Source organism: Papio anubis, chromosome 2, assembly GCF_008728515.1.
Source record: "Papio anubis isolate 15944 chromosome 2, Panubis1.0, whole genome shotgun sequence".
In the NCBI taxonomy this organism is placed as follows: domain Eukaryota; kingdom Metazoa; phylum Chordata; class Mammalia; order Primates; family Cercopithecidae; genus Papio; species Papio anubis.
The window spans coordinates 176,543,461-176,615,549 of NC_044977.1; the positions used below are offsets into that span (position 1 = coordinate 176,543,461).

The 72,089-nt window shown below is 38.3% G+C and overlaps 1 long non-coding RNA gene across 1 annotated transcript; it reads right to left on the minus strand.

The window, feature by feature from the left end:
• Positions 1-27,383: 27,383 nt before the first annotated feature.
• LOC110742665 lies at positions 27,384-55,377 on the minus strand. The gene is made up of 3 exons (XR_002520584.2): positions 52,666-55,377; positions 29,752-29,948; positions 27,384-27,966 (listed from the first exon to the last, which is right to left on the minus strand). It is a non-coding gene; the product is annotated as an uncharacterized LOC110742665 (long non-coding RNA).
• Between the last annotated feature and the right edge of the window lie 16,712 nt (positions 55,378-72,089).

Genomic DNA, 72,089 nt, shown 5'->3' on the forward strand with positions numbered 1-72,089 from the left:
TGTCTCTGCGGCTGAGGCTTGTTTATGGAAAAATGAGTTTCGGGGCTTGGCTTTGCTTAGGCACAGAGCATTCTGAGCTGCGGGTACATTGGTTATTCTTTACAAAGTAGTTCTTGTCCTCAAGAGCAAGTGTCTTGATTTCAGGCCTCTGCGGGAACTCAAAGGTTGGGCCTATCAGTTTTCTTCATTTCCTGTGGGCTAGGCCACCACCCCTGTCACAAAAAGCAGCTTTTAAAACTACACCCTCAGGTCACTTGAATGCTGGTGCCTCATCCGAATAAGGAAGCCAAGAAACACACGAAGTGTATATGGGCTGGAAACACAAAAATGTAGCAAGAAACGATGTGGCTCTTTTACAGCATAACTAGCCTCATTCATACTCCTCTCCACACACATAGACGTCCCCGTAAAAGTTGAGTTGCCTCTCCTTTCTTAGAGGTAGACTGAGCTTTTAAGACTCAGAGACCACAGGACAGATTACTTTCCAAGCTTGTTGCTGTGCAAGTTCCTATTCCCATATTATTCTCCAGCAGAAAAAAAAAACAAATTACTTATTGCCATTTTCTTCATTCATCAAGAGCATTGTGTAAAACTAGAACAAGATGACATAACACTTGATAAGAGCCTTTAATTATGTTTCTTTGTCCCAAGTCTCTGTGGAGAGTTTAGCATTTCCAGAATAAACTTGATGTGATACTGGGGGATTTGAACTCTTGTTAATATTTGAGAGAACAAAAGAAAGAACTAAAATTGTATCAGGAATAATGAGAGAAGACATAGTAGGCAGGATTTGGAGTTGTCTATCAGCATGTTTTATGATTTGTGGCCCCTTTTTTCCTTCTTGGAAAACTTTTCTACTTTCTGTAAAGTATGCACAGTGAAAGCAACTCTAAGGAGACTTCCATTGGTCTATGCCCATTTCTTTAATCTCCTTAAGTTTGGAAATAACAGCAAATATTTTTAGGGATGGAAATAAGAAAGAGGGGTGGAAGAGTTTGCATTGTAGCCATGGAGAGGCTATCAGTAAGGATCACTACTGCTATGGGTGTATTTTGCTGATCTTTATTTTGTATTTATTTATGTTTTTGAGATGGAGTCTTGCTCTGTCCCCCAGGCTGGAGTGCAGTGGCGTGATCTCGACTCACTGCAACCTCTGCCTCCTGGGTTCAAGTGATTCTCCTGCCTCAGCCTCCAAGTAGCTGGGATTATAGTCTTACATGCCACCATGCCTGGCTAATTTTTGTATTTTTAGTAGAGATGGGATTTCACCATGTTGGCCAGACTGGTCTCGAACTCCTGACCTCAGGAGATCCACCCACCTCGGCCTCCCAAAGTGCTGGGATTACAGGTGTGAGCCATGCGCCCGGCTTGACCTTTCTCTATTACACTCACCCAGTAATTTATTGGATCACCAAAAGAGAGGACATGTTTGAGAAGGGGCATGGTTCTCCTTTCCTCTGCTTTAAAACACATGAGGGTATGCAAGTAAGTAAACATTTCTCTTGTCCAATGAGGTTCACAGTGTTTGCAGACCCAATGAGCCCTAGGTAGCAGTTGTAGGTGACAAAGCTTATTAGGCTCATCCAAGTTTCCTACATGAACTCCAGCTCCTCTCCATTCCATCCTTCATTCACTTCACAGATATCTTACTATCATTACAAGAACCCTCTTTGCAGTTCTTGAAGCACTGTGGGGTTCCAGAGTTTCCTAAAGAAGGCAAATGTACCTAATTATAATTAGGAAAATGTTAGCATCCTTGAGACACCAGTAAGGTATATGGGGCACAGGCAATATGGTGTACATGGAACAATTCTGCCTGGGTTCAAAGCCCAGCTCTGCCTCTGTGCAGCTGTGTCACCTTGCATTTTGTGAGCAATCAAAGAGATTATTTAAACAAAGCAAGAGCCCCAGGGCTAACCCGTAGAAGATGTAGGAAATATTCATTTTCTTCCTTCTTTTCTATCCTTTTCCTCCCAACTTTGTGAAATTACCTGGAACTTCAACTCAGGAAGAACGGGTGCCCAAAGGGCATTCTGTCTTGTGTTCCCATGTTCTAACACTGTCAATGGAGGCTGCCCCTCACCACAGTCAGAGAGGACAAAGGGAGAGACCATAAGGGCAGGCTTTCCAGGCTACACAATGTACTTCGCTCCTGGATATGTCTATTGAAAGTTGGCAGGAGACAGCAGAGTGGTGTCCTGGAGGTCAGTCTCAGATGGCTGTCTCATAGAGATGTGTCTTAGAGGATTCCTCTAGCTGGCAGCTGCGGTTGGTTCCAAATAAATCTGTCTTACACAGAGGTGCAAGCAGCTCACAAGAGGAATAGAAATGAAATAAAATGACCTCCAGGGCACATGGGAGAGGAAGCCAGAGTGTGTGCTGCTTCCAGCCCTGTGCGCTTTGTACTCAGGAGTATGGCAACAAGGTGGAGGAAGGTAAAATCCAGAATTGGAGGAGTCGGGCCAGGGTCGCCCCTGTGCTGAACTGTGGCTCTGTATTTCCCTAGGGGCCTGTATTAGGGCACAAGGGACATGATCCTGCTCCGAGAAATGAAAAAAAAAATGGAATAGAAGTAAAAGAGCCCCAAGATACTCTGCCATTTATTTTGTGCTCTTGAGTAATTTGAGGGCTCTGAACTTTCTCCATTGTAGCTCAAAAGGTTTTAATTAGATATTCTGAGATCCCCTCTTGCTCTTATTTTCTGGAATTCCATGATGCCAAATCTATGTGTCCCTTATACTAATGAGGAAATGATATCTTATGGATGAGCAAATGTCCTATTTAACAGTTACTATCAGTTGCATAAATAGCTTCTTAATAATTTTTAAACAATTAGATTTATCTTACATCCACCCTAAAGGATAGTGATCTTAATTTGACACATTTGATGAAGCTTGGCAGGTCTTGAGGAAGTATTTCATATTTTACTTTTGGACACATGAGAGTTGAGAGCCATGAATGAGGAAAAAGACAGGGTTTCATGGAAACCCCAGCTCTGCTCCTTCCTCACCACGTGAACTTCAGCAAGTCACTTCACTTCTCTGAGGCTGTATTCGTCATCTGTAAAGTAAGAATCATAATAATCCATACCTCATAGTAATGCTGTAGGTTTAAATGAGAGAAAAATATACAGCATATAGCACATGACACATAGGAAGTATTCAGTAACTATTAACTGTTAATATCATTATCATTATCATTGCTGCAATCATTTTATCCACCACCAATGCAGTCCCTGGAGAGTCCTAGTTCAGATGTTTCTATGGAGATCTGGTAATAGCTCAGGCTTTTGCACCAGACCCTTGTATCTTCTTGTTCTATACCTTCTCACCTAAATATGCACCAACTATCATCTCTATCCCAGGGAGTCCCACATTTGGATGTCCAGTCCAGAATTCTCTTAGGTTTCAGAGCTATATATGCAACTGATCTCTGGGATGATCTACAGACAACTCAAAATCACAGTGTTCTAAAATTGAATTCATTTCTCCTTGAATCATCTTTTTTCTTTTCTTTTTTTTTTTTTTTTTTTTTGAGATGGAATTTCACTCTTGTTGCCCAGGCTAGAGTGCAAGGGCGCAATCTCGGCTCACCACAACCTCCGCCTTCCAGGTTCAAGTGATTCTCCTGCCTCAGCCTCCGGAGTAGCTGGGATTGTAGGCATGTGCCACCACGCCTGGCTAATTTTGTATTTTTAGTAGAGATGGGGTTTCGCCGTGTTGGTGAGGCTGGTCTCAAACTCCTAACCTCAGGTAATCCGCCTGCCTTGGCCTCCCAAAGTGCTGGGATTGCAGGAATGAATCACCACGTCCGGCCTGAATCATCTCTCCTTTATTGTTTCCTATTCTGGTAAATGTCCTCACCATCAAACCCAGAACCTTAGAGTCACACTTGAATTCTCAGTTTCCCTCACTTTTTTCCTCTGCCCCAACACTAAATCAAGTCCTGTTCATTTGACCTTCTAAAGAACTCTTTCTTTCTAGTCCATTCCAGGCCACTACTATCTCTCTCTCTCTTTTCTAAATTGCCCTAAGAACCTCCTAACTTATTTTTGTACCTCTAATCTTATCCTCCATGTAAAAGCAAGAGTAATCTGTCTAAAATTCTTATAGTGATATGTATTGCTCATTCTAATAACTTGTTAATGACCACCCCTTGCTCATAGGGTAAAACCCCAGTTCCTTAACTTGGCTTTTGAAATGATTTGCGCACCTCCACAGCCTGACCGCTGCCCCTCACTCTAATCATTTACAACTTCCTTTGGCTATGAGAAATCCCCAGCACTTCTCTTGCTTCCCAATCTCCAGGCGGGCTGTTCCCTCTTTTTGATGCAAAAGTTTCCATCCTTTTTGTTTTCTTTTTTGTTGTCGTTGTTTGTTTTGGTTTGGTTTTGTGTTTCGCACCAAGTAGCTCCTACTTATCCTCAGGTCTTGGCTTTGGTGTCATATTTTGGGAAGGCTTCCCTGTCCCTCAAATCTGGTAGAACTGCCAGTCCTCTGATTCCCATGGTACACATGGCCACTGATGGTACACACACCCCTTTGGATTACGTCTGTCTGTTTACTTCTTTGTCTCTGTACCAGACCACCTACTCCATGAAGGCAGAACTCAAGTCTGTCTTGTCTGTCTTTGAGTCCCTCTGCCTGATGCTCATTAAGTATATGGAAGTTGAATAAAGATAGAAAATTTCTCTAGTTGTTTCCAAAGATTTTGAGGTCCATCTCTTATTTACAGAGTCTGAGCGTCCCAGTGTTGTGTGGCTGCCATAGTCAAGTGCTCCCCTTTGTGCCCAACTGAAGAAGAGAAGAAAAGAACTGTGCAGAGGCAGGAGGCCCCACACTTTTGGAACAGTCTACTCTAGCAATACCTCCTTCTCCCCTCCCAAAAGATTGAAAAATCTAGTAGGGTTTAAAGCCCAAACTGAAACGACATTGAACTATGTCCCATAAGCCACAAATTCAGATACTAGAGGGGTCAAGGATATGTAGAGTATTTTGTGGAAGGAATAGAGATGTCATAAGACTTATAGAGTTGAGGAAATGAGTATTTTTCTAGGAAATTTGAGAATTCTGAAAGAGATTCTTGAGTTTCCTGCTGTTCCTCTTCCTTGTCACCTCCTCCCTGGCTTCATACCCTCAGCTGTATATGTGGCTATGGCCCACCAGTACAAATACTGGAGAAGTCTTGCCATAGAAACTCACCAAGAGAGCACTTCCACTCCTCCCCTTGGGTCCCTGCTCTAAGTCTTTGCATCTTTGCTCTTCTGGTTTTGTCACCTGGCTTCTCACAATTATTTAGACCAAAAACTCCCTAGAAGCAGGATTCGAGATGGAAATTCTTATGCACGTGATCTATTGAGGGAGTACTTCCAAGTGAAACCTATAAGAAAGTGAGAGAAATAGGACAGAGAAGGGAAAAAAGTCTAGGTAAAGATGTAGTTTCAGATGAAATCTCTCTTTATTCTGCATCCTTACCCTCTGGAGGGTAAACTGTACTACAGAGCCTTCCCTATCTTAAGATGAAGAAATGAGTCCTGTGCTGGTGAGTCATTGGATCAGAGCTGCCCCAGGTGGGAACAGAAGGCGTCAGGACATCAACTCCTGACACTACTGGACTAGGCAGCTCCTGTTGCCAAAGAACACTTCCCTGGATGAGACTGCAGATGTGAGATGTTAGCAAAAGCACCCACAGCTGCTGGTAAAAGGTGAGCAGAGATCTGGCTGGGACTACAGGTCCTTTGTTTTCTGCTGGCAACTCATTATGACCTTCTTCAGCTGCAAGTCCTGGACCAGTGTGTTATTTCTGGAAACCTCTGGTCAGTCCAGCAGCCTCTTCTCCTTCACACTCCACCCCAACCTTCCATATTCCCTGATACTATAGATCTTCGTGAGTGCTAAAATCATGATTCATGACACAACTATGTTCCTTGTCAGAAGCAAGGTGGGAGAAACAGATTAAGATGTTGCCATTACCACTCCCAGCTAGAACCACAAAGCAGAGACATTGCTAGGTGTTTGTATGACACAAAGAGCTATGCCTGACAGCAGTAAAAGAGTCAGTTTTTATTAATGGGAGGGAGAAACTTGGTTATGCCCTTCATGAGGGTCTTAACGTTGGGAAGAGTGATTGTGTATCCTTATGGAATGGAGAACAGTGGTCTCTGAGCACCTGCTCAGACCAGGTGACTAGTTCCTCATGACTCAATAGGTAAATGAGATGAACTTTGTATAACCTTTCATGCATACTATTAATGTGATAGTGTGGTAAATGCGTGGGGCTATCACCAGACAAATTTTGTTTTACATTCTAGTTTCATAGCTCATCAACTGTTAGAGCTTGGACAAGTTACTCACTTTTTAGAGACTCATTTATAAAATAGAGAGAGTACATACATTGCAAAGTTGTTATGAAATTAAACACCACCTGGCGCATAGTAGGAACTCAACAAATGAAAGCTATCATTCTGGGATTATTTCCTAAAAACTAGAGGGTGATGGGTGTTCAAGTGGGTACTGAAGTTGGAGTGGCAGAGAGAGAGACAGGGTTGGGGGAGAATAGGTGCACTAGTGCTCAATTACTGTTGTTCTGTTTAAACACCTATTACTTTATGAAATGCAACAATTTTTACATGAAACATTATGATTATTTATACTTTAAACAACCAGAGACCAAGAAATAGTTTGTTGTTTTCTTTCTCTGTAGAGATCGGTTGATGAATATTGATGACACTCTTTCCTCCATACTTGCAAAGCTACAGAGAAACCCACTAATGCAAATGCTAGGTTGAGGCAGTATCTGAGGTTCTTGTTGATCCCATTTCCCATCCACCTAGCTCTTTCCAAAAAAGGCTATTCCAACATGGAAAACAGAGGAAAATATCAGCTCCTTACAAAGCAGAATCAGTCCTGCCTCCCCTGGATTCTGGGGAATGGACTCAGGTCTTGGGTCTCTACATAAACCCCCAAATGCCAAGACATCTAGCTGTCTGCCCTTCAGTTATGATTCATCATAAGACTGACAGACATCCAGTCAATGTTTTTCTACAAACGACCCAGAATCTTCCTCATTCTTTCAGTAGGTGGTTTCTACTTCCTTAGTGACTTTTTGTGTGTGTCATTTGAAAACTGGTATTTGTGCCATATGTCACACCAAAATCTCTCTGCTTGCCTGCATTGAGTATATATTTGCTGACAGTCTTGGGGTTAATAAAAAAAGAACACCTGTTCTTAGGTAAAATGGCCCCCAAGAACTCTGCTTTCATGTCATCGCATTTTCTTTCTTTCTTTCTGTCTTTTTTTTTTTTTTTTTTACGGAGTCTAGCTCTGTCACCCAGGCTGGAGTGCAGTAGTGTGATCTTGGCTCACTACAAGCTCTGCCTCCCGGGTTCATGCCATTCTCCTGCCTCAGCCTACTGAGTAGCTGGGACTACAGGAGCCTGCCACCACTCCCGGCTATTTTTTTTTTTTTTTTTTTTTTTTTTTGTATTTTTAGTAGAGACAGGATTTCACCACGTTAGCCAGGATGGTCTCGATCTCCTGACCTCGTGATCCGCCCACCTCGGCCTCCCCATGTCATCCCATTTTCTAAGCTGTTGAGTCTCTGATTCTGTGAATATAAACTATGTTATACCTCTCTGATTCTGAAAGTGTAAATTAGAATATGAGACAGTGTTTGCCAACTATAGGATCTTCTGATACAGATGCTGATTCATTCGCTCTTTTTGTAATGGTTGCCATATTTACCCTAGTTTATGATAGTTTTATTATATAATAACTTAGAAAGAAAAAGATTGTTTATTGTGGTCTCAGAACTATTCTCAGCAATTTTCATGGACTTACCTCCTTCGGTTCTCAAAACAAAACCATGAGGTAGAAAGCTACTATTATACCTGTTTTACAGCTGATAAAGCTATGGTGTAGAGGATTAAATAACTTGCCCAAAGTCAAACGGTGAAAAGGGGAGCTAGTATTTGATCATGGGGCCAACTGATTCTGGCACATACATTCTTAACACTTGTACCTTACAGAGTGTCAATTGTGAGTGAATTCTGTTAACTTTCTCTTCAAAGGCAAGAACACTCTCCAACTCTAATTGTTTGAGACATACACTTTTTTTTTTTTTTTTTTTTTGAAATGGAGTCTTACTCTGTAGCCCAGGCTGGAGTGCACGGTGCAATCTTGGCTCACTGTAATCTCTGCCTCCCAGGTTCAAGCAATTCTGTCACCTCGGCCTCCCGAGTAGCTGGGATTACAGGTGTATGCCACCATGCCTGGCTAATTTTTGTATTTTTTTTAGTAGAGGTGGCCATGTTGGCCAGGCTGGTCTCAAACTCCTGACCCCAGACATACACTGTCTAAAAGTTAAATGAACTAAATTCCAATCAACTTTAGACATGTGGTATGACAGGGCAGCTGAGCTATGTAAATAAAGTATTGTGAGTTACATTTCTTTGAACACCTACTGTATTAGTCTGTTAGCACTGCCATAACAAAATATCATCCACTGGGTGGCTTAAACAACCGAAATTTGCTTTCCTGTGGTTCTGGAGGCTAGAAGTCTGAGAACAGGTGCTGGCAAAATGCATTTTTCCTGAGGCCTTTGTCCTTGGCTTACAGATATCCCCTTCTTGCTGTGTATTTGCATGGTGGCTAATCTCCTTTACTTATGAGAATACAAGTCATATTAAATTAAGGCCTACACTAATGATCCTATTTTAATTGGTTACGTTTCTAAAGACCCTATCTCCAAATATAATCACATTCAGAAGTACTAGGGATTAGGACTTCAACATTTTAATATTTGGGATATACCATTTAGCCCATAACACCTACTAAATACTTGGCACTACAATGACATTTTGGAAAATAACTTACAAAGGTGAATGAATCAGGCTTACTTCCTCTCTGCAAGGGATCTACAAGTTTCTACATAACAATATTATGGGGAATAAGGTGAGATTTGGCACTTAAGAAATACAGAATAAAGTTCAGTAGGCATTCAGGAAAATGAGAGGTGACTTACTGTTCAGAGAGTAGGTCAAAACATGCTTCACGGTAAATATAGCATTTGAGAAAGTTTCTATGCAGGATTTGATCTGAGGTAAAAAAAAAAAAAAAAAAAAAGGCAAATGTAGATAATTTTTGTCCATGATAGTCTAAATTCAAAGAAACAATGGGATAGCACACTGCTTATTCATGATTTTTGTTCCTTTTTTTTTTTTGGTCTTTCTGTAACCATTCCCTCACCTCTTCTGATTGGAGGTCAGTTATTGGAGCTCACAGTTTCAAAGGAAACATGATAAGATGGGGGAAAATGGTTGTTAGATCTTAGGTGACTACAGTGGATGGATTCTTACTCATATCTCTCATCCCATTTGACCCCTCCCCAAACATTTCAAGTTGTGCCACCAGTCATTTAACTGATAGAGGGTAATAAGTCTCACCTAGATCCAGTGAGGATCTTGAGTCATGAACAGGTCACAAAGGTTAATAAATAGGCCTTTCAGTCATATCACACATTGTGCTTTTCAAAGTATTTTGCCATATTTGATTCTCATGACAATGACACTGTGAAAGAAATGTTTAATAATAATGTGATGGGGTTTTTTTGCACTACTTGCCTTATCAGATCAATTCTCCAGTCTTTTCTGTCCTGTTTCTTTCCTCTGTGTTGTTCAAAGCCTCGCTCTTGTTCAAAGGCTTCTTACTGGGTTTTGTAGCATCTCTTCAAGATTATTCCACTTCACAGATAAACTCCTAGACACATACAACCTACCATGAATGAACCATGAAGATATCCAAAATCTCACCAAATCAATAACAAGTGAAGAGATTGAAGCTACAATATAAAGTTTCCCATCAAAGAAAAACCCAGGATCTGAAGGATTCATTGACACATTCTACCAAACATTTAAAGAAGAACTAATGCCAATTCTACTTAAATGCTTCAAAAATATTGAAGAAAAGAGAATACTTCGAACGCATTCTTTGAGGCCAGCATTACCCTGATACCAAAACCAGACAAGAACGCAACAAAAAAAGAAAACCACAAGCCAATATTACTGATGAACATAGATGCAAAAATCCTCAACAAAATGCTAGCAAACCAAATTCAGCAATACATTAAAAAGATCGTTCATCGCAGTCAGTGAGAACCATCCAAGGATGGTTCAACACATGCAAATCAGTAAACACAATACATCACACTAACAGAATCAAGAACAAAATCAATGACTGTTTTAAGAGATGCCAAGAAAGCATTTGATAAAATTCAACATTCCTTTTTTATAAAAATGCTCATCAAAATGCATATAGAAGGAATATGCCTCCAAATAATAAAGGCCATATATTACAAACCCATGGTTAACATCATACTGAATGAGCAAAAATTGAAGGCCTTTCCTCTGGAACAATTCTGGAAAAAGACAAAGATGCCCACTTTTGCTGCTGTTATTCAACATAATACTAGAAGTCCTGGTGAGAGCACTAGGCAAGAGAAATAAAAAGAAAATATCCATGTTGGAAGGGAAGAAGTCAAATTAGCCTTGCTCTCAGACAACATGATTTTATCCTCAGAAAAACCTCAGACCCCACCAAAAAAAAAAAAAAAAAAAAAAAAAAAAAACTCTAAGAACTGAACAGGGCACAAAATCAATATACAAAAATCAGTAGCATTTATATACACCAATAGCAAACAATATGAAAAGTACCTCAGGAAAGCAATTCCATTTAAAATAGCTTCAAGAATATTAATATAAAATACTTAGGAATCAACATAACCAAAGAAGTGAAAGATTTATACAAGGAAAACTAACACTAATGAAAGAATAGGAGAGGACACATGAAAGAATGAAAAGATATTATATGTTAAAGGATTTAAAGAATCAATATTCTTAAAATGGCAATACTACCCAAAGCAATTTATAGATTCAATGCAATCTCTATCAAAATACCAATAACAATCTTCACAAATACAGAAAAATAATCCTAAAATTTATATAGAACCAAAAAAGTCCCCAGATAGCAAAAGTTAACTTGAGGGGAAAAAAAAAAAAGCTGGAGGCATCATACTACCTGACTTCAAAATTTACTACAAAGCTGTTGTAACCAAAACAGCAAGGTAGTGCCATAAACACAGACACAAAGCAATGGAACAAAATAGAAAACCCAGTTATGAATATATGTATTTATAACCAACTCATCTCCAACAAAGGCACCAACAACATACAATGGAGAAACAACAGTCTGTTCCATAAATGTTGTTGTGAAAACTGTATAATTATATGCAGAAAAATGAAACTAGGTACCTATCTCTTCCCATAAACAAAAATAAAATAAAAATGGATTAAAGAATCTAAGACCTGAAACTATGAAACTACTAGAAAAAAAATTGGGGAAATGCTTCAGGACATTGATGTAGGCAAAGATTTCTTTTGTGTAAGAATTCAAAAGCACAGGCAACCAAACCAAAAATAGACAATTGGTATTATATCCATATAAAAAGCCTCTGCACAGTGAAGGAAACAATCAACAAAGTGAAGAAACATCCACAGAATGGGGGGAAATATTTGCAAACCATCTATCTGGCAAAATATTAATAACAAGAATATATAAGGACCTCAAACAACTCAATAGCAAAAAAACACAAATAATCCAATTTAAAATGGGCAAAAGATCTGAACAGATATTTCTCAAAAGAAAAGTACAAATGGCCAGTAAGTATATAAAAAAATGCTCAACATCACTAATCATCAGCAAAATGCAGATCAAAGCCACAATAAGGTATCATTTCACTCAAGTTAAAATGGCTTGTGTGAAAAAGACAGAGAGTAATAGATGCTGGCAAGGATGTGGAGAAATAGGAACCCCCATACAGTGTTGCTGGGCATGTAAATTAGTACGGCCACTATGGGGAACAGTATGAAGTCTCCTCAAAAAACTAAAAATAGAACTATCATATGGTCCAGCATCCCATTTCTGTGTATATAACCAAAAAAAAAAGGGAAACTAATGTATCCCAAGGAGCTATCTACACTTCCACGTTTATTGCAGCACTATTCACAATAGCCAAAATATGGAATCAATCTAAGCACCCATCGACAAATGAATGGATAAAAAATATGTGGCATATATACATAATGGAATATTTTTCAGCCATGAAAAATAATGAAATCCTGTCATTTGCAGCAACCTGGACAGAACTGGGGCCATTATATTAAGTGAAATAAGCCAAGCACAGAAAGACAAGCATCACACTCATATGCAGATGCTAAAAAACTAGATCTCATGAAAATAGAGAGTAGACTGTTGGTTACCAGAGGCCTGGAAGAGGAGACGAGAGAGGCTGAGAGAAAAGGAAAATCCACTGACTAGATGTATTATCTTTTTTAAAATTTTTAAAATTCCTTAATTTTTATTTCAATAGCTTTTGGGGTACAAACTTTTTTTCACCTACATATATAGGTGAATTCTGATATTTCATTTCACTTGACCCTGAAGTAGAATACATTGTACCTAACACAGTGTTTTTTATCCCTCTTCTCTCTCCCATCCTCCCCATTCTGAGTCTCTGAAGTTTATTATATCACTCTGTGTGTCTTTGATTACTCATAGCTTAGCTTCTGCTTATAAGTGAGAACATACAGTTTTTGGTTTTCCACTCCTGTGTTACTTCACATAGAATAATGGCCTCCAGCGCCATCTAAGTTATGGCAAAATACATTATTTCATTCTTTTTAATGGCCAAGGAGTATTTCATGGCGTCCATATATCTATATACATATATATGATCTCTATCATATATGTCATATATCTATATACATATATATGATATCTATCTATCATATATATGATATGTCTGTCTATATACATATATGATATATATCTGTCTATATACATATACATTATATATCTATATACATATATATTATACACAGATATACATATATGAGATATATACACATATATGATATATATAATATCACATTTTCTTATCCACTCATTAGTTGATGGGCACTTAGGTTGGTTCCACATCTTTGCAATTGTGACTTGTCCTGCCATCAACATACATGCACAAGTGTCTTTTCCATAAAATGACTTCTTTCCCTTTGGGTAGATAGCCAGCAGTGGGATTGCTGAATCCAATGGTAGATCTACTTTTATCTCTTTAAGGAATCTCCATATTGTTTTCCATATAGGGTATGCTAATACACATTCCCACTAGCAGTGTATAAATGTTTCCTTTTCTCCAAATTCACACCAACATCTATGTTTTTTGACTTTTTAATAATGGCTATTCTTACAGGTATAAGGTGGTATCTCACTGTGGTTTTAATTTGCATTTCCCTGATGATTAGTGATGTTGAGCATTTTTTCCTTTGTTTTTTGGCCATTTATATATCTTTTTTTTTTTTCTAAGAGAGGATCTTGCTCTGTCGCCCAGGCTGGAGTGCGGTAGAGCAATCTTGGCTCACTGCAACCACCTCCTGGGTTCGAGCGATTCCCCTGCCTCAGTCTTCTGAGTACCTGGGACTACAGGTGCCCACCACCATACCCGGCTAATTTTTTGTATTTTTAGCAGAGACGGAGTTTCACCATGTTAGCCAGGATGGGTCTTGATCTCCTGACCTTGTGATCCTCCTGCTTCAGCCTCCCAAAGTGCTGGGATTACATGCATGAGCCACTGCACATGACTTTGTGTATCTTCTTTTGAGAATTATCTATGCATGTCCTTTGCCCACTTTTTAATAGGATTATTTGGTATTTTTCTTGCTGTTTTTTTGAGTTCAGGCAGATATATTATCTTTCATTTAATTATTTATTTATTGTTGGATTTTGTAACGTTTTCAAATTTCATCATTAAAACCAAAGCCATAAGAAAAAATGTTTCATTGCATTCCAGAAAATATAGAGCTGCTGCATTCTTTTTAATAGCTCCCTAATTTTGCACTCTGTGCATTTTTTGTAACTTAAGGGTTAGTAATCTTCAAAAGAAGAATGATATACTGAAGACCCCTTCCTCCTGAGGTTTTTGCAGTGGGGAGGCATTACAGAAGTGGAACATAGATCTGTATGCTAAGACATTGTTCTTTGCATTCCTAATTTGTTAAGCAATCTTCTAGATCATATTATATAATACTAACCTTCTGCTATGACAAATAATACAAAATGTTCATATTGTTCACTATTGCATGTATGTCACTTCTTACATAGAGAAGTATACTACTTCTAGAAATTGAGTCATCATGGGGTCAAACTGTATGCCATTTTTAATGCAAAAAACAAGCCTCTGATTTTTCTCCATAAAAGATCTAACTATTTACACTCCTATACAGCGATGTAAAAGACATGTGTAGAGTCAAACTATATTAATAAGAAAGATAAAAATTGTTACCTCGATGATTTTAATTTGAATTTATTTTATTACAAATAAAAATGCACATTTTATTATTATTTAAGAGTCACTTGTATTTCATTCATCTCTAAACTTTCAATTTTTGTCTATCAGGTTGTCCTTTTTCTATTCATTCATAGAAACTTGGTTATGTGCTGCAAAACACACACATTTACACAACACGTATATTAAGTTTTTATTTGTGCTTTGAAAATAGTGTTTTGTGACCTGTAATGTTTTACATGTAGTTTAAGAGAATGCCATTCTTATACACATTTATTGCATACAGTACATTACTGTGGTTAAATACGTCCTTCCCTCCTATTTCCTTCCGCCCACCTCTTTCTTCACTCTTTCCACCAGCAGATACTGAAGAATTGCTAAATGACAAGCTTCCTAACCTCAAGTCTAGTCTCTTCTTTGCTATCTCAGATGGTGTAATACATCCTATTGCAACATTTTGGGAATATGGAATGAGACAGCACCAAGAAAGATCCAGGCCAAGGTCTACAAGCGCAGTATCTGAGAGCTTCAGCATAAATGCACTACAAAATAATAGGTAAAATCATTGGAAACCAAAGTCACAGGAGGCAGTAATGTGATTCATACAGTAAAAATCTTCAAACATTTATTTCAATCTTTCTTCATTTACAAACAATTCTTCTCCCTCTCTTTCTCTGTTTCTCTCTGCCTCTGTGTGTCTCTCTCCCCTTCTCTCTCCTCTTGCTCCTGCTCTCTCTTTCTGTCTCCTTCCCTCCTTGCATTGTTTCAAATCTGACTTGAAGAACAGGAAATAATTAATTTTCAAGTTTTAAATCTTTCTCTTTAACCTGAGGCAAAACTTCATAATGTACATGTGAGTATATGAAGATTAAAATAACATCAAATGAAAATCAAGAAGGGGGGCTATGAAGTCAAAAGTCATACTTGCCACGCACGGAGTGCATAAATAATTGTGTGCTAATGAATGTGGGGAGTGTGAAAGGACATGTTTTTGAAATGTCTGGTCATTTTAAAAACAGTATTCTAGATTTTTTAAATAATCTGAAAAAACAGGTAATTTGGGAAGGCTACCTAAATATGTCACCCTAAATTATTTCCTGGTCACTTTTATTCTTTCCAAGTTTGTAGATGTGTTTCTGATTAAAGCTGGTTTCCTCATACAGACACACTCTCACACACACACACAAATACACACACACACACACACACATATACACAAATATAGAAAACTAAGGCTGAAGTGAAATATGTATTATGAAAGTAATGCACACTTGGTGATGGCAGTGGTCAAAAAACGCGGATATCTCTGGAGTATGTTGTTATTGCTAAGAAACTTTTTTAGAAGGAGAAAGCCTACTTTTTTTACTGTGTAGAGCAGTGGTCAGTAAAGGCTTTTGGTAAAGGGCCAGATAGTAAATATTTTCAGATTTAAAGACTCTGCCAAAAACAACCATAGATTATATGTAAATAAATGGGTATGGCAGTGTTTCAATAAAACATTATTTCATGAAACAGGTTGCAAGCTGGATTTAGCCTATGGGTCATAATTTACCGGCCGCTGGTGTAGAAGGTAAGTACATTGTTTTGTGCGGGCGGTGGGGAGAAAGGGTCTTGCTCTGAGATCGGGTGCAGCAACCCAATCTCAACTCATTGCAACCTCCGCCTTGGGTTAAAGCCATCCTCCCACCTCATTCTCTCAAATAGCTGGGACTACAGGCGCATGCCACCATGCCCAGCTAATTTTTGTATTTTTGCAGAGACAGAGTTTAGTCATCGCGCCCAGCTGCTAAATGATTCTTTAAAAGATGTTTGTTTGCAATATATATCTATGCTGGATATTTTCTGTTTGACTCTCCGCATGCACTTGCCATCCTTCTCCATCCTGCTTTCTGCCGGGAAAGTTGGCTTATACGGACCCATCATTTGACAACCTAATTCCTTGGCTTCTGTTTGAGTTCAGCCAAGAGGAGACATTGTTTGAAACCCAGAAGGCCAAAGGACATTGGGGACGAGATGTAGTCTAGCTTCCTTCATGCTACGTTAACACAGGTTGCATATGTTCCTCTATAAAAGGTCACAGCTCTGGTCTGATGACCTTCTCTACAGCTACCGCTGGGCTCTCAGGGTTCTGTTTACTGCTCCCGCCCCTGGTCCCTTCAGGCTTATGGGTCGTGCTTAGAGCTTCCTGATGTTACTAGCCCCTGAATATTCCTTGTTGATTTCCCTTAAATCAAAGTGGTTCCTATTCCCTCTTCACTAAATAGTTTCTTTCAGTAAATTGTTTTGAATTATTCTACTTGAATGTGCCATCTGTTTCCTGCCAGGAACTTTGACAGATTTAGTATATTTTTCCTTGAGCAATTTTAAATATTTTGCAATATCAATTTTATAATACTAAAATGCTATCTATCATATGCATTTCAGAGAGGTCAGTGAATGTAAAAATGCACTACTTTATTCTGTCCAACACTAAAATAAGGCACCTAACCCTGGCCACCAGGTTTTCTCTTCTGTATTTGCTCATGTTAACATTCTTCAAAGGCCACATATATTCAACAGCAGGACCTGAAAGCTTTTATTTACCCAAAACACTGATGAGCTCATGCTGTCTCCTACCTTCCTTCATCCTGCCATATGTAACTCAAAAACAAAAGCAATGCTAGACATTAAACATGGGTAAAACAACTCATTGTTTGGGGTATTTTTCCTAAAATAACTACTTTGATACTTTGAAAATTTACAAACAATTTCAAAAGAAAATAATTGCCCTTCTGATTCATTGATGTCTTAAGCATGTACTTGATTTTTCTTATTGGAAAATTCAGAACTGCTGTGTGATATGAAGGCCAACTTCCTCGTCATGGAATTAAGGATTCATGGTGAACTGCTTTATGCCTACCTTTCCAAACTAGGTTCCCAACATTCCACCCTCCATGCTTGCACTTTAAACCCTATATTCATGCAGAGTTTGTAATGGGTATTAAATCTAAGTCTTTTTTGTTTGTTTGCTTTTTTCGTTTTTTGTTTCTTTTTCTGAAACAGGGTTTTGCTTTGTCACCCAGGCTAGAGTACAGTAGCATGATCACAGCTCACTGTAGCCTGGAGCTCCAGGGCTCAAGCAATCTTCCCACTTCAGCCTCACAAGAAGTACTTGGGACTACAGGTGTGTGCCACCACACCAGGCTAATTATTTTATTTAATTTTTTTCAAGATGGAGTCTCTCTATGTTGCCATGGCTGGTCTGGAACTCCTGGGCTCAAGCAATCCTTTCACCTCAGTCTTCCAAAGTGCTGGGATCACAGGTGTGAGCCACTGATGAACAGGCCTCAAAGTCTTTTTGAATGGTGACTGGTGGAGTTGTGCAATGCGGTGACTCTGTTTCAGCCATTTTTCTGTACTCTGCTCTATTGTATCCACCCCAACTCTATACCCTACACATCCCCATACACACATACACATACAATGCAAGTTCAAGTCCCCGATTTTGTTTATGCTTTCACATTATGTGGACTGCTCCACCTCCTCCCACACATGCACCCAGGGCGTCTTCACAAGGCTAATACCTGTTATTCTTTGAGCCTCAACTCAAACAGCCCCCCACCAAGCAACCTTTCTCGAGCACTTCACCTTTTACTTGGCACCTCTGCAGGCCTCTAACAGTGTATTGCATACTGCTCTGTGATCATATTTTGATATTGCTCTTTTCTATTAGGCTATAAAGGTCTTAAGGGCAAAGACAATTTCTTTCTCACCTTCTTTGTCTTTGGCTTGATGAACTCAACTATTTTAAGTTCTTTCCAGTATAGCCTTCCTGAAAGTTGTAATATAAGTGGTTAAAGTCATCCCTCAAAACTCTATGAAACTTTCAGACAGCTTTTAACACTCCTCCATGTGTCATTTTCACCACAGGTGTGTACCACTCCCAATCCCAGGTTCCCCTGGGCTTTCTGTAACAGAAAGCATCTTTTTGGATTTTCCCCTGCCCAGGTTGAGCTCCTGGCTTAAGACTTTCTCTTTCCTTATTAAAATTGCTTCTTTCTAGCAAGCTCTTCAACCCAACTATCTAGCGATTGATTTAATAAATTAGTCTACTACTTCCAAGAGCGTGTGGTAAATTATTTAAGGTAGTATATGGACAAACTATTTTAATAGAAATAATTAATTTTATTATTTTTATGATGTATATAACTAACACATGAAATGAATGGTTTAACAGTTATTATTGCTTGTGAGAAGGCTGAAATTCAAAAACTAAGTTAGTTTTAAAAAAATGTTAAATAAGGATACAGGTAATGCACAAATGTAACACCCAAAACAAGAAGAGAAATCTTCAGATGTGATGATGGTCAGTTCTATTTGCCAATTTGTCAAGGCTGTTGCCCCAGTGATTCAATCAAACACTAATATAGGTGTTGCTGTGAAGGTGTTTTGTAAATATGAATAGCATATATAATTATTTGTTTTTAAGTAAAGGAGACTATCATCTCTAATGTGGTTGACCCTGACTCTGTCCACTGAAAGTCCTTGAAAGCACAGGTGAGGTTTCCTTGACAAGGAAGAAATTTTTCCTGTGGACTGTAGCATCAACTTCTGCCTAACTTCAAGCCTGCCCTTCCCAAAGGTCTACTCTGCGGATTTCAGACTTGTCACTAGCCTCCACAATCATAAAAGCCAATTCCTTGCACAGATAGATAAGATAGACAGATAGACAGATAGGTAGATAGATATCCTACCATTTCTTTTCCTCTGGTATAATCATTGAATGATATATCCAATGACGAAAGTTTTGCTTAAGGTTTTCCTATTCTACAGTAACTGCATATTAACTCTAACTTTCTGGAAATAATGTTTAGAATCAGAACTTGACATTATTGTCAACCACTATTGTTGTAAATAAAAGTGAGATATTAGTATTCAAAGCTTGACAAGATGCCCTTACTCCCCTTTCCTGCTTGTACCCACTTTATTTGTATTGGCTTGTGGACATGAGGTCCCTGCCAAAATGTGTCAACTGGCATAGGAAAAGTAATTTATTTCCGCTAACATATGTAACCTGACTCTGTAAAATGGTACTGGTACTTGATAACCACATATGCTATCAAAATAGAGGTGCAACTTAGAATCCTAGGATCCTGGAGAATTCAAGCTCCACCAAGCTCTCATCAGAATAACTTGAAATATTTAAAATGGTGTTTCCTAGACCATCCATCTCAGTTCTACAACACAAGACCCAGATTTTTACAGGTTTCCCACATGATACTTACAATGATTTAGGAGTTCCCTAGTGGACCTGCAAAATGGTTCTGTCTTTACATTTTTAAAATTTTAGGGTTCTGCAACATACTGTATTTAAGGAATCTCTATTATAGCTACAAGGACCGCAATATTTAGAATCCACTTATCTAGTCTGTGGTAGGTTGATTTAGTGACCCCAATTTTTTACTTCTCCCTATGTCACACGCTTGCCATAGTAAGTTCATAAATTAAGTATATATTCACACTCCTTGGTACTAAATACTCATGAATGAAGCATATTTCCACACTCCTTGACTTAGGGATTGGTCATGTGACTTGCCTTAGCCAATAGCAGGTTGGCCAAAATTGACCAATGGGCCCTCAATGTAAAACAAAGCCATCCCAGCCACTATGGCCTGAAGCTGAGCCACCCCAAACAACACACAGCTCTATGAGGACAAATGATTATTGTTTTAAGTTCCTGAGATTCAGAAGTGGTTTATTACATAGTGTTACTGCGGTGATCACTAAACGATACATAAGCTAATTCCCTAATAGTATGGAGGAGGCAACTGATGAACTAAGAAGCAAAGTGACTCCAATGGAGCCTTAATCCGAAGGAAAAACTCAAAATGGTAGGACTTTCATGGCAGGCCAGAATAACACATTGATAAAGAGGTTTTCTTCTCTTTTTCTGAGATGGAGTCTCACTCTGTCACCCAGGATGGAGTCTAGTGGTGCGATCTTGGCCTACTGCAACCTCTGCCTCCCAGATTCAAGCAATTCTCCTGCCTCAGCCTCCTGAGTAGCTGGGATTACAGGCATGTGCCATGATGACTGGCTAATTTTATTTTATTTTATTTTATTTTATTTGTATTTTTAGTACAGGCAGAGTTCCACCATGTTGGACAGGCTGGTCTTGAACTCCTGACCTCTGGTGATCTACCTGCCTGGGCCTTCAGAAGTGCTGGGATTACAGGTATGGGCCACCACACCCAGCTGATAAAGAGGTTTTCAACATCCTTCCTTCCAACCACATAAAGTAGGCTAGCATCTTCAGATTGATACACCTTTGGAGTAGCAACATCTTTCCCATCCACAAAACATCACCGTGCTGCTCAGCCAAGGAAACAGCTGAAGTTCAGTGGCACCACCTTATGGTCTGTAAGATGGGAGCTTGGTGTCCTTCCACCTCCTCCAATGACCTCAGCTCAGTTACTTTCTAACAACCGCATACTAGCTGTTGGGTTAAAAACAAATACCACTAAGCCTTATTGCCTTGAGCATGGCATCTTTTTTGCCAACCATTAAGATTTATATAGCCAAATGCCTTTATTTAATACCTCAAGAGAACATCTTGCCTATTGGACAATTACCTATGGTAGTTAATTTGACAGAAGGAAATTAGAGTAGAACTGTTTATTATAATCATGTCCAATTAGCACTCAGGTTCAGAATTGCTCACTAAGACTCAAGAGTGTTTGAGCTGGGTGATTGATTACAGTGCTATGAAGAAACTACAAAAGGAATCTAAATGCCCTTGGGAAACTAAAGGGACATTTGTTAATGCCAGTACAAGTCACAGAGCCTGGAGCTTTATATTTCCACAGGGTTTCTTGGAAACCCTGTTTTGCCAAATACCTTAAATTCAGGCCCAAGCATTCTCCCTGTTCACAGCCACATGGTGGATCCACTGCTGAAGGGAGATTAACACTGCAGTTTTCTTGCACAAGGCTCAGACCACACAATGCTAAAAAATAAAAAGATAAACATGACTCTAGGCACATTCCGTGCCTCATCTCCACGGCCCAGTTCCTGTTATCCATAAGTAGTTTTAAAATAGTCCACGTTTTTCAGTCCTGCAAAATCAACAGCACTGGAAAGTTGGCAGGTATACTTGTTTAAACAAAGCTCCCAAGTTTTCTGCTGGCAGGTGTTTCCAGAGTTCTTGGAGCACAATTCTTTGGATAGGATATTTGCCAATATACATAGCAACATGAAATTTAAAAAAAAGTGTTTTCCTTTACCACAGTGGAGACACTGAAATGCCTTAGATGCAAAGCTGGATATTCAGTTCAGAGGCGTATTTTGGCTGCAGGTCAAGAACAAACAATAATGAAATCCAGCATCTCTCTGCTCAGAACTCTGATGGGCTTCAGAGTGGAATGGGATCACTTATCAAATTGGCAACAGGCCCTCTCTGGCCATCTCTGTATAGTTCGACCCAATGAGTTTGGTTCTCCCTTCTTTGTCAATTCCCCTGTCTCCTGAATGTCTCATTCTCAAACTCATTTTGCTTGAAATTGTGGTGGGAGATGGTATGTTTGAAACTTAATATGATGAACACAGAACAGGTAAGACACTATTCTTCCCCCATTCATTCCTAGTCATTGATTTTAGTTATGTTTTTAAGTCCAGCTTTCCAAAACTGAAACCTGGGACTACTTTAAAAGCATATGACTAATTTCATAATCTGTTCCTTTGCAGTTGGATTGGTTCATAGTTGCTTCCCTGAGATTTATTCTCTGAGCCATTCAATTAAGTTCAACCTTGGTGCTGGAACCCCACAAGAGAGAAGTAATACCTTGTCTCTTACCCTGAACTGCAAAAAACTAAATAGAAGATTTAAAAAAAAAAAAAAAAAAGCAAAGCAAGACTAAAGTCTGAGGAGGGGAAACATAATCAAAGTAGGGAAAGGTCTGGGGGAGAAGTTTTTAAACCTTAAAGGAAGTCAAGATGTTTCTGGCTTACAAGGTACTTAATGGTCATTAAATTGTAACTTAGTGAAAATTAAGAGTGTTAAGTTCTGCCTACAAAAATGTAGAATACCAGGCAATACTAAAAGTCATTGTAAGTCTTTTTTTTAGTTACATACTAATGGAAAATGTGTATTGAATTTAAGTTCTTTCCTTTTTGTATTAATTGGCCTCATCTTGGGGTTCAACTAATGCCTCTGACCGTATTATACCTTTCCTTCATTTCCCTCATAGTGTCTTGTCTTTAGTATTTTGGGAACTTCCTTATAAGTTTCCAAGCAAAGATACTCTTATAGATGTTCTGGGTTCAGAATGGGCCATTTTGGTAGAGTCTAGATGTAGCTGAGGACCTTCTCTCAGGAAATTCATCTGTTTTGGGGGGGGAAAAAAAGCCCACCTGCAGTGGCTCACGCCTGTAACCCCAGCACTTTAGGAGGCCAAGGTGGGCAGATCACTTGAGGTCAGGAGTTCAAGACCAGTCTGGCCAACATGGTGAAACCCCATCTCTACTAAAAATACAAAAATTAACTGGGTATGGTGGCACACACCTGTAGTCCCAGCTACTTGAAAGGCTGAGGTAGGAGAATTGTTTGAACCCGGAAGTCGGAGGTTGCAATGAGCTGAGATCACTCCACTACAATCCAGCCTGGGCAATAGAGCAAGACTCTGTCAAAAACAAACAAACAACAACAAAAAAAAAACTAGCCATTCAATTGTCAGAGAGAAAACTAATTTTTTTCTTCAGTTTTACTTTAGAACTCTGGCCACATAAAGAAATCATATTGTTCAGATTCTGAGTTTTTTACTCCAGGAAGACATCTGAGGAAATAACAGTGATTAATAATATAAAATTTGATCAGATAGACCTGAGTTTAAATTCCTGCTTTTCACCTACTTGTAGGGTGTTTTAAAAAATAAGGCTGTCAGTTCAGTAATGGTGTTGCCTCTCCTAGCTGTGATAATTAGATTCATTTATTAAAATCTCTGGGCTTTGGTTTCTCAGTGATAAAATAGGCGAGATGAGTAGATATGATTGGAATAATTAAATGAAGTAGTATAGTCAAGAGCAGAGCCCATAAAGGCAATTTGATTAGAATAGCCACAAATATTTGACTGCACCTTTAAGATCACCATACTTTTTAACTTTCACGTGTTTTCTTCCACAAGTAATAAATATCTATTGTAGGGAAATTAGAAAATATAGAGAAGTAAAAATAATGAGAATTATTTAATCACTTGTAGAATCACTTGCCAGAAAGAATTATTGAGAATTCGATCAAATTCTATCAGACTTAATCATAAAAAATCAAAGTGACATCAGATTGTCCCTGAAATGTGTAATTTTCACCTTTTAGAGTATCTGCCTGATCTCTTCTATGAAAGTGAGTGAAGAAAGACACAAGAAATTGATTTCTAGGAGGTAAACCAGGAGAAAGAATCCTGAGAAGATTTGAGAGGAAATGAACTTATTGTTTGTTTGTTTTCACAAAGGAAGAAATGTTGTGAATTCAAGACAGAGCATTGTTTCCTGCCAGAGCCTTTCTGGAAAAGGCAGTAGTGCTAAGGCAAGGTTTCTCTCAGAAATACAGCGAGCCCTGAAGGATTTCTATTGGGTAGGTTTCAGTAAAAATGATGAATCAATATTGTTTTTATTGTTAGCTCCCAGTGACTGAATGACTGAATTGGAAAGGACTGAGAAAGCAATAACTTTATTTTTCAAAAGTTGCCTCCCTTTTCCCTTCATTAGGATAATTTGTAAAAGCTTTTTGGCTCTTTCTGTGGTCTCTATTACCAAAAGATCTGAACAATGATTTTTGAAAATGTACCCCTAAAATCTATTTGATAGTAATGTTTTAATGTAATATCTAACCTATTGCTTCATCATATTTGGAATATTAACAGCATAGCTAAAATTTTTTGAGTGTTCTGTTTATGCATACGTTCTCCAAACTCCATTTTAAAGATAACGAAACTGAAGAGCTTAGAGGTGTTAAGTAAATTGCCCAATATCACATAGGGAGTGTCAAACTGGAGCTTAAGTACATGCAGATCCACCACAGTCCAAAAAGCATCCCCTATTGACCACAGCACATTATGCCTTATTGTGTTCTTATGCAATATGCATTCTTACATATGTGGAGATGAAGGCAGAGAGGGAGAACTCATGTTTATTAAGCACCCACTAAAGGTCAGGCACTCACATATGTGCTGTGTGCTTATGCTTTACATATTTAATCCCTTCCAACAGTACTGTAGATAGTATTATTCTCATCATCCAGTTAGAGAAGCTGAGGCTCAATAAGCTTAATAATTTGACTAATTTAACGAATCTATTAAATATCAGAGTTAGGATACCAGCCCAAATCTAAAACCTTTCTACTGCACTTGGAGAATAAGAAAAAGGTTCTGAACTTCTCTTCCCCAATTTCACAGCCATAGTGAGATTGATTTTTAACTCTGTTCAATTTGCTAATATTTGAGGTATCACACTCTTTGGGTAAGGATGATCATTTATAATTTTGAATTCCAGTTAAATCCCCAAAACTTATTCCAGACTATACATTGGAGTAAAAAGAGGTTTATGCAGTAACAGTTAAACTATGTTTCTCTCTGCTTTTGTGAGACATAGAGCCCTCTTTACATTCCTTCCATGGAGTTGGACATGTGTCTAAGTTGCTGTGATAAGCATGCTACAAATTATCTTCTTATGACACTGGATGTCTGTCATTTTCCTCCTTTCACTCTACCTCACTGCGATGGTGTTTTTGGCTCCTTATACTACCAAGAGAGGCTGCTAATATATCTTCGGTGCCCAGAATACAGTCCTTCTTTGCTATTGCTCCTGAAATCGCCAACATCGTCTCCTAAGACTCCAGTGCTATCTCCTGTCTCTGCCCAAGTTTCCAATGCTAATGCTGCTGACATATTGAGGTCCCAAAGCCCAGTAAAGCAATTAGTAGGAAAAAAAATTGGAAAACAAACTTCTTTTGCTTATTCATATTGCACGTCCATTGGGCCTGGGCCAGAGAACCAACAGAGTGACAGGCCCAAGGTCTATTCAGAGTCCCAGCTCTGTTCAACACCAGCCCACTGTTCTTGAACCAGGTTGTGGCTGTTTGTCTTCACTTACCATGTGATCTTTCTCAAGAGACTCCTTATTCTTTCTTGTAAAGACTGGCTACGGCTTTATAAAAACCTAAGAATAATCTCAGGTTTGGTTCCACCTGGACTCTTTACTATATACATATGTATGTATGTGGAAATGAGGTCAAGGGAATGTACAGGTTTGTTCAGTGTTAACAAGCTTATTACCGGCATGGATACAGTAAGTATTTGGGTATTCTAACTCCTAATTCAGAAAAGTATTATTTCCTTCATTCATATATTCACTCAACAAATGTGTTGAAGGCTGGTTTTGTGCCAGCCACTGTAAGAGGTAATGTATATGACACATGCTATCCCTTTAGAGCTCATAATCTACTGGTGTGATAAGTCCATTGCAGGGTTAAACTCAAGATCCAATGGGAGTTAATAGGAGAGATTTCTAACGTAGGAAAGGCTTCTGAGATGAGACGATCTTTAAGCTGAGCCTGCAGGCCAAGAAGTTAGTGAGGCTGAGGAAGAAAGCTGGTTTGTGGTCAGTGGGAAGTGCGGCTTGGGAAGGGTAGGCATTTCTGATTCAGTTAGTCAAGAAGACATCTGAGCTCCAAGCTTTCTTGCCAGTAAGTTTACATTTTCCCTGGTCAAGCACCTGAGTTCCTCTAAATTACTTCAGAAGTTTAATGACTATACCATTTTCTTTTTCTTGATAATAATATGGAACTTTGAAAACAGCAACTTCATTGCATAGAAGTTTCTTTGTGAATTTATTAGAATGAGAGAAAGAGGACAGGAGTTTAGTTCATGAGAAGGGTAGGGCCAGAAGCAAGATTGCAACTTTAAATAAGTTAGCTTAAACCAACATAAAATAACCCTCAGGAGTATATCGAGGTTTCATGGAGCCTGAAATTTATATAGTATTGCAGGGCTCTCTTTGAAAAAAATAATGTAGCGGGACACAGTGGCTCATGCCCTTAATCCCAGCACTTTCGGAGGCTGAGGCAGGTGGACCACTTGAGGTCAGGAGTTCAAGACCAGCCTGGCCAATGTGGTAAAACTCCGTCTCTACTAAAAATACAAAAAATAGCTGGGTGTGGCGGCAAATGCCTGCAATCCCAGCTACTCAAGAGGCTGAGGCAGGAGAATCATTTGAACCCAGTAGGCAGACATTGAAGTGAGCCGAGATTATGCCACCACACTCTAGCTTGGGCAACAGAGCGAGACACTGTCAAAAAAAAAAAAAAAGAAAAGAAAAGAAAAGAGAAGAGAAGAAAAGAAAGAAAGAAAGAGAAAAGGAAAGAAAGAAAGAAAGAAAGAAAGAAAGAAAGAAAGAAAGAAAGAAAGAAAGAAAGAAAGAAAGAAAAGAAAGAAAGAAAATACAAAAATAAATCTTACTTTTGTAAATTTGTCAAGTATGTGACTATGAGAACACATTGCGATTTTGGAGAGATCTTATCAAAGTGAAGAGTCTTGGTGCCTAAGCCTCATTAGCATCATGGTAAACACCCCTCTAAGACATGTTTCAGAGAGCGTGCCATCAACAGTGATAAAATCCCTCAAACCAAAGGCTGAAAGTACTTGCACTCATGTATGAGTGGTCTGTGGTAATTCGGAGAAGAAAAAGGGAAAAGAGGAAAGTAAAGATTTGTTTTTCTGGGGGATGGGGGAGTTGTGTGTGTTTTTACTTATAACTGTAGTCTACTAAGGGGGATTTTTTTCATGGTTATTTATAATAGACTCTGTGTTCTAGGAAGATTTCAACAACTTTTTAGCAAACAATGTTCACATAAACCTGAAATGAAGAGCCAAAGAGGATGTGGTCTTTCAGCACCTCCAGCTAAAAAATGCTGCAGAGGAACTTCCCGTATTAAGGTAAATGAACAAATAAATCTTCCTGTGGAGACACAAGTTTTCTGAACTGATTTTATTTGCAACACAGTTATTCAAGTATGGACTGGGAACAGGAATGGGAGGGAGTGGGGAGCAAAAGAGGGAAGATATAAAAGCGTTGTACTTTTGAACTGGCTCTCCAGAAATAAAGAAAAAGCCTTGATATGTATGTCGATTTCTGTGGTGTCCATACTGTCACTATGGCTCACTTCCATCTTCTGATTTGATACCACTAACAAGGTGTTGCGAAGACATGGGCAAAATCAATTCTTGTAGGTCAGTGAGATCCACTCCAGAAGACAAATCCCTGGATGTAAACTTTCTTTGGTCTGACTGATGCTTCCTTGTGGAGGTACCAGAACAGACCTTTGGTTTAAAATGCATCTCAAATGTGAAATCAGGTTCTTTTCTTTGCTTGAAGCACCCGCAATAATATGCAGAGATTGGATTTCAGGTCCCACATGCTCTTGAGTTAATTTTGCTGGATTAAAGGGTGTGTAGGCCCTTCTGAGTTAGGACTGGCTAGGGTTTTGTGAACTCCAGCTGAGATTCTGGCATCTTCCTCATCAAGTTCTGTATTAACAGCTGCCACCTTCAGAAGATTGGTAGAGGTTCAAGGTTAGGGAAAAGCACAGAAATTACAAAAACTGACACCTTTTATCAAGGGCTACTTAAAAATATTGTCTGTTTTTGAAAAAATGTGGGTAAAGAAATGTTTTCAACAAAAGTTTGATTGGTGAGTACGTATCATCTATTTATATATTAACAGCACATGTAATTTGCAGCATAAATATTTTAAATAAATTGATATACACAATTCTTCCCTCCCTCCCTCCTTTCTTCCCTCCTTCCTTCCCTTCCTTTCCTCTCTCTCTCTTTGCTTCCTTCCTTTCTTCCTTCCTTCATTCCCTCTCTCTCTCTCTCTTTCCTTCCTTCCTTCCCTCTCTCTCTCTCTCCTTCCTTCCTTCCTGTTGAGTAGTTATAAGGTTCTAGGCATGTAACTTAATGTACACTTACTCTAGTAAAGCAATTAATAAGACAAAACTTGTACATTGAAGGAGCTCATAGTCAGGAAGAAGGAGACAGTTGCGTAAACACCTACTGAAGAATGTTTCAGGGATTGAGATAAGAAGCTAAGCTGGGTAGCAAGCAAAAGTATGAAAGCAGGACTGTTAATTCTGGCTGGGTGAAGGGCCAAGGTGGAGATCAAGGCTGAATTTGTAAAGTCATAACAGAGGAATTTAAAAGGTGAGAAGCCTGATAATCAAGGCTATGGGACATGTAGGCAGTGTGACAAGGGGTGGGTGGAAGCGTACTGACTGGTCAAGGCAGTGCAAGAAGTTTAACCTGTCTGGAAATATGCAGACAAGAACTGGAAAGGGCAGTCTGTGCATGAAGATTCCAGAAGAAGCCTGATGATGGAAAAACCTTAAAATCACATCGAGGTTTATTTTATAGTACTACTGTTGAGGAACCATTTTTGGGTTTTTAATTGGGGAATGATACGAACATTTCCAGGGTTGTTGCTCTGTTTTGTTTTTAAGGATCGGTACAAACTAGCTGCATGAAGAATGGATGGGAGAATAAGAAGCTATGGCAATAACGACAGTTAGAATATATCAATGGGCATGGAAGAGGCTGTTGACCTGGGGAGAGTACCAATAAAAATGGCCTATGCAGGGGAAAGAACTCGGGGATTTTATAAAGTTAGAATTGTCAGGACTTTGTCATCATTTCAGGCAGGGTGAAGGAATGGTTTAAGTTGCCTCCAGGGTATTTTGTTGGGGGTGAGGGGTACAGAGGGGTCTTACTGAATGGTGATGAAAAAGGGACACAAGCGAAGGATCAACATTGGAGAAAAGATAACCAAACCCTGGGAAGCTTAAGGAACAAAATGTAACAAAACAACAGGGATTGTTTTATAAAGTACTTTGAGATATCCAGGATCAAAGATATGATAAAAACTAACATCGTGTATTCTTGCAGTAACTTTTAATTTACAAAAACAGTCACATACATTATCTCACTTGCTCTGACCCTTAGGCACTATGTAAGAAGGGCAGGGCAAGCACCAGAAACCCAGGGTTACAAAATGTAGTGATTGGGTCTCAGAGGGATTGCAAGGCATGCTCAAAATCCCACAACTGCGCTGAAATAGGACAAAGAGAAATATGGTCACTGAGTGCTTAGAACTCGGAGGGATCGTGAGGCATGCTCGAAATCCCACAACTGAGCAGAAATAGGACAAAGAGAAATATGTTTGCTCAGTCCTAGGTGCAATGCTCATGACAAGAATGGGAGGACAGATGGAACCCCTTTAGAGCTTGATTTTCCTTCCCTGTTGGAATATTTCTGCCTTTGGCACTGGATACAATACCTCCAGTATCCGGCTTCGTTAAGTAGTTTCTTGATGAGATCCCCAGTCGTATCAGTGGAGACATGTGGGTCTTGTATGTGTTGCCTAAAGTTATGTCCAAACTGTTGAGGCCTTGACGTTACTGGAGCTTGAATGACCCATCACCTTGGAGGGTTCTGAAGTACTGATCATCTCACTGGTCATCCTAAAACCTGAAACTGAAGACAGGGAGGCAAAAATATACTGTCATCTTTTCCTTTCTGTGAAAAACAGAAAGAAAAACACAGTAAACCTGCCATTTCCCTCAGGTCAAGTGACAGGCACTGACCCTTGAATTTTCCATTCAGAGAGCTCCAAAGTAAACACAGAATCACGTAAGCCTGAAGAAAAGAAGCCAAATTAGGAACATCACACTTCCTCTCTCCCAGAGAAGACCAGTTTTTCCTATTACTCTAAGTAGGACACTGGAAGAGAAAACAAAGTCCCTTAAAAATCAATTATAAATTAAAGAATTTGTAATGTAATACGCTTTGCACGTACTCAGATGATGGCATGCAATTGAAAAATCTGTTTACATGTTAGCTTAGCATTTGTAAACTCTACCAAACAACCTACATCTTCCTACCATTTGCTCATTTGTTATAACTGAAAGTAATGTCTCCTTAAATATTAAAGCTGATGGAGAAAAATGTTCCATGCTTCTTCTCTCATCTCAGACATGAGAAAAATTACTCTCAGACTTATTTACACAGTTAAGTTTACCCTTAGAAGTACCATCTCTTCAGTTTTGAACTTAAGTTAAAAGCGATGGAGTTCAGTAAAATTGTCAACAGGATTAGACACATCTCAACCCCATTCTTCCTTATTAAAATGCATTTTTCTTCCCTTGGTGAACAGGACGAATGCTCTGCTGTGATTCTTCCTAACCCCTTCCCAGAATTCTCCATTAGGTCCTTCTCTTTGTGGTATCAGTCTCAAATCTCAGAACTCAGTCTTTACCTCCTCTCTTACTCATATCCCTAACAATTTTATGCAATCCATCCTTTAACTCTCAGCTCTAGGCTGACTACTCCCAAAATTATAGCACTCGTCCTAATCTTTGCTGTAAAATCTATACCGGTACAACCAACAGCTAACAACACCTCTACTTAAATATCTAATAGCCATGTCCAGGCCGGACTCTTGCCTTGCTGCTATCCCCAAACCTACTCTACCCACATCCCTCCCACCTCAGCAAGTGGCATCATCATTCTTCCAGTTTTTTAAGATAAAATCCTAACAATCATCCTTGATTCATCTATTTCTCTAATATCCCACATCCAATCCATTAGCAAACTCTCTGCTCCACCTTCCCAATACATTTCAAAGCCAATTGCTTCTCATAATCTTTATTATTTCTTACATGGATTGTTGCAATCACCTGCTAACTTGTTTCCCTGCTTCTCTTATCTCTCTTCTCTTCCCACCCAACAAATCTATCTTTTTACAGTTTAAATCAGATTATGTGATTCCTCTTAGAATAAAATTTAAATACCATATCAGGGCCTCCAATGTTCTACACGATCTGGTTCCTGTCTTCTTCTCTGCTCTTACCGCCTAATATTCTGTGCTTTGCTTGCTCTGCTGCAAATACATTCATTTTCTTTGGATCCCCTGAACATCCAAGCACTTCCCACTTCAGTGCCTTTGCACATGTTATTCCTCTCCCTGGAATGCTCTTCCTGCAGTTCTTTACACAGCTTAATTTTTAACATCGCTCAAGTTTTGGCTCAAATGTTACTTCTTCAAGAAAGGTCCCTTTCCTCACTCCCCCAGCCTTTTTGCTGTGTATCTGCTACATTTTTATTGAAAACATTAATTATTACTACAAAAATTATATGTATCAATTCCTCTTAGTTTACTATTTTTCACCCCAGCTTCCATAAATCTAAGTTAGTAGGGCCTATGTCTCTTTTTCTATTACCTATGTATCCTCAATGCCTAAAAGAGTACCTGGCACATAGTAGGCACTATATAAGCATGTGATGACTTGATGAATAAGTTAAATAAATGTGTCTGTAAGATTCAATATCCCTGGTAAACATTGTTTTTTTTTTTTTTTCTCTTCTAACTTTCATCAAACGAGCAATATGTGTGAAGCTAAAATATGGAAATTAATGATCTCAATATTTACAACAACCTGAGAACTAACATCATACATCTAGAGAAAATAACTCTTCCAAACATTGGCTGGGTGGCATAAATATCAAATACACTACTGCTGTCAATATTAGCAAGACAATAGTGGAACAACTTTCTCCAGAATATTCTGATAAGACAGATAGTGTATTGGCATTACCTAAGTCTTTTAGGTGAATCCCTGTATCTTCTCACTCAATAAAGGGCAATTGAGTGACCACTATATGCCAAACACTGTGATAGATACAAAGATATGTGGATGAAAAGACAAGCAGAATCTTGCCCTCATGCCACCAACAGGGAGGCCAGATATTGAACAAATAATTATCAAGAGGCAGAAAAATGCTAGAACCATGGAATATTAGAGGAAACCATTACATCCACATTTATAGACAGGAAAATGCAACTTATAGAGAAAACATGGCTAACTCCTGGAACACCACTGGTTCATGGTAGTATTAAGGCTTGAATCTTAATTTCTTATTCATCAATTTTTTGCTCTAATTAACATGACATACATCCTGATTTGTCTAGGACAGTATTGGCTTAGTACTTGTCCTAATTATTAAAATATCACCTTGTTCACTCTCAAATGAGTCCTGGTTCAGATAATATGGCATCCTAACTCACATTGGCTCTACTAGATCAGAACTCATAAAAATCAAAGGGCCTGCCACACCCATTGGTTTGACTAGAAAATTAGTCTTTTACTCTTTTATGAAAATTGCCATAATTGACCTTATTTTATTCTAATAGTAGTTATTTAAGCTAGAGATCACATCACTGATGAGGTGAAATAATACTGTGCGATCAGATTTTAATTGGGTGGGGATTAATTGGTCCTCTTTCCAGGAGTTCTGAGCTTGAGGTCCACATAGAGAAGCAGAAGAAGTCACAGTAAAATCAGGAAGCGATGAGAATGGCGGGGGCAGTAAAGTACAGACCGCAAATGGAAACACTTCCAAGGGGCAAAATGGCTGGGTAACTAAGGCTGCTCTATCGTGATCATCAAAGAACAAGATTTTATTACCCTTTGAAACTTATGGCTCAATTACTAATGTTTTTTTGCTTTCCTTATTTCCCTGTTTCTGACAAGCTATAAATACATGGTCATATTTATAGTATATGTGTACTCTCTCTTTCAATGTCTCTCTATATTATGCATATTGAGTCCCATTCAGATCTCTATATATTATATTACAGAATTCAGGACGCATGCCACCTTACCCACAGCGTAGGTTAAGGAGTAGCCTTTACTGGGAAAATTTACGCAAGTCAGTGTCTGCTTGGGTTCACTTAATCCTCACATCATCCTATAGAAGGCTTGCCTAGACTAGGGCACTGCTGGTCTTGAAGGGCAGGACTGCATTTCAGTACAAATGTCTCTTCCACTTGCATGTGGAGACCTGTACATAGTTTGGTCCATAGAGAACACATAGGCTGCTTAAAGCCAACCATTCTGGATTTCAGATGGCAGCTGCTGTCTGGGAATGTTGGCTGCCCTGCACCTGGGGCCGTTAGGGTCAAGGGGACATTGCATTCCACCCTGGCAGAGGAGAAAGTCCCTGGTCCCATAGGAATGTGAGCATGGGCTTAGCTCAGGCCCTCCCTCAGAGGGCCAGCTCAGGGGGTGGTAGACACAGCTGGCTTATTACCCAGATAATGCACAGTGTCCGTCCATGGATTACTCATCTGTTCATTGGAATGGATGCTGGTTAAGTGCCTGCTCTGATTTTCTACCTATAAAATGTCAAATACACACACACACACACACACACACACACACATATATATGTATACGTAGGCAGTTACAGATTTATATAGATATGTAACATTTTTTAAAGGAACAGGGTCTTGCTATGCTACCCAGGCTGGTCTCAAATTCCTGGGTTCAAGCCATCCTCCTTTTTCCTGAGCAGCTGGAATTACAGACACGTACCACCATGCCCAGCTTCTATATAAATATTGATTATAATTTATCAGCTCTGGTCATATTATATATAGGCTATGTAAACATATAATGTACATATATGCACACTTTGCATATGTATGGATGTATTTAAGCCACTAAATCCAATTGAAAGTGAAAATAAATTTCATTAGAAAGTCATGAAATAGTTTCGATCACACCATGAGGTTTCACGGTATGGATTTGGTGTCCACTAGACACGCAGTCTTTTCCCCCACACACGTTTCTTTTCCTATTGTCTTTCTTTAGAGGTGGGCTACATCGACAATATGGAATCTGATATATCACTGAAAATTTAACCTTGATATGTAGCTTGATGGTTCAACTGCTTTCTATATTGTCATGAAAAGAAAGAACTCCACGGTAATGAACTGTTTTGAGTGGTTGTCATTATTTCACCATACAAGAACTTTTGATAATATTGTTTTTCTATTTTTTTCAACTTAAAGGAATTTAAAACATTATTGATACCATTAAAGTCCTTTTCCAACCCCCTTTCACATTTCATTTCCAAACTTCCATTTTTGAAGCAACTACTATCACGAATTTAGCATGTACCTTTGCAGTGTATTTTTGAATGTTTTTCTTACGTATCTATTTACCCAATCACAAAATGAAGTAAATTGCTGTGCTATTAAAATTTACATAAATGACATCATATTATATGTATCAATCTAAAATTTTCTTTTTTTATTCACCTTTTAAAACTCAGATTGTATATTATATATACTTCTGATACTGTGATATATAATAAGAAACATATATTTGGGGCTTCATTTCTGTTGTCTAGCACACAGCTCCTAGAAACCTTTGATTCTCGGAGACGATAAATTTCTAATGAGGTGACTGGTGGCTGGAGGCTCCTGGATAGCCTCAGCACGGGGGCTGGTTGGGAGGGTTGGGGATCAACCCTGTGAATGCAGGTTGGAATCATAGCTCTACCCACTCCCCAACCTCTGGGGAGATAAGAGGGACTGAAAGTTAAGGTGAGAACCAACAGTCAATGATATAATTAACTGTGTCTACATAAAGAGCCTCCAGAAAAACCCAAAGGACAGAGTTTGGAGAGCTTCTGGGTTGCTGAACACATGGAGACACTGGGAAGGAGCTGTGCCCGGAGAGGGCATGGAAGCTCCCCCTCCCTTCCCGCATGCTTTGCACTATGTACTTCATCTGACTGTTCATCTGCATCCTGTATAACAGTGCTTATGATCAACCTGCAAGCAGAAGTAAGTATTTCCCTGAATTTCATGAGCTGTTCTAGCAAACAATAGAACTCAAGGAGGTAAAGAGAACCTCCAATTTGTAGCTAAGTGAGAGCAGAAGTATGGGTAAACTGAAAACCTACTACTTGCAACTAGCATCTGAAGTGGAGGGCAATCTTGTAGGACTGAGCCCTTAGCCTGTGAGGGTCTGTGCTAATGCCTGTTAGTGTGAGAGTTGAATGGAATTGTAGGACAGCCAGTTGGTGTCGGCTGGAGAGTTGATGTGTAGGGAAAAAAAATTCCACACATCTAGTGTCAGAGTGAAGTATTGAACAGTGAGTGTGAGTATAGAGAAAAATAGTTTGTATTTCCTATAAAATAATACATTAGTAAAGTTAAAGAAAATCAATGACATGGCGGCCCATGTGCCCACAATTTGACAATCCTTTATAAAGGATATATGTGCTATCTCCTTCCTTTCCCTGGATGTAACTATGATCCTGAATTTTATACTAAAAATTCTCCCAATTTTCTTAAAACTTGTATCACATATGACTGAATTTCTACAAATACATTAATTACTTCTGCTTGGGGCGTTTGCACTTTATAGAAATGAAATCACGCAGGATGCATTCTTCATCATTTCTGCTTTTTCTTTTCAACATTTTATTTTAGAGATTGGTTAATGTTGATACACATAGCAATAATTCACTGATTTCTAATAATATGATGGGAAAAACTATCCATGTTGATATATAGAGTTAATTCATAACAAATTGCATGTGTTTACTACAATGTGAGAATCTTTGTCTTTTAACAGGAAAGTTGATTCATTAATATTTGCTATTTCCACTGATTCTAAAGTGCAGTAACAGACTAAAATATTTTGGAATAAATCTCCCAATACAAAATATCTATAAATGTTAGTTTACTATATAACAAATATCTGTAAAGCAAAGGTTATATGAATGAAGGAATCACAAATGAGTGCCTTGTAACACTGTTGAGTCCCAGTTACTCATAAGTACCTGTTTTTTCATCCATAGACAATAGAAGTTGAACCACTTTCAGGCTATGTCCTTGGTTTATGGGCAGATTTTTCTAATCTGAGTTCATTGGTACTTTCAAAATTACTTCCTAATTACAGTGCATTCACTCCTGTCCCTATGAAGGTATTGGAAAAGCATCCTATATATGCCTATGGGCTGCAATTCTTCAACTCTATCTCTCACACTCTACCTTTGAGTTCTCTCTTCCGTTTCAGTATCTGGAGATTTCCTATTTTTTGTTTTGATTACGTAGTTGAAATATTACATACACAAACACACACACATGGAAAATACTTATTTAGCATTTCTTGTTTTGAGACGGAGTTTTGTTCTTGTTGTCTTGTTGCCCAGGCTGGAGTGCAGTGGTATGATCTCAGCTCACCCCAACCTCCACCTCCCAAGTTCAAGCCATTCTCCTGCCTCAACCTCCCGAGTAGCTGGGATTACAGGGGTGTGCCACCACGCCCGGCTAATTTTGTATTTTCAGTAGAGACAGAGTTTCTCCATGTTGGTCAGGCTGGTCTCAAACTCCCAACCTCAGGTGATCTGCCCGCCTCAGCCTCCCAAAAGTGCTAGAATTATAGGCGTGATCCACCATGCCCGGCCAGAATTTCTATCTATTCAAAGTAAAATAAGGAGCCTTTCATATTTGCCCAGTCTGCTGTCATTGTGAGATATTTGATGTGATCTTTCCAGAAACCAGGTTTTATAAAGTATATAATGCTACTATCAATATGTAATTAAACAGTTTTGTTGTAGCATTTTAAATTTAAAAAATTACTTACAATTGGCCTATAAATGAGCAAAAATATTTTTAAGACTTGAAATACATATTCAATATAAAATATATGTATTATATCCAAATATATGTAAAAATTGAAAATAGTGTATGTGATATACAATATATTACTTATACATATGTAATCTGTTACATATTATCTATAAGATAAAATTTTTCAAATAAACACAAATACTATTAGAGCTGATTTTTGTGCATCATAGCAATGTTTACATTTTACTCCCCTAAAAGACCCCCAAAGACTGAAGGGTACATTCTTCTATCAATGTCTAAACACTGCAGAAAAAATATAAAGCCAAAATTGTTTTTCCTCTTCAATAAATTCTTTCTGGAATAAGAATTCGATTTTTTAAAAAATAGTTTCTAAATTGGTAAATTTAAATTAAATTTTTTATTTTTTTAATTTCTATTTTGTTTTTGTAACTTTACTTCCAGGCTGAATCATTCACATCAGAACAGTCACTTGATTTTCAGTAGAGAATCAACAAGAATTTATGATACAGATGTTATTCACATTGTCCTCAAGTGACCATCAAACTTGCTTTTATTCCTTAATGGAAAAGTATTAGGAAACATAGAAAAAAGTTCTTGGCATGGCATGATACGAGCAGGAATGCTAAAAGATATTTCTTTTCAAAAATATCTCTCCTTTTCAGATCTCAACTTTAAAGTTTTATTATTGCAAATTCAAGGCTATTGGTGAAAGTTTTCTGAAACCATCAATTCTAAAGGTTTAAACATTATTAACCCATAATTAAAATTAGTATTGTAAAGTGAATTCAAACACAACACTTTTCAAAATATATTATTCCTCAGTATGCTAGTATCAATATACTTAAAAAGTGTTTTGTTTCCTCAAAAAATTAAACATGGAAATATCATCTAGTCCAGTAATTCTACCCCTAGGTACATACCAAAAAGAAATGAAAATTGGTATTCAAACAAAACATATACACAAATGTTCATAACACCATTATTCAAAATAGCCAAAAGGTATCCATTAACTGCCTACATCTAACAACAAATGAATGGATATCAAATGCGGTATGTTCATACAATAGAATATCACTCAGTTGTAAAAAGGAATGAACTACTGATACACGCTACAACATGACTGAACCACAAAAAAAAATTATGCTAAGTGAAAGAATTCAGACACAAAAGGTCATATGTTATGTTAAATGATTCCCTTTGTATAAAATATTGAGATTAGGTAAATCTATAAAGACAGCAGATTAATGGTTGCACAGGCTTGAGGGAGGTGCAATGGGAAGTAAAGACTTAATGGATACAGAGTTCCCTTTTGAGGTGATGAAAATGTTGTGGAACTAGGTGGAGGGGTGGTTATGCAGCATTGTAAATGTAATAAATGCCACTGAGTTGTACACCTTAAAATGGTTAACTATGTTGTGTAAATTTTACATCAATAAAAAAGGAAAAATGGAGGGTTCTATAATGTGTAATTTGGAGATTCACAATTCACACTAGCATTTTACAGACTCTGAGAACTCCTGCAGTACCTTACACATTTAAGTCATATTTCTCAAATGCATTGGATTACAAAAACCTCCGTATTCTGTGTATATGCATGTGTGCATATGTGCCTGCACACACTCCTGCACACATTTGCACATGTGTTTGCTTAACAACTACCTCATTTGCCTCATCTTTAAGGCTTAGCAGACCTGTTTTGGGTCAGAATCACAAAAAGAGATAACAAAGTACAGAGCAAATAAATCCTTTAAGATCAGTGAAGAAGAGGCCAGGCGCAGTGGTGGCTCACACCTGTAATCCCAGCACTTTGGGAGGCTGAGATGGGTGGATCACCTGAGGTCAGGACTTCGAGACCAGCCTGACCAACATGGCAAAACCCTGTCTCTACCAAAAATAAAAAAATAAAAAAAATTTTTTTCTACCAAAAATTTAAAATATATATATTTTTTGAATTTTCTACCAAAAATACATAGCCAGGCATGGTGGCACATGTCTGTAATCCCAGCCACTCAGGAGGTTGAGGTAGGAGAATCCCTTGAACCTGGCAGTTGAAGGTTGCAGCAAGTTGAGATCGCTCCACTGCACTCCAACCTAGGCAACACAGTGAGACTCTGTCTCAAAAAAAAAAAAAAAAAAAAATCAATGAGGAAGTAAAAAGGTGTCCATATTAAGAAGCCCTTAAATATCAAGAACAGAGCTGAAGAAAAATAAAAGACAGATACAGAAAGGAAAGGTGGGTGAATAATTAAAATCAAATTGCAAAGGAACATATGTAGCGTCAATGAGGTGAAGATCAGGAGATTTGTACCCACGTCTCAGGTCAGATTCTCTAGGACGTGGACTCTGAGATGGTTGTGAGCAGGAAGTCAAGGGAGAATCCTCTGGGGATGTACCTCTGTAAGGGGAAAGGAACAAAGGATTGGAAGGAGGAAGAAGTCAAACTGTGATGCAGGTCCTACAAAGACTTCAGCTAATCTCAAGAGAAGCTGTAATACAAAATGGCCCTTCAGAGATATCCAGGTCTTGTCTCTTAGAACCAGTGGGTCATGGGGTGCTAGCTGCCTCAAGCATATAGCCTTGGTAAGGAAGACAATTCCTGCGAAGAACCATCAGAAGAAAAGACTCCTGGCAGCTGAGTGATCAAATGCCTAAGCACTGAAGCGGGAATGTGGAGACCATATCATAACATTCACTACACAGGGTCACAATTTTCTGAAAAGTGTCCAACATCCCAAAAACATAATTCTAATAAGACCTCTTCCCACAACCACAAATCCAAGAAATGGCACCTTCAGGAAGTCTCCACTCAACAATTCTGAGTGATTTCCTATCCCCATCCATTGTTTGATGCAGTGGGTATTTTCACTTTGTGGAGAAAAGGAAAAATTATTTTCCAGTAGAGCATCCTCTGTAGCAGGGTAGCTCAACAAGTTTGTGTTAACACTACCTCCAAAACTTGTTACAGATCAATTAATCTCAAATTAAAATGATCATTTCTTACTGGTATCCTCTAATAGTTCATTAACTGATATCAAATAATGCTACTTGTTGCTTTTAATCTCTGGTTTTTCCATTGTGGTCTGCCTACCTTCTACATCGGAATCACTTCAAGGAAAGAGGGCTAATAATTGAAAATAGATATTTGTGGGTCTCTCTCCAGATGGACTAAACCTGAATCACTGAGGAAGAAGCACAGCAACCCGTTCTTTATGTTTTGGGATATTTTTATGGATATAAATGTTCAAGAACTACTATTACGAGTTCTCTAAATCTCCCTAGTTTGAGTCAAATCATCCAGGAGTCATGGGCTCACAGCTCTTCATATTAGCCTCAATAGGTCTTTTTTTATTTAATTGCACTTTCGTGAGATGCCCGGAGCCAATACTGAGGTGTATTATATAAACTTCACTGAACAACTTGTGTCTGCGTTTACTGTTGAGATTATGTGTATGACAATACATGATGTCTTGTCTGTAAAGACTTGGGAGAAAATTCTGATCTCATCATCAGATAGAATTGTTCATCTCTTGAGCAACTAGATAGATTTAACACTATAAGTAGTGTGACTCACTTACCTTTAGTGTTTCCTTCTTCTCACTGGTTAGCAGAAACTCAGAGTCAAGTTTTTGGCACACCTCTAGAAAATATGCGTGACTCCATTGTGTGATTTTTGTGTCCTGACTCACTTTTACTTTCACTGAACTTTCCTGAGTCCTTTTTTAAAACCATTTATTTGCTATTTCATATGTATTTTATTAAATGGTTTTTTAAATCCTTTCTGGGACAAGCCTGGGCATAAATAGTCAACTGTATTCCAATTATTAACACGTACCAGACATTCAACAAGTTCAGTCCATCAGTGAAATACCTTAACAGCCAAGAAGTAGCCCCTGCCAGTGTATTATATATGCTTTTGCACGGCACTGTGTGAAGAAATTCTAGCAATGTTGTAAGCAATTAGTTGGATAGGATTTCAACTTTTGACACCAATAACCGGTCTAACAACATTCCGTGACTTGGCATATCAGTGAACATAGGAGAAAATAATAGGGCTTGTGCATTTCCAAAGAACTATTGAGGAAGGAATTCAGAAAATGTCCCACAATTTTAATTCTCTTTTCTTTTCATTTAATCTTCCTCGCTTATGCATGCACAAGCATAAAAGTAATATAAAAATTACAGAACCCCCAGATTTCATTTAAATCTCTCTAGCCCTTTGGACAATTACACAGTGCAAATTTCCTCTTTTCAACCAGTCATGCATTATACTTAGCTATAGGATGAAAAAATTCCTGATAAATGTCATCATGATTTAGTTCACTTTGGGAAAGTAAGGTTACATTTAAAATATTTAGAAGTTTGAAGTTATTACATTACAGATGAGTTTGTATTTCTTAGTATGTATTAATTGTAAGAGTGTATTAGAATAAGTGTTAGATGTTGCCTATGACTATATAAAGTATCTGAGTCAACCAGAAATGAGCTCACACTTCTAATAACTTAAGCATGAATAAGTGAATCATAAAAAAGCCCTCCATTCCTTTTACTGAAATAATCCTGGGAAAGATGGAAACAGCACAGGCCTCTGCTTCTGATAACAGATATGGAAAGGAAACATGGAAGAGCCCTGGAAAATCTTTGGGCTGTTAGAATTAGCTTTCTTTTTTTTAACCTTCTTTTATTATTATTATTATTATTATTATTATTATTATAATACTTCAAGTTGTAGGGTACATGTGCACAACATGCAGGTTTGTTACATAGGTACACATGTGCCATGTTGGTGTGCTGCACCCATTAACTCGTCATTTACACTAGGTATTTCTCCTAATGCTATCCCTCCCCCCTCCCCACACCCCATGACAGGTCTCAGTGTGTAAGATTCTCCACCCTGTGTCCAAGTGTTCTCATTGTTCAATTCCCACCTATAAGTGAGAACATGCAGTGTTTGGTTTTCTGTCCTTGCAATATTTTGTTCAGAATGATGGTTTCCAGCTTCATCCATGTCCCTACAAAGGACATGAACTCATCCTTTTTATGGCTGCATAGTATTCCATGGTGTATATGTGCCACATTTTCTTAATCCAGTCTATCATTGATGGACATTTACATTGGTTCCAAGTCTTTGCTATTGTGAATAGTGCCACAATAAACATACGTGTGCATGTGTCTTTATAGCAACATGATTTATAATCCTTTGGGTATAGACCAATGGAACTGAACAGAGCCCTCAGAAATAATACCACACATCTACAACCATCTGATCTTTGACAAACCTGACAAAAACAAGAAATGGGGAAAGGATTCCGTATTTAATAAATGGTGCTGGGAAAACTGACTAGCCATATGTAGAAAGCTGAAACTGGATCCCTTCCTTACACCTTATATGAAAATTAATTCAAGATGGATTAGAGACTTAAATGTTAGACCTAATACCATAAAAACCCTAGAAGAAAACCTAGGCAATACCATTCAGGACATAGGCATGGGCAAGGACTTCATGTCTAAAACACCAAAAGCAATGGCGACAAAAGCCAAAATTGACAAATGAGATATAATTAAACTAAAGAGCTTCTACACAGCAAAAGAAACTGCCATCAGAGTGAACAGGCAACCTACAGAATGGGAGAAAATTTTTGCAATCTACCCATCTGACAAAGGGCTAATATCCAGAATCCACAAAGAACTTAAACAAACTTACAAGAAAGAAATCAAACAACCCTATCAAAAAGTGGGTGAAGGATATGAACAAACACTTCTCAAAAGAAGACATTTATGCAGCCAACAGACACACAAAAAAATGCTCATCATCACTTGCCCTCAGAGAAATGCAAATCAAAATCACAATGAGATATCATCACTCACCAGTTAGAATTAGCTTTCTATAGAGACAGCTGGTAACATATAGCATATTACTTAAGCAGGTTCTAGCATTAGATTGTTAGGGGTTAAACTCCAGCCCTAATGTTTATCAAGCAGTCAGTACTAGGATATTTGACTTAGTCTTTCTGTGCCTCAGTCTCTCTTTCTATAAAGTAAGAATGATAACACTACCTATCTCACAGAATTGTTTTGAGGATTAAATAGGTTGATCTATAAAGAGCTCTTAGATCTAGAAAATAAAATTTCAATAAATATTAAATGTTAAACTCCTTTCTGGATGATGTCCTGAGACACAGATTTACCTGTATTCCTTATTAGGAAATTTGATATGAGGTACAGGCCAAGAATAGCCATTATTACTATAATTGCTACTAGCTCCATCCATAATGGAAGATCCCATTACATAGTAGCCAAGTTCAGAATGAGCAAGCCTTGTGTGCTTTGCTGAGGAAGTGGAACTTTATCCTCAAGACAAATAAGAGTCACTGGAAGGTTATAATGTAGTAAGAAGTGTTAAGTGCTCAGATTTGGCTTTTGCAAGGATTATTCTGTGGATAAAGCACTGTTGAGATGAATGAGAGAAACACACACACAATCAGCGGCTTAAACAAGATAGAAGTGTGTGTTGTGTGGTGCATGTGTGTGTCTGTGCATGCACGCATAGGTTTTGGGGGATTTTTCCGTTTCCCATGTAAATGAGATCTATTTACATGGCTAGTAAGGCAAATTCTCACATTGATCCATGAATCCTCTATTCTGGTTGCTTCTTCATCCTCAAAAATGTAGATTCACTTCAAATTCAAGGGTGGCTACTCAAAAAGTAGTTATTATGTTTCCGTTCCAGGATTAGGAAAGGAAAAAACAAAAGGAGGTTATACAGCCTTCCCTTAAGAACAGCTCCTAGAACTTACTCAAGAGGCTTCAGCTTACTTGTCCTTGTTGGAGCTTAGTTAGATGGTTACTTTAGATGCAAGTGAATCTGGAAAATGTGTTGCGTATTTTAAGTGGCCATGTAATTAAAAAAACTCAACTATTAAGTGAAAAGGGGAAAGGCAATTCTAGGGGACAAGTAGGAGCCTTCACCATCTGCAAATAGCTAGTGAAGATGTCAGAAAGCTGTATCTTATAAGACTGGGTCACCAGCTTCATGAAAAAGGACCAGTCAAGGAGTATCGCAGGTTTCTGTTTTTGGTGAAAGGATAGAGGACATTTCATTCAACAACGTAAGAAAAAGCTACTTGGTAAGGAAGATCATGAATAAATTAACCTTTAAGCATATTAAGCTTAAAATACTGGGCCAGGTGCCGTGGCTCACACCTGTAATCCCAGCACTTTGGGAGGCCGAGGCAGGCTGATCACGAAGTGAGGAGATCCACACCATCCTGGCTAACACGGTGAAATCCCATCTCTACTAAAAAATACAACAAATTAGCCTGGCGTGGTGGCGGGTGCCTGTAGTCCTAGCTACTCGGGAGGCTGAGGCAGGAGAATGGTGTGAACCTGGGAGGCAGAGCTTGCAGTGAGCTGAGCTATCGCGCCACTGCACTCCAGCCCGGACGATAGAGGGAGACTCTGTCTCAAAAGAAAAAAAAGAAGATACTGTGAGACAACCCAGTGGAAATTATATCTAAACAACTATATTTGAATTTGAGAAACTCAGGAGATAAATTCCCACTAGAGATACAGACTTGCGAGTCACCTCTAGAGCAGGTGGTTAAAAACAAGAAAGCGAATGAGGTAGCATGGATCTACTTTCCCCTTTCTTGTTGTGGCCTAAATGGATGAGAGCATGCAGCTGGTAAGTGCACCACCCCACAGGCTCTAGGATAATGGACTTGTGTGGCCACTCCAGGGGCTGAGGGCAGGGGTTACTCTCTTATCTTCACACAGGTTGAAATGGAAAGAGGAAGCATAGTACAGACAGAACAAGTGGAAAAAGAATTCCATGGAGAGTCTGTGAAGACAGAGGGTGTATTTATAATGGAATGAGATCCCACAGGTTACAACAAAAATCCTGAGGAGGAGATCTGGAGGGCAGGGAAATAGACCTGAGAAGGTATCTAAGAAACAGCTGGCCAAAGAGGCCTGCATTATTATGGGTGGCTAAAATGGAGATAGGAGTGTCATGTCAAATTATAAATAATTTGATTGAGACATGGTTTTTTACTTAGGTAGTACAGGGTTCTAAATCCAAGTAGAAGCAGAGGCCTGATGACTCCACAATCTACGGTCCTGTACTAGAGCCTTTGGCCTACATTCAGAGCTTGAAGTGGAACCAGGACAAGGAGCAGCCCTGAGGACTGTGGAAGTCCTTTGCAGGGGCAGACCCTCTGTTCAGGTGTTAGAGAGATTTTTAAAATTATCTCCTTTCTGTTAGCAGCAGTCTTCAATGGTGGAGGCATGTCCTCAATATATAGCCCTCGGTTATTTATGACGGTTAACTTAGATCAAAGGACCTGCAGCCCAAAGGCCAAATCAGATCCACTGCTCATTTTTGTAAACAAAGTTTCATTGAAATATAGTCACAACTATTCATTCAGTATCATCTCTGGCTGCTTCAGTGCCACAACAGCAGAGTCGAATAATTTTACAAAGATCGTATGGCTCGCGAAGTCTCAAATACAGTATTCTGCATCTGGCTTTTGAGAGAAAAAGTTTGTCAACTCCTAATTTGGGTAGACTATATGAAGCACAAAATACAATATCTAGCACATAGTAAGTGCTAACAAATTACACTTGTTTTTGTTTTTATTTTTAAAGTCAAATCTTGATTACCAACGTCTTTGTTATTGGTAATTTGATTTTAGACACTCTGGGGAAACCATTCATCCTTGCTAATTTACATGTGGTTGGTGGTAAAATTTACACAACTCTCCATTTTATCTAAAGCCTTGTATATATAATTTCAGCCATATGGATTTTATGTGTTTGGAGATCATGGCTAATTCAACCATATGGAGATTATTTTAACTTAAAGACATTAAAAACCAACAGATGATTTCATCTCTCATATATGCAATTATAATAAGAGTCAAAATGTCCTACTTTTGGGTGCCAGGACAAATGAATTTAAAGGGTGTTTTTAATCACTAATACTGAGCATAAAAATGGAAGTAAAAGTGAGATTCAATTTAAGATATAATATTAAAGGTTGTCACATTATGAAAATTAAAAATATTCTAAAACAGCAAAAGAAAACAAAACAAGACTCATGGATCCTATAACCTATTCTCTATTGACCTTAAGCCCATTAAAATTAAAATCCTGTGATATGGTAATACACTAAATGCTAATCCAAATGATGTTTAGAGTTTGGTGGAAAGAAATTTCCCCTGGAGAATATAAGAAATATACCTATTTAATATATTTGGTAAAATTTGGCAGAGATTTGCTAAAGAATGTAATTTGAGAATGGGCAGATAGAGTTAACACCTCATTAAAAAAGTACCAAAGAGTGTCTTGTTAAATAAAAGGTCGTCACAGCACGATCCCACTGCCAGGAGGCTTCAGCGTTGAGCTCCATATTGATGGAAAAGGAAATGACTAATTTGGGAAAGTCTGTTTGTGTTGTGCTCAATCCTTAGCATCCTGGAGGCCAAGAAGGGTTCACATCTCATTAAGTCTCAGGCCTTGGCCAAGATCACATTTGAGGTAGTCATAAGTTGTTTTCAGTGCCTGGCCAGCTCCTCTTAGCACTTATTTACATGTTCATGAAGTTTTTCCCATTCCTCACAGTACCAGCGCTTACGATGAAAATGTTCCCTATCTGCACTATGCAGTGTGGTAATCGCGACCCACATGTGGCTACCGAGCACTTGAAATGTGGCTACTGCAACTGAGGAACTAGATTCTTAATCTGTTTCAGTTTTCATTGATTTAAATTTAAGTGTGTATTTGAATAGCCACATGGGGCTAGCAACTACCATATGGGACATTACAAGTTTTAAATTGAATAGGTTTCTGATTATCTTCAAAACAAAGAAAAGTGTTGGGGATTTTCTTTTTCCACAAATGACATTAATTATTGTTCAAAGGTGTTCTTCACTAGGTAGACGACCCACCCGATCTGACCTGCTACACCCTGTACCTTCACTACTCTCCCATCCTTCAAAATATACTTATCCCATGTCTCATTTCTGAAACTCTTTTCTTCTAATCACTTACGTGATAAATTAACACAGTAAAAGATAGCCACAAAAAAAAAAAGCACAAAATGTCAGGAAACAGTGCCCTCTTCTAAAGACATTTTTAAGTCTAAAGATAAACATCACAAGTTTATAAGAAAAAATAAATTTACGCATGTGGGGCAGGAGCAGAGGGTATATGGAAAATCTATGTACCTTCCTCCCAATTTTGCTGAGAACTTAAACCTGCTCTAAAATACTAAGTTTTGTAAAATCAACCAATTAATTAATCAATCAGGTTAGGATAGGATTGGAAAAATTCATTTAGAAATTGTGGAATATCCTTACAATATAATATTAGTAAGATCAAATATATATATATATAAAAAAATATAATTCCAATTTTGTTTATTTACGTGTACAATCCTTAGGTGTCCAGGTTATTGGATCAAACAAAAGTGTTATGATTTTATAAAAGGAGACACAAGAGTAGAAGGACAAAGCTGACTCTTTCATAGGAGAACTTTCTGGAAAATAGGTAAAATGGAAGGAAGACTTACATAACCCTAGATTTAGTTATTATTTAATCTGTCTACTGTTGTAATGCAATAAAAAATTGTGTCAACCCCATCTATGACTGAAGTAAGTATCGTCCACAAAGCTACCATAATCTTTTCAACGAGCTTGCTGGCTCATAGATGAGGAAATTACGTTCTTTTTCTCTGTTTCAGTGTTTCCACCTCGAATGGAAATCAAACACCTGAGTGACCTCCCTATGACTGAGAATTGGGTGGGGACATCCTGCAAATTCTCACCAAACAGTTTTGAGTGTAAAACGATTGCATCTTTAAAGGGTTTTAAAGAGTAGAATGTGCTTTCCCTGAGATGGCATTAATTTTTACCCAGTTCACACATTTTTATTTTAGAGCAATCGCCACATTTCAACAAGTAATTGGAAAGAACTCGTCCACATTTCTCTACTCAGGGCTTAGCTACATTACTGTTTTGCTTCCAGGTGCTGCTTGCATTACTCATTCTCATTCTGATAATAAAAAGTGACGTCTCCAGCCACTAAGTTGAACCTTGGGATAGAGAAAGCTGCATAATTTTATAAAAGAAAAAGGCTCACTCTTTATTTTACGTGAGTTCCACCTAACCCACCTAAAATCCACCTCAAATCTCAGAGGTATTTTACCTCAGCTACCTTGTTGCTGTCATGTTCTATTTTCAGTTGACTATATTCTGAATACTTTTCAAATTTATATAATTAAATTTTTTCAATAAAATTCTTAAATGAAAAATTAACTTAACATTTTACATGTACATAGGAAAAGATCTTTTTAGTTTTGGGGAGACAACAACAATAATAACAATTGACATAAAGATGTGTTTTGATAAACAATATCAATAGAGAAATAAATATCGATAAAAGCTAGTACCTTATTTAGAGCTCACACACTTTTACAAACTCTTTGAGGTGACACAATAAAAGACAAAAGCATACTTCAACTTTCTTTTTTAATTACCAATGACAGAAAGATGAAAATGGAAAAGTTACACAGGACGAGGGAAGTGGAAAACAATTGTCAAAAAAGTAAAGTCCACATAATACTTTAGTCCACAAATTATGTGCTGAGAAATAAAAATAAGATCCTAAGCACTTCAACTGACTTTTATAAAGACTCCTTTTTGGCCAAGGCACTGCAGAGAAACATTCTGATTCCTTGCCATGACTGGATGGGAGATTAGACACACCTCAGTATTCCCCTTCCTTATTAACCTTTAACCAGAATTCTTTCCTAAGAAGTAGGCAGAAACCAGCTCTAGAAGACAAGAAACAAATCACTTTTCTTTTTTTTGTTTTTTTTTTTTTTTTTTTGAGCTGGAGTCTCACTCTGTTGCCCAGGCTGTAGTGCAATGGTGTGATCTCAGGTCACCGCAACCTCCGCCTCCTGGGTTCAGGCTATTCTCATGTCTCAGTCTCCCGAGTAGCTGGGATTACAGGGCCCGCCACCACGCCCTGCTAGTTTTTGTATTTTTAGTAGAGACGGGGTTTTGCCATGTTCTTCAGGTTGGCCTCAAACTCCTGACCTCAGGTGATTCACCCATGTTGGCCTCCCAAAGTGCTGGGATTACAGGTGTGAGCCACCACGCTCGGTCACGAATCACTTATTCTTTTATTGCCTTTAGACAATCATCTGAGGCCATGACCAGACCTCCCTCTTGGCAGTTTCAGCTTGAAGGCTCACCTGTTTTACAATGAACCTCTTACTAAAAACTGACCACCATCCCCAGACTACTTTTGGCTGGCTTATGGAAAAGGGACAGTGAGGGTTTTCATATCTTCTGCTTCACTTTTTGGTATCAGAAGCTCCACCAATGTATCATGCTGACGGTAACATTTTTTGAACATGGAACCCATGAAGAGGCATGAAGGGCAACTGCTCATGTTCATGTTCCTCTTTTATAAAATATTCATGGCTCCTCCGACAGCGTGTTAAGTATGTATACTTAGCCAACCCACTCAGCGTAAATTTCTGTTCCCTTTATCCCTCCCTCCGAGTGCGGGCTCTTACCTTCTGCCAGAAACTATGCTTCTCTGCAGGATGACCAGCCTGTGGACTAGCAACCCTTATGAGAAATAAAGCTCTCCTTTCCAAATGTATGAATCTCATCATTTTTCAATTGATAGTGACCATTGTATCAATATCCAATATTAAAATTGTCAATCCTCACCAGCACTTGACAGAGACTTCCCCAGTGTAGTCTGCCCCTCAATTCTGAGGAAACTAGGAGAAGCTCCATTTCTGAGCCCAGAGCTCAGGAAAAGAAAAACCTGTGACCTCCACATTAACCTGAGCAGTCAAAACCCTTTTCTGTTATATGAAGTGGGCCATCAGCAGCACAAGTGACATTTATAAACCAGATATATTTTTGTGACATAGTTGTCCAATCATGAGCTAAAAAGGGAGTTTCTGCAAGTAAGAAGTGAAAAAACACATTGTTATGATCCGAGCTGTGTTCCCCTAAAATTCCTGTGTCAAAGCTCTAACCCCTCGAACCTTAGAAGAGGAATATATTTGGAGATAGGGCCTTTAAAGAGTAATTAAGGTAAAACGAAGTCATAGGAGACAGTCAAATGCCTAGGCAGATAAAAGGGGTCCCTGGAGAATCACCAACCCACCCCGCAAGTATTTACATCAGATTTTTTTGTACAGATGAGGAAATCTGCCAGGGCTTTGTCTGAGCATGCCTACATGTGCACTGGGGGAACAGGGCGGAGCCACGGTCAGTGGGTGGAGCCACGGTCAGGGGTGGAGCCACAGTCAGCGGGAGGAGCTCCGGTGTGGTGGTGTGAGTTTCAATCTGTGAGGTGGGAGGCCTGTCAGCAGGACTCCATCTTGCTTTGCTGTTTTTTATGTTTGTTTGTTTTCCCCTTTATGCCCAGTAAAATTCTGCTCTACTTACCCTTCAATATGTCCACGTGCCTAAATTTTTCTGGTTGTGTGACAAGAACCCGGTTTTAGCTAAATTAAGGAGCAAAATTCTGCACCAATATGGGTGGGCCCTAATGGAATATGACAGGTGTCCTTATAAGAAGAGAAGATCAGAGACACACAGAAAGGGAAGACTACATGAAGACCCAGTAAGGTGGACCTCTGCAAGCGAAAGAGAGAAGTCTTGGAAGAAAACAATCCTATTGGCACCTTGATTTTGGACTTCTAGCCTTCAGAATGGTTAAGAAAATAACGTACAGCTGTTTAAGCCCCCCAGTCTATGGTTCTATGTTATGGCAGCGCTGGCAAACTAATTACAGGCTCTTTTCCAAAATTTCTAAATCCAGTTGTTTCTTAGATTAAATGGCACATGGAAGACTGGTTAAAATGTGCCCTCATGACTATAAAAAGAGTATCACCAACACTGGTCTGACTTCTACAGGTCTATCATGTTGATGGCAAGACTTTCTCACTGCACTTTTACAGACAAGATTTTCCTCAAGCCAGATAGGATGCTGCCTGTTCACTTTTCTATTTTAAAAATGCTTTGCAAATGGAGCTGCTAAGTAATTGATAACATATGTTTAACAGGAGAAATAGAATAAAAGAAAAAGACTCTCTCTCCATAGCATTGTTCTCCAGACCTTTTTTCCAGCTGGGCTTCTACCAAAGGAAGCACTCTGAAAAGAAGCAACTGAGGAGCACTTTAAAATGTGAGTCCTAGGAAACAATCAACCTTACTTCCCGGCACTTGTGTCTTTGTCAAGCAACAGGAACACCAGAATTGCCCTAATGGAATGGAACAATGACCTATTTATTCTGATATCCTGTCTCCTACTGAGACTTATGCCAGGTTCTTTTGAGGAAGGGCTAAACACCACATAAGCACCCTATTGTGTGCCACTTGATTGCATATGGAGTTGGAAGACTTTGGAGAGTGTGGGAAGGGTGTTTTTCTTTCTAAAAACACGTGGGATGTATGAACATTATCCAGTCATTTGTCCCCGTAATTTGAATGTCTAGAGACTTCAGTTAGCAGGATTTCTGAGCTGCAAAGAATATAGAATATAGTAGTCACACACACCACTATGTATTTTATCATTTTCAACTACCATTTGGTTTCTGTACCTTGTCTTCTTTGCTCTCTAAGGTGATCATACTACCACCTTTTTAAAATTTTTTATTTTGACCTTCAGTAAATTTCATGTATTCAATTTCCCATGCCTTCCTACAGGATACTAATAGTCTCTAGTAATCCATACGGATCAAATTTTAATCTAGATCCGAGACAGAGTAGGAACAGGGCTTTGTTTCAGTTCATCCCCAGTAGAGCATTCTTCCATGCATTCCCACTGATTGCAAAACCCATACCACTACCTGACACTGTACCATTAACTCAAGCCTTTAGTCATAGAAAGAAAATAGCCATTCTGTATTGTCTTTCTGTGCTTTCATAATGTTTAACCATGTCTTTCATTTAGAGAATTCCAGGAAATGGCCTTAGGAAATCCAAAATATGAAACCCAGGTTGCAGAGTGTCTCACCTCAGGCGTAAGTGCTAAATAATGGATTTGCAGCTTGTTGCCACAGGCCAGACCACCAGGTGACCCATTGCTCAAGACAGCCATCACAACCAGATAATGCTGACCTGCATACCCTACCCCTGATTTAAATTCTTGTGCTTCTCCTAATATCCCAACTGGCTTTTTTCAAGGAGTGAGTCAGGGAATTCTCTCTCAGGCTGTCTCCCTTATGCCCGAGCATAAGCTCCAATGAAGACTTGTCCGGGAGAACTCTTTTGGCCTCATGTCAATTTCTATTGCACTGAAAGCCCAAGAACTCATGGTTGGTAACAGACCCATGAAAAATTTATAATCCTTAACTTTAGCTGGGCATCAGAACAATATTTTATTTATCTCTATTTGATATCTATTTTTGTTAGTGGTGGAAGAGATCTGAGTTACCCCGAGTTACCAGCGGCAAATCTATATGGGTTCACAGCAACTTCAGTCCTTGCCTCCTCAGAAGAAAGAATTTGACTGAGGGGCATAAAGCAGAAAAAGAGACCAAGGCAAGTTTCACAGCAGAAGTGGAAGTTTGTTTTAAAAGACTTTAGAGTAGGAAAATTTGCTTTAAAGAGGTCCAAGCAGGCACTTGAAGGTCCAGGAGAGAAAAGAGAGCAAAAGAAAACAGCAAAAATGACCTTTAACCTTGATCCTAGGACTTTATAGGCTTACCTCTTTCCCCTGATTCTTCCCTTAGAGTGGGTTTTCCTGATGCTTGGTGCTCTCCTTACCTTTGGGAATTGAACATGCTCAGTTTGTTTAGGTAATTATACACATGCACATCTGAGGCTTTCTTCCCTTTTCCAGTGGAGTGTGACCCAGAAGATTATATCTTAACACGCATGCCCCGGAAGTTGCTTCTCCCTGGGGTCTGCATTCAATTAACATTTTTATGTTAACAGGTGTGGACCATCAGGAAATGGCCTTTCCCTGACACTGCCGAACTATCATTTTTAGAGAGGCAATGTGATAATTGCTGAACCATCACCTGACATTTCTAGTGGGTGGGGGAGAGCCCTGTCCTGTCCTGCTCATACTTAACTACCTGTAACATTTTCACACAGCTGTAAACAAAGAACAAGAAAAAAACTACTTTTTCTTTGGAATGCTTTAGAAACCTCAAATGCATCCTTGTATTTCCTACTACTTGCATTATTTTGTTAGATATCTAATGTTTACCCAATCAATTATTAGCTTTTGTATTACATAATGTTTATATCCTTGAAGTTTCAAAATACACCAACAATTTTAATATACTAATGAGTAGCTGATGAGGCTCAGAACACACCACCACCCCAAACTATGACTGGAGATCGGAATAATCTGAATGGGGCACTCCAAATATGCCTTTTTCACCTAAGGATTATTTTGAGCTGGTTACATTCAGAAAGTAGGCAGACACAGGCATAGCTCTTTAAAGTTACCTTTTTGTAAATGAAATTTATATCTGTAAAGTAAGTGTCCATTTGTAAGGGTATCTTCCTCTCTACACCAAGAAGAGAAGAAAGACTAAATCACTAGAGACTCCAGAATCAACGGAGAAGGCACCTGCATAACAAACCTTACCTTTCACTTCTCTTGCTCATCTTACCTTAGCTGGGCCTTTCCCCACACCCTTCGTTGTTTCAGAATATGGTGATATTTACGTCTGAAGTTGAAAATGCCTTCTTTGAGCTACATTTTGGAGACTTCTCATTTCAGTGGTTTTTCTCCAATGTATACATGAGGAATACGTGTTAACTAACTTCTATTTTTTTTCCTCTTTTTAATCTGTCTTTTGTTAGAAGGAGTCCCAGTTAAGAACTATGAAAGAGAGAGAGAAAATTATTTTTCTTCCCCTACACTGTATATTCTCTTAAAAAGAAATTTACAAATCTCTTGGCATATTCACATTATATCTGTGTCCCTGGTTCTGCCTATTGTTTGTCCCATTGGTGATGTAATGCCCTCAAACTGTACAATATGAAATTTTTTTATATGGTGAGAGCTGCAAAAAGATAGACAAAAATTTACATAAAGCATTGTCCAAAGCAATCTTCTCTGAACAGAACACCCTGACTAAAGTGACAATGGAACTCATGTGGAAGAATGCTTCATTAGAAACATGAGAAGCCCAGGGCATATTTAGAGTACTCTTTAGAGTAACCTGAGGGAGTGGATGAAAACACAGGAGAAGATGAAGGGGCTAGAGGCATTGACATTCCATTTGAGTTTTCATTTATTCTGACTAATCTTTTGTTGTCTAGTTATTTATGTTGTATGAAAGTAATTTTATTGAACTCAATGCATGCACTGATTCAAAAAGCATAAAATACAAAGCAGTCTGCCCATATAACCCGAAGTTTATAATAATGCAACCTAATGGGGAAAATATCTGGAAAGGAAAAGATAAGTGTATTACATGGCATAAATAAGAAAAGGGAAAGACCAACAAATGAATCCTATTTGATTCATCCATACTGCAATCAATGAAAAGCCCTGGTCCACATCACTTTTCAGGATGCTTTACAGAAAAGGCAGAGTACATTTTCCACTTGGTAATATATTACTGTATACTAATGAATGTTCACAACCCACCACTTCCTAGTCTTCTGGTTCATTAGAGAATGAACAGATGTCATTTTATATCAGGGAAAATGCTAAATGTAAGAGTATTATCTGCTACAAAGCCTTTTATTGTATAACAGGGCTTGGAAAAAGTTTTCTATTAAGAGCCAGATAGTAAACACAAGATCAGGACTAAAGTGAGGCAAGTGAGGTATCTCAGTCACAAAATTTAAGGAAGCTGTCACTAATCCTGACCATAAGTAAATACTTTAGGCTTTGCAATAGAGTTAGTCTCTTACAACTACTCAGTTCTGCCATCGTAGCACTAAAGTAGCTAGAGATTATACTAACTGAATAGGTATGGCTATGTTCTAACAAAACTTTATTTACAACAATAGACAAAGGGCCAGATTTGGCCTGAGGGTCATGGTTTACTGACCCTCGTTTTGTGGCAATATGTAAAATAAATATAAATGTTTTATTATTTAATTTGTGCATAAAATGTCTTCAGTATGTAGAGAGTGTTTAGTGATGCCACCAAGTGATGTCGATATATAGTTTTTAAAGTTTCTAGAACACTACTTAAACTTATATAACACTAGAAAGAAGCTTCCAGATTTGGGATCCAAAATGTCACTGATTCCTTTGATACTCTATGCATATATATGTTCACATCTTCTAAAAAATGTTTTCTTTCCTCACCCACCTACTTTCTAGTTCACCAGTCAAAAATGCTACTCATTCTCGCAGTGGCTTCTGCCGGTAATCCCAGCACTTTGGGAGACTGAGGCGGGTAAATCACCTGAGGTCAGGAGTTTGAGACCAGCCTGGCCAACATTGTGAAACCCCTTCTTTACTAAAAATACAAAAATTACCCAGGCATGGTGCTGCGCTTCTATAGTCCCAGCTACTCAGAAGGCCGAGGCAGGAGAATTGCTTGAACCTGAGGTTGCAGTGAGCCGAGAACGCACCACTGTACTCCAGCCTAGGTGACAGAGCAAGACTCTGTCTCAAAAAAAAAAAAAAATTGCTCTCTCTAGAAAACTCTCTCTCTTTGCCTCATCTCCCCAAACACAAAATGACTCACACTTCCTCTGTGATGATAGAGCCTTTGGTTCGGAATTCTATACCTAAAAGTCTTCAAAGTGTCTTGGGTTATAACTAACTATACATGTGTCTCTCTCCTTATGGGACTATAAGGGCAGGGCTATCTTGCACTCACCTATTTTTTCTCAAATAATAAAGTATATTGGATTCTTGATGGTCTTTAAATATGTATTGAAATAAAATGAATTGACTTTTTTGGCAATGATTTTTTCTTTAGGTTTTATAAGGTGCCATTCTTAAATATCTTGCTCACACCACTGCACTTGAAAAAGAAATGCCCTGAAGCCATGTGCGAAGCATGTGTGGCAGACTCTTGGCTCTAGACCATGATCACAGCTCATACTTTGTGTTTTAACAAGCTGATATACCACCCACCAGTTAATAATTACACTCTAATTTTCTGATGCTATGTAATTCATAATAAGAAACTCTAAGAGTCGAAACATGCTATCCTTTATTAGAAAAAGATTCATTGCAAACTATTTTTCAAAGTTATTAAACCAAATACTATGATGTCTGGAATTTTCTTAATAATAAGCTAGTGGAGCAGGGGAAGAAGGAGCATAAATGAAATGAGAATAGTCATGAGCTGATTATTGCTATACTTAGGTGCTGAATACGCTAGGGCTCATTTTACAATTCCCACCAGTTTGTGTATGTTCAAAATTTTCCAATAAAAATTAATAATAGTAATTACACTAAAACGTAGAATATTTTGAATTCTTCCTTTGCCTTTAGTGTGTACACACACACACACACACACACACACACACAAAGGCCTTTGCCTTTGCCTTTAGTGTGTGTGTATATATGTTTATATATATGTTTATATACACACACACTATATATAAACACCCACACATACATATACACACATATGCACACACACACACTAAAGGCAAAGGAAGAATTCTATATATAATTATATTTATATGTAATATAATTATATATCATATTTACTACCTTTATATATAATTATTTTATATGTACATATATTAAACAGGCCAATCCACAGGAAAATAAAAGGTTGGATAAATAGGCAAAACACTTTTCTTCTTTCTTTCTTTCTTTTTTTTTTTTTTTTGGAGAAGGAGTCTCCCTCTGTCGCCCAAGCTGGAGTGCAGTCATGCAATCTTGGCTCACTATGACCTCCAACTCCTGGGTTCAAGCCATTCTCCTGCCTCAGCCTCCCTAGTAATTGGGATTACAGGTGCACACCACCAAACTCAGCTAATTTTTTAGTTTTTTTTAGTAGAGACAGGGTTTCACTCGTTGGCCAGGCCCCTGACCTTAAAGTGATCCACCCACCTAGGCCTCCCAAAGTACTGGGATTACAGGCATGAGCCACCACGCCCAACCAAACATTTTTCATTTTTATCCTTTTTCTAACTTTTGTCTTGCCTCAATTTTTTCTAGCCCTTCATTCATTGGTCAGGATTTATGTTTACAGCTCTGGTAATTTTCTCATTCTCTAGGGAAAGCCCAAAGCATAGTATTTTGGGATAATGGGGGTGAAAAAAAGAATTCTCGCATTAATAGTAACTAGCATTTATTCAGTGTGTGATATAGACCAAGCCCTGAAGTGCTAGGTGTTGATATACTTTATCCTCCTTGTACACCAGCTAATGAGTACACAGTCCTATTTATTACCCTGTTTTAGAGAAGACTTCATGTAACTTGACCAAGGACAAAAATTTGCCAATGGAAGATTGAGAATTAGAACCTATGTGTCTGGTCTCAAGAGCCCCTACTTATAACCACTTTGCTGTGTAATACAAAAGACAACATTTGGCAAAATTTAAAGAATTTACCCAACCAAATTCATGTTCCCATTCTTTAGTGCCTGACCCTACTTCCCAGCTTCTAGTCACAATTCTTTTCTTAGATTATCATTTTTGCACTTTTGCAACTTTCTTCTTGGACTGCTTCTTGTCAATGAGTTGTTGGATCCTCTTTGTATGAATTTGCTGCAGTAACAAAATCTCTAAATTCTTATTGGCTTACAACAAAGGCATATTCCTTGCTCATATTATGTTTCAGCTGTGGATTGACTGCACCCAAGCTGTAGGTCTGTTTCACATGTCTTCTCATTCAATGAAATAGATGAGAGAGGAAGCTTGATGGCACAGGAGAAGAGCAAGGGCTCTGTTGAAAATTTACGATGCTTCATAAGGTTTCTATGTGAAATTCATATTCCATTGGCCAAAGCACATTCCATGGTCAGGCTCAAAGTTGATAAGGTAGAATATTCACTCTTCTCCCAGGAAGCAAAGCAAGACATATGGGAATAGGAAGGAATAATTGTTCTCTGATAAGAAAAAGATAATAAAAGTGTGAAAAGTGATTTAGTCTATCACCCTGTCTTTAATATCCATCTATTTCTCACATTATTTACTCCATACTCTTTGATCATTAGGTGATGATTTAACATGCCTCTACATTCTATCATTCTCCATTCCCTAGTTTAAGGTTTTCCTTGAATCGTACAAATACATGTCTTCAGGGTTCTTAAGTCCAACCTTCTCATCATAGAGAAAATGGAACTTCTTGTCCATTCTTATTGTAAGAACACAGGTCTCCCAAAGTGTTATCTAGTGTACTGTCCATAGTTCTCGTCAGAATGGAGAAATAAAAGTCTACCAGCTCCCAGAACTTCGGTAACCAAGGTTACATTTGGAACTAAAAAAAATATTGTTTAGGGTTTCATGCAAAACAAAGAACATAAACCCTATCTCATGGCCTTAAACATCTAAGGGGTCCATTTTCCTCACATGATTAAAAACCCCCCTGTAGATTGTCCTGGACTAGTACAGTCAAGAACCCAAGTGCCTTCTAATTTTCTACATCACCTACTTAGGCAATGTTCTACTTCATACTTGTATGAAATAAACTACATCTCTGGCCCCATGTCTATGTTGTACACAGGAAGAAAGGTAAAAGAATGGAGGGCAATGCAATAGTCTGCCCTTCTTAAGTAAGATAAAGTGGCTCACCCAGGATCACCACCTGCTTATATCTCATTGGTCAAAATTAGTTTGCTAGGGAATCCTTACTTCCAAGGAATTCTGAGGTCAATATATTTATTTTGTTTAAGTTTCTATGTTGAAATAATTACAGACTCACAAGAAGTTGCAAAAATTATACCAAAGATCCTATGTAGCCACGATGTTGCATCCCTCAAAGGTAACATCTTACATAACTAGAGTACATCATCAAAATTAAATTTCCATCAATAGATCACAGTTAATTAGTCTGGATGACAGACCCTCCTAAGATTTCACCAGTTCTTGTGTACATTCAGTTTTCAGGTTCTTATATGTTCATGTATATAGTTCTGTGATGTTTTATCACCCATATAGATCTCTATAACTGTGGTCACAGTAAAGGTACAAAACAGTTATATTCTCACAAAGGAACTCCAGGCAATGGGTCTTTTTAGCTACAAACATTACAGTCCTGAACATAATCAGAGATCCTGCTAGGAAGGAAGAAGGAGAAATGGATTTGGGATAGGCAACAAGCAGTAACTGCCACAAAGGACAGCTATTTTTAAGAGAAGGAGTTTTCCATGATCTTGGATGTATAAACAGAGTCCATCCACCCCCATCCTTCCTCCTGACACATACACTCCTTTTGTTCTTTAGAAACCTCTCAAACAAATGCCATACAATTTAACTTATCTCATGCTGTAAGGCTGTAATGACTCCAGTGAGATGTGGAATTCAAGATTTCAAGAAACAGTAAATATATGTCTGAGTTCAATACCACTAAAAACACCCAAGAGACCAATGAAAGAACAAAGGGTTTTTGTTGTTATTGTTCTAATGAGAATAATTCCTTGACACAGGACCAAAAATCAACAAGTGGAGGGAAATGGAAAACCCAGAGTGTGTCAAATTGCATCATGTTTGGGCAGGGGGTTGGGGGTAAGAATGACCTCTTAAACAGAGGTTCAACCACTATTTGCAGTCCAGTTCCAGAATTGCCTGAATAAGATCCAGCAGTTTGCTTACAATGGGACCTGAGGAACATTCCATGTTGTTCTTGAACAAGAAGCTTCTTAAAGTGGCAATAATGAGGAGAAATGAATATGAAGGTACACATAGAGAATGTTCACATTCCTAGTGGTATAAATATATTTTCCAAAAGGTACAAACATATGTAAGAAAATAGAGTCATTTACTAAGTGGTCTTTGCTTAAATGTTGGACAGAACAAATGTTCTGTCAAAACAAGGGCAAGCTTGATCTGATTTGATTGATTTGACTGGTGACTAATAAAGGCAATCTCATGATGTTCTAATACTTTACACAAGATTTTTTTCTCCCTACAATTGTTAGCTATTAGTGAGTCTACTGCAAGCCCTGCTAATATAATCAGCAATAGGCTGATTCGACTGTGGGAAAAATGGCCCCAGCTCAAGTAATGAAATAGCTACAGAGAAAGCAGCTTGCCTTTTTTAGCACATCTTTTAAAACACTGCATTTTTCACCACACTTGAGGTAGTCTTCAGGATAATGATGCTCAAGATGAATGACATAAGACACCAGAGTAAGCAGTGTAAAAATAAGAGTCTGGGCCAGGCCCAGAGGCTCACGCCTGTAATCTCAGCATTTTGGGAGACTGAGGCAGGTGGATCACCTGAGGTCAGGACTTCAAGACCAGCCTGGCCAACCTGGTGAGACCCTGTCTCTACTAAAAATACAAAACTTAGCCAGGCATGGTGGTGGGCGCCTGTAATCTCAGCTACTTGGGAGGCTGAGGCAGGAGAATCGCTTGAACCCAGGAGGCAGAGGCCACAGTGAGCCGAGATCATGCCACTGCACTCTAGCCTGGGTGACACAATGATATTCCATCCCAAAAATAAAATAAAATAAAATAAAATAAAATAAAATAAAATAAAGTAAGAGTCTGGATTGAAACCCTAGTGGTCAGACATCAAGACAGCCAGCAAAAGTAACCAGATGGTGACACACATTGTTATATTCCAGCTCTCCCACCATTGAGAGATGCGTACATCATTTCTCTCTTCCTTCAACTCACTGTGGCCCTAGTTCTAGGACCTACCCTCGAGAGCTAAGAGTGATACATTTTTTAACGCACTCATTTCCTTTTATGTTGGAGGTTAGCTTCTGAGCTCAAAGATGCTAAAGATCAGAGAAGGCCATAGAGCTAATGAGGCCTTCTCAAGTTCCAGGAGGTGGCTAAGCAAGCAACATACAAAAGCAAAGCAGATCAGTGTATCACAATAAGGAGTGGTAAGGACTGTGCCTGAGTATCATGAATGCTGTATGCAAATACTTAAAACTCACAATAAAAACATAATACAGAAAACATCAACAAACCACAACAATGTGTTTGCTGGATATTCTGAGGGGCAAATTCAATCTGGGATCCTCCACTATGTGACTTCTACCAGGTATAAGGCAAATATGAGACCCATTGCATTCTCCCAAAACTTCTCACTTTTTCTTTATTGAATAGCTTAAATCCAATTTTCTGCCTTTCTCATAGTTCCTTCCAGTCATAAGCATTTTTGCAGTAGGTTTCAATGTTAGTATTTTATTATCGGTCTCTAATACAGGTTATTCACATTTCAGTTGACATACAAAGCCTGAAAGTCAACATGCTAATTAATCTTACAGTTTGGATACTGAACTGTGATGACCGGAATCATCAAATGGCTTCTGGTAAGTAACTAATTCTGCCTAAGCACAGAATTGTCAAGTTCTGAGGGCTTGAGTTTTCTTGTGACCCAATTCTCAGAAGAGAAAATAGAGATTGCTGATCTTAAAAAGAAATCCTGTGTTTCACGATACAAAATAGGTTTTATTGATACTAAGAAAATATGAAATGATTAGTAGTACAGTGCTTTTTGTGATCAAAAGTCTTCAAATACAATTTTCTTCTAAAAGAATTTAAATTGTGTGCATCCTCATATTGAAGAGCTTCATCTAGCATCTCTATGTCACTGAAGAAGGAATACATACGATGATGCATATGATGATGTAGTGACCCATGTCTCAGACTGGACCAGGAAAGTATATTCTTGATATGGTAGATTAAAGATGGTTGCAAGTTCTTTATTCTCTTTCCATTGGGTTGTGGAGTTTAATTCTTCCCCCTTTGAATCTACATTGACCTTTATGTCTTGCTTGAACAATAGAATGCAGTAGAAGCTACATTCTGGAACTTCTAAGACCCAGTCTGAAAACACTTTGCTACTTCTACCTGGATCTCTGGGAATATCAACTCCCTAAGAAACTTGAGCCACTATATGAGGAGTCTAATTGCACTGAGGCTGCCTGGCTGGATAGGTCATGTGTAGGCACTTTCTTTTACAGTCTCAGCTGAGCCCAGACTTCAGACCAGACCAGCCACCAGATTAATACCACTGAGTGACCCTAGTCAGTGCTTTGAGCAGCAGAAAAATTGTTCATAGGAGGCCTGCCAAAGTTTTGACCTACACAATCATGAGTAGAAGTGCTTGCTTTTCAAAGCTACTAAATATTAGACTAACTTCTATGGGGAATTGATGACTAGAACCCAGAATGATTTATAACATGGTTTAGTTCAAAGCTCAAGGTATAGCTACCTCTAAATAAGATAATGGCAATCACTAACATTATACTTATTATGTCCCTGGCACTGTGTTAAGTAGAACATTTGCTCCTCACAAAACTTCATAACTAAGTAGTAGTATAATTCATATGAGGAAACTGAGATACAGAGGATTATGTAGCATGTCCACAGTCACTCAGATAATAGGCAGCAAGGGTGAGATTCAAAGCCAGGCAACTTGGCTTCAGAATCTATGTTCTTAACACTTACATTGTAATTACAACACTCTTTTTAAGAAGTTAGCTTCCATTTACTCAACCCAAGCAAAGGTTGTCCTAGTGTGCCCCATGAATCCCTTTTAAGAAGTCTGTTTAGGTTAACTCTTTGTTTTTCTTTGCTTCACTTTGGACTATGCAATAAGCTTCATGGGTCAGCTGTAGTGGCTCATGCCTATAACCCCAGTGCTTTGGCGGGCTGAGGCAGAAGGATCGCTTGAGGCCAGAAGTTTGAAACCAGCCAGGGCAACATATCGAGACACCATTCCTGCAAAAAAAAAAAAAATAGCCAGGCATAATGGTGTGCACCATTATGCACACCATTATGGTACCAGCTACTTGGGAGGCTAAGGTGGGAGGATCACTTGAGCTTAGGAGTTCCAGGCTGCAGTGAGCTATGATTGTACTACTGCACTCCAGCCTGGGTGACAGAGAGAGACCCTGTTTCAAAAAAAAAGAAACAAAAACAAAAAACAAAAAACACCTTCACAAAGGACCAGGCACCCTGGTGTGATGATGGAGGCAAAGGTCCCAGGATACCATACCACAGAGCCTGACTACACCACACAATACTCTATTTATAAGAATTCTCAGGGAAAAAAATTCCTTCCTGACATTTGGATCAGGAATAGTTACAATTGTTCTGAACAATTGGTTTGCTTCAAATAACTACTGGTACTTGGTTTAAAAATAAATATATGGTCTCACCGTATAGCATCTCAGATTATGGTTTTTTTTTTTTTTTTATTTCTCTTTACCTAGGCTCTGTATCATGACTCAACTCTTGCTTCCGTTTTGATTTTGCTCTAAGTCTTTCTATGTAATATTCTAAGTCTATAATTTGTGAATAGTTATAAGTTTTTCTAAACACATTTTGGAGGAAAACAAGGTGTATATATATATTAATCAATGTTTTAAATGATGACTAACAAGATAGTTTTGAGTGCTTGTGCAAGTTGCAGAATTTACCTCTGGGTATTCTGATTTTGAATCTGAACTAGAAACGTGTGTGTGTGTGTACACATTATACCATTAGTCACCCAGCTAGAAATGCTTTCAAGTTTTAATATTAGATTACTTCAAAAAGTTCCTGGGAAAATATTCCACTAAGAGAAGATGACCCAGTGGAGAAGAAAAATGTTATAAACAACATTAGTTAGAATGCTCTTAGGTAAAAGAAACAAAAATACAACTAAGGAGGCCTATAATTCAAGGATATTAATTTTTATAAAACAAGAAAGTTGGAGGTAGACCCTGCTGGCGTTCACTCATCAGCTGCACCATGGTAGGGCAGAAACACGTGTCTCTATCATTCTCCTGGCCGTTCCTTGGGATGACGAGGCAGCTGCTACCATTTCTGACAGAACTTCGTGTGACTGCTTCCAAGGGCAAAAAGCAGAGGGCAGCCAAAATGTCAAGAAAGCTCTCTTTAGTACCCTGCTGCTTTTATCACCAAAATAACATTTTTTATGCTGGCTCCAGAAGACTGCCTCTTACTTATGTTTGTTCGAAACTGGGTTGCATGGCCGCTCTTGGCTACAAGGGAAGCCAAAAAGGTCAGCATTAGCTTTTTCATCCTCTTTCCATCCTTTAGTGGAAAACAAAAAAAAGCCCAAATGAGGATGGAAATGGTTGTTAGGCAGCCAAATATTGCTTTCTTACACAATAATTCAATCAAAAACACAGGTGATATAAAACAGTTAAAAATGGGTTTGCCAGGGAAACAGCTCATCAGAATCAAGGTAACCTTGAACATCTGGTTAGACTGTCTTGGGGCTGACCTGTTATATGTTAGTCTGGATTAGAAAACACATCCCTCCAAAATGTTAGTAAAATTCTCACAAGAATGTTCATGTTAACTTTTTAGTTCTTCCCAAGAGGAGATAGAAAAGCTATTGTTTAATCAAGTTTTGAGGACAGAGGAGTACTGGTTGTCAATAGTCCACAGGAATGGGTTACCTCTTAAGGTTGAAGGGCAGGCCAAGTACGCCAGTCTTGAGACTGACAACCTGTCTTTGTCAGAACAGCTCTGTTTTCTTCCCATGCTGGGTTTAAAAAAGCATTTAGCTGCTAGCGAAATATCTAATAAACATGAATAATTTGTTACAGCTCTAGTGTAGCGTTTCCCAAAGTGTCATTTGCATCAGAATCTCCTAAAATCTAAAATTCAGTTTCCTAGATCCTGCACCAGGCCCATAAACTAGGTATTCTGATTCCTAGATTTTTGCTAGGGCCCAAGTTTCTACATTTCAAGTAAGATTGCAAGGTTCGGCCGGGCAGGGTGACTCATGCCTGTAATTCCAGCACTCTAGGAGGCCGAGGCGGATGGATCAGGAGGTCAGGAGATGGAGACCATCCTGGCTAACACGATGAAACCCCGTCTCTACTAAAAAAATACAAAAAAATTAGCTGGGTGTGGTGGCGGGAGCCTGTAGTCTCAGCTACCGGGGAGGCTGAGGCAGGAGAATGGTGTGAACCCGGGAGGCGGAGCTTGCGGTGAGCCAAGATCACGCCACTGCACTCCAGCCTGGGCAACAGAGCAAGACTCCGTCTCAAAAAAAAAGATTGCAAGATTTCTCATAACCCATACTGCCCTAAAAAGACACCTCTTTAAATAATTAGGGATGTGTACAAAGATTAAGATATAAAGATGATTGGTTGTTTTTAATTATATGTTTTTTATTCTTCTTTTCCTCTAAATTCTTGTGTTTGACATTTGGCATTGAAATTCTCTTAGAGATTCTGAAATTACATTTCTGGTTTCTTGTTGCTTTTGTCTATATAAAGGGTAAAATATTCATTGAAAATGTTATGTATAATTCACTTCTTGGCCTTTGCCAGAAATATTTTATTCCTTTCAGCAATGAGGCAATATTTTAGAATAATTGTTTTAAATGCCTGATGTGGTTATTTTCCCCCAGGAATTTAATAAAAACAGGCAAGCACAGACAAATGCAAATGTTTTGTAAATGGCTGAAATTCAGGTACTCCTTTATTAGATCACAGCACTGTTAAACAGATTAAATTTCAAGCATGGAGACTTTCAACATTGTTCTTGTGATTGCAAAGCATTCAAATGCATTCCTTTGCACTAATAATGACTCTCTCCATTAATGCAATTGTTCTAGAAATTAAACAGACAGATCCTAAGTAAATTATAGTTTCTTTTTGTTTCTCACAGTAGTCGAGAATAAACTGAAGATTAAACTCTCTCTCATTAGTTTTTATATGGTATTGATTTTCAATTCAGAGGTAAAACTTATCCTCTCATACTAAAAAGCCTGTTTATAAGATCATTTTAATCTTCTTCTGAAAAGGTTTAATTTATAATTGTGTGCTCCACTTTAATTGATCATAACAAACGATGCAAATGCATAAGTTATGCTTCAAAAATGCCCTTCATTACATGAAAAATTGGGACTGAGAGAATTCTCATACATTGACTTTCAGTATGTTTCCATAAGTCTTCTGGAAATGGTATTATATTTGAATAAGTACCCTCTCCCATTACAATGGAAGCATTAAACAAAAGAATGCGAGTATGGATTTCTGTCACTGAGGAAAGTCCACTAGACTCAACATGACAATCAAGAGCAGCAGCTTTGATTAATGATGGACAATGATAATTCTGTTCAGGCTTCCTTTCCCCAGTCTTTGCCTTCTTCTGATCCCCTGCCTTTCTTTCCTCCTTTTCATTCCAATTACTTTTAATCTCTTGTCAATCTTTAGAATTCCTTATACTTTGTGAATTTTAGGAAAATATCAAATAAATAAGGGAAAAATAAAACTTGAAATGGGTAGTGAGCTGCAGTGCATTGCAAGTAAAACAAAACAAAACAAAACAAAAGTATCCCTAACTTACCAAACCAATTAACACCAAATGTTAGCAGCAAAAAAAAAAAAAAAAAGAGTATGTAAAGAAAAAGCAGTAAAGATAGTTCTTATCTTAATTCATTCTTTCACCATTAAAATAAAAGAGGCTCATTAACATGTAGAGATTCTGTACTTTAATTTTGTGTGTTCAGTTTGAGAATTTTCATTTGCTTCATTTCCATTTCCATTTGTATTTATATCCTAATAGAAAAAGCCAACATAATCCCAAATGGACCTCAAAGTCATGATGTAGAATGGAAACCATTGACAAAAGATAATCCTCCTTTTCTCCCAGCCTAGTGGGTACAAGCTGTGTGGATTAAACAGATTTAGACCAAACCAACAATGGTTTATAAAAGGTCAAACTGTGAGCTTGGCATCAGATCAGAAACCATTTTTTGGATGTTCTCCCCAAGGAATAAAGTCAAGCTCCTCTTTTCTAGCATGATTGAATCACTAAGGAAACCCAAGAATAAGAAATCTCACAAAATTCAGAGACCATAAACTGGCCTGTAGATATGTATTTGTCTCATGAAGATTTTAATTTTCAAAAATTCATTTCCAGCATTCGAAAGCATAAGATTGAACATTTAAAAAAAAACGTAATTGATCTTTCTGGAGAAGTAAACATATCTGGCAACACCAAACCTGCATGTGGCATTGATTGGTGAATATGGAGCAGGTGCTACCTGCTTGGGACAGAATGTGGGCTGTCTGGTTTTTACAGTCTCCACTCCTCCCTTTTGCTCAGCCTTTGCCATCTTCAGTCACAGTTATTACCTCCTGACTTCTGTAGGGATGTTCGTGTCTTCTGATGTAGTCTAACATCTGCACTTTTTCATATGAGGAGATGCAGTTGTAAGAAACAAAAGCCTTGACTAAAGTTGCAAACCTACATTGGAATCAGCTGATCCCTCAGTGGGTAAAGGAAATTGTAACACAGTAAGTCAAACTGCTTTCCGCTGAAAAGATGATGTGGTAGCATTCCAGACACAAGTGAGCGAGAATCTCAGAGGGCAGGATGTGTGGACAGAATTCCTTACCTGGATATGCTTCTGCTTTCTTCCCAATAGACTTAAGAATTTCATACTGAAACTGAAGGCTAACCTGATTAGGCCTGCCAAACTTAACTTGCTTCATTTGTTTTTAGTCACTCGCTTTTAGTTGATTTTGAAACTCATATACCTAAAAGTCACACAGTTAAACAATATATATCTAAACTCCCACTAACTTTCTTATAGATAACATTACCGATGTTTGGGTCACCATGGTAACAATTGCTTAAGTTATTTTTCAGGGACTTGGGGTCAGTTCTTGTCCAGTTCATATCAGCTGAGACCATTGACCCTTCAACTGGGCCTATGTGAATGTTTAATAGGTGACCTTTTGACTTCAAAGGGCAAATAACTCCACCTTCCAATCATGCTAACCACACCATTGTGTGAACATGAGTCCTGTGAAGAGCTATAAAACTTGACTACATTAGTGCAGATCACCAGTTGACTAATTTTTCTTTACCTCCAATCACTTTTCTCCATACCTTGGACCACTTTGCTCATCTATGCAATAAACATCCTTAAAACTCGTCTTTGGGCTGTGGATTTGTGATCTGTTCTCTTATCTCTTTACTTAGCTTCCCGTTGAATAAACCCCTTCTTTGCTACATAACTTGTCATCTTAGTGATTGGCACACCGAATGACAAGTAGAATAGGCCTGATTCAGTATCAATACTTAGGGATTTGAGATTTACTGTTACTATTATTAACAACAATATTAACCTTAATAAAAAGACAAAGCCTATTTCCCAGTTCCTGATTAGAGATGATTTAGCTCTACCCTCTAACTCAAATTTTCCAAGAATAGTGGCATTCCAAGGGTGGGGCTGCCAAAGTTGTCAAACTCACATGTAGCCAATAAGACAGACATAGTGCATATAGCAAATGATAAAGCAATAATAAAACTAACTAAAAGTCAGTCTACTTTATTAACCCTATGCATTAGTGGGGAGGCAGAGCAAGATGGAATAGAGAGCTCACCTGATTGCTCCCCTCAACCCCAGACATTAACACTAAGTTAACAATTTACCTTCACAGAAAAACACTTTCATAAGAACCAAAAATTAGATGAGCACTCATAGTACCTGGTTTAAAATTTATATCGTGGAAGAAGCACTGAAGAGATACAAAAAACAGTCCTGAATCACCAAGGCCACCTCTCCCCTATCCCCCTACAGCAGCAGCGTAATATAAAGAGCATCTCTGGGCACTGAGGGAAGGAGAACACAGCAATGTTGAGACAGTGAACTCAGTGCTGTCCTGTTAGAGCAGAGAGAAAAACCAGATCAAACTCAGCTGACGCCCACCCATGGAGGGAGCATTTAAAGCAGCCCAGGCCAGAGAGGAATTGTGGATCCTAGCAGTCTGAACTTGAGTGACCAAAAACCTCAGCACTGAGGGCCAAAGTGCTCTCAGTCTCCAAGTAAACTTGAAAGGTAGTCTCAGTTACAAGGATTGCAACTCATAGGCAACTACTAGGGCTGAAACAGACCCAAAGACAGGGCACTGGGGAGGCATGTGACATACTGAGACACCACCAGTTGGGCAGTCAAGAGAGAACTGGCATCACCCCTACCCTAGCCCCAGGCTGCACGTTTCATGGCTCCCAAAGAAATCCCTTTCTTCTACTTCAGGAGAAGAGAGAGAAGAGTGAAGATAAATTTGTTTTACATCTTGTTACCAGGTCTGCCACAGCAGGATAGGACACTCCCAGCTTTAGGTGGCTCAGAACAGAGAAAGAGAGACTTCATACGCTTGAGAGAAACTAAAGAATGAGACCAAGAGTCTCTGCCTGGTAATGGAGAGAATTTTACCAGATTTTGTCCAAGACCATCAAGGCGATAGCTCTACAAGTCTGCAAGAACCACAGTGTTATTTGGCTTGGGATGGCCCCCAAAACAGAAACAGCTTAGGTCACAACACTCAAGTCCTTTCAAATATCTGGAAATCCTTCCCAAGAAGGGATGGCTACAAATAAGCCCAGACAGTGAAAACTATTATAAATATGTAACTCTTCAATGCCCCGACACCAGAGAACATCTACTAGCATCATCATCATCCAGAAAAACATGACCTCATCAAATGAACTAAATAAGGTACCAAGGACCAATCCTAGAGAAACAGACATATGTGAACTTTCAGAAAGGGAATTTAAAATAGTTGTGTTGAGGAAACTCAAAGAAATTCGAGATAGTACAGAAAAAGAATTCAGAATCCTATCAGATAAATTTAACAAAGATTGAAATAATTTAAAAGACTCAAGCAGAAACTCTGGAGCTCTAAAATGCAATTAGTATACTAAAAAATACATCAGAGTTCTTTAACAACAGAATGGAGCAAGCAGAAGAAAGAATTAGTAAGCTTAAATATAGGCTATTTGAAAATACACAGAGGAGACAAAAGAAAAAAGTGTGATTTAACCCTGGGATGCAAGATAGTTCCTAGGCAAATCCATCAGTGTGATACATTATATCAACAGAATGAAAGATAAAAACCACATGATCATTTCAATTGATACTGGAAAAAAGCATTTGACAAAAGTTAGCATCCTTCATGAAAAGAAAAAACCCTAAAAAACTGTGGATAGAAGAAACATACCTCAACATAATAAAAGCCATATACAACGGACCCACAGCTAGTATCATACTGAATGAGGAAAAACTGAAAGTCTTTTCTCTAAGATCTGGAACATGACAAGGACTCCCACTGTCATTACTGCTATTCAATATAGTACTAGAAGTCCTAATTAGAGCAATCAGACAGTAGAAAGATGCAAAGGGCATCCAAATTGAAAAGGAAGAAGTCAAATTATCCTCATTTGCAGATTATATGATCCTATATTTGAAAAAACCTAAAGACTCCACAAGAAAACTACTAGAATTGACAAACGAATTCAGTAAAGTTGTGAGATACAAAATCAACATACAGAAATGAATAGCATTTCTATATGCTAACAGTGAACAATGTAAACAAGAAATTTAAAAAATAATTTCATTTACAATAATCACACATAAAATTTAATACACAAGAATTAACCGAATAAGTGAAAGTTCTCTATAATGAAAACTATAAAACACTGATGAAGGAACTTGAAGAAGACACCAAAAAATGGAAATATATTCCATGTTCATGGATTGGAAGAATCAATATCGTTAACTTGTCCATACCACTCAAAGCAATCGACAGATTCAATGTAATTCCTATCAAAATATCAATGACATTCTTCACAGAAACAGAAAAAACAATTCTAAAATGTATAAATAGATTACAAAATACTCAGTATAGCCAAAGCTATCCTAAGCAAAAAGAACAAAACTAGAGGAATCACATTGCCTGACTTCAAACTATACTATAGAGCTATACTAACCAAAACAGCATAGTACTGGCATAAAAACAGATGCATAGACCAATGGATTAAAATAAAGAATCCAGAGACAAATCCACACACCTACAGTAAACTCATTTTTGACAAAGATGCCAAGAACATAGACTGAGGAAAAGACAGTCTCTTCAACAAATAGTGCTGGGAAAACTGGACAGACATATGAAAATAGAATGAAATTAGATTTCTGTCTCTTGCCATATACAAAAATCAAATAAAATGGGTTAAATACTTAAATGTAATACTTCAAATTATGGAACTACTACAGGCAAACTTTGGGGAAAATCTCCAGGACAATGGTACTGTAGACTGGTCCTGACAATGGGCAAAGATTTTTTGAGCAATATCCCACAAGCACAAGCAATCAAAGCAAAATTAGACAAATGAGATCACATCAAGTTAAAAATCTTTTTCACAGAAAAGGATAAAATCAGCAAAGTGAAGAGATAACCCATAGAATGAGAGAAAATATTTGCAAATCACCCCTCTGACAAACAGTCAATAACTAGAATATATAAGGAGCTCAAATAACTCTGTAGAAAAAAAAAATCTAATAATCGATCAAAAAATAGGCAAAATATTTAAATAGACATTTCTCATAAGAAGATGTACAAATAGCAAACAGGTGTATGAAAAGGTGCTCAACATCCTTGGTCATCAGACAAATGCAAATCAAAACTATAATGAGATACCATCCCACTCCAGTTACATATGCACAAAGTAAAAATGGCTTATATTCAAAAGACAGGCAATAATAAACACTAGTGAGGATGTGGAGGAAAGGAAACCCTTGTACACTGGTAGTGGGAATGTGAATTAGTGCAACCACTATGAAGAACAGTTTGGAAGTTTCTCAAAAAACTAAAAATAAAGCTACTATATGATCCAGCAATCCTACTGCTGGGTATATACCCAAAAGAAAGGAAGTCAGTATATCAAAGAGATATCTGCCCTCTTATGTTTGTTGCAGCCTGTTTACAATAGCTAACATTGGGAAGCAACCTATATGTCCATCAATAGATGAATGGATAAAGAAAATGTACATATACATGATGGAGCACTATTCAGCCATAAAAATAATGAGATCTTGTCATTACAACAACACGAATGGAACTGGAAATCATCATGTTAAGTGGAATAAGCCAGGCACAGAAAGACAAACATCACATGTTCTCTCTTATTGGTGTGATCTAAAAATAAAATCAATTGAACTCATGGACATAGAGAGTAGAAGAATGGTTACCAGAGGCTGGGAAGTATAGTAGAGGGTTGAGGGGGAGGTGGTGATGGTTAATG